Source organism: Arachis stenosperma, chromosome 1, assembly GCF_014773155.1.
Source record: "Arachis stenosperma cultivar V10309 chromosome 1, arast.V10309.gnm1.PFL2, whole genome shotgun sequence".
Classification (NCBI taxonomy): domain Eukaryota; kingdom Viridiplantae; phylum Streptophyta; class Magnoliopsida; order Fabales; family Fabaceae; genus Arachis; species Arachis stenosperma.
The window spans coordinates 61,718,536-61,790,624 of NC_080377.1; positions in this window are offsets into that span (position 1 = coordinate 61,718,536).

The window sequence follows — 72,089 nt, forward strand, 5'->3', positions numbered from 1 at the left end:
GCTCAGGATCATCCTGGAAGAAACAAGATTCATGCGCATAAGGAGTAAAATTAGAAAGGTAATTGGTACACGAAATCGTGATACACAACTCCGTGTAGCTGACCAGCAAGTGCACTGGGTCATCCAAGTAATATCTTAAGTGAGTAAGGGTGGATCCCACGGAGATTGTCGGCTTGAAACAAGCTACGGTCACCTTGTAAATCTCAGTCAGGCAGATTCAAATGGTTGTAGGGTTTTAATGGTTAAAAGCTGAATAAGACATAAAATAAGATAGAGATACTTATGCAATTCATTGGTGGGAATTTTAGACAAGTGTATGAAAATGCTTTGTTCCTCCTGAATCTCTGCTTTCCTACTGCCTTCATCCAATCATTCATACTCCTTTCCATGGCAAGCTGTATGTAGGTGGATCACCGTTGTCAATGGCTACCATCCATCCTCTCAATGAAAATGGTCCTCTACAGTTTCCCGCATGGCTAATCATCTATCGGTTCTCAATCATGTCGGAATAAGATCCATTGATCCTTTTGCACACTATCACTGCACCCAACACTCATGAATTTGAAGTTCGTCACAGTCATCCCATCCTAGATCCTACTTGGAATACCACAGACAAGGTTTAGACTTTTCGGATCTCAAGAATGCTGCCAATTGATTCTAGCTTATACCACAAAGACTTTGATCTCACGGAATGGAAGACTCTGTTGTCAGGAGAGGCAACCATGCGTCATGAACCAGGAGGCTAAGAGATACACACTCAAGCTCTCACAGATAGAACGGAAGTGGTTGTCCGGCACGCGTTCATAAGGGAGGATGATGATGAGTGTCACGAATCATCACATCCATCAGGTTAAAGTACGAGTGAATATCTTAGAATAAGAATAAGCGTGAATTGAATAGAAGAACAATAGTACTTTGCATTAATTCATGAGGAACAGCAGAGCTCCACACCTTAATCTATGATGTGTAGAAACTCCCCCGTTGAAAATACATAAGAACAAGGTCTAGACTTGGCCGAATGGCCATGCCTCCCAAATAACATGAAACAATCGAAAAAAAGGGTTCAAAGACCTGACCCCAATATCAAAGATGATCAAAAGATGAAAATACAATAGTAAAAGGTCCTATTTATAGTGAACTAGTAACCTAGAGTTTACATAAATAAGTAAATGATGTAGAAATCCACTTCCGGAGCCCACTTTGTGTGTGCTTGGGCTGAGCATTGAAGCTTCCACGTGCATAGGCTTTTCTTGGAGTTAAACGCCAGCTCTGGTGCCAGTTTGGGCATTTAACTCCAGCTTTTATGCCAGTTCTGGCGTTTAATGCCAAAAAAAGGTCTCTGGTCGGCGTTTTGACGCCAATTTGGGCCATCAAATCTCGGGTGAAGTATGGACTATTATACATTGCTAAAAAGCCCAAGATGTCTAATTTCCAACGCAATTGAGAGCGTGCCAATTGGGCTTCTGTAGCTGCAAAAAATCCATTTCAAGTGTAGGGAGGTCAGAATCCAACAGCATCTTCAGTCTATTTTCAGCCTTTGAATCAGATTTTTGCTTAGGTCCCTCAATTTCAGCCAGAAAATACCTGAAGTCACAGAAAAACACACAAACTCATAGTAAAGTACAGAAATGTGATTTTTGCATAAAACTAATAATTATATACTAAAAGCTAACTAAATCATACTAAAAACTACCTAAAAACAATGCCAAAAAGCGTATAAATTATCCGCTCATCACAACACCAAACTTAAATTGTTGCTTGTCCCCAAGCAACTGAAAACGAAATAGAATAAAAAGAATAGAATATACAATGAATCTCACAATATCAATGAAACTTAGTCCCAATTAGCTGAGCGGGGCTAGTAGCTTTTTGCTTCTGAATATTTTTGGTATCTCACTTTATCCTTTGAAATTCAAAATGATTGGCATCTATAGGAATGCAGAATTTAGATAGTGCTATTGATTCTCCTAGTTCATTATGTTGATTCTTGAACACAGCTAGTTTATGAGTCTTGGCCGTGACCCTAAGCATCTTATTTTCCAGTATTACCACAGGGTACATAAATGCCACAGACACATAACTGGGTGAACCTTTTCAAATTGTGACTCAGCTTTGCTAAAGTCCCGAGTTAGAGGTGTCCAGAGTTCTTAAGCACACTCTTTCTGCTTTGGATCACGAATTTAACCACTCAGTCTCAAGCTTTTCACTTAGACCTTTATGACACAAGCACATGGTTAGGGATAGCTTGATTCAGCCGCTTAGGCCAAGATTTTATTCCTTTAGGCCCTCCTATCCATTAATTCTTAAAGCCTTGGATCCTCTTTACCCTTGCCTTTTGGTTTAAAGGGCTATTGGCTTTTTCTGCTTGCTTTTTCTTTCTTCTCTCTCTTTCTTTTTTTTTCGCCATATTTTTTCACTGCTTTTTCTTGCTTTAAGAATCAATTTCATGATTTTTTAGATTATCAACAACATTTCTCTTTGCTCATCATTCCTTCAAGAGCCAACAATTTTAACATTCATAAACTTCACTGTAAAAAATATGCACTGTTCAAGCATTCATTCAGAAAATAAAAAGTATTGCCACCACATCAAAATAGTTAAACTAATTTTAAGATAAAATTTGAAATCCAAGTACTTCTTGTTCTTTTGTAATTAGGCACATTTTTCATTTAAGAAAGGTGAATGATTCATGGAATTATTCATAGCTTTAAGACATAGACACTAGACACTAATGATCATGTAATGAAGACACAAACATAGATGACACATAAAGCATAAAAATTGAAAAATAGAAAAGATAAGAACAAGGAAAGCAAAGAATGGGTCCACCTTAGTGATGGCGGCTAGTTCTTCTTGAAGATCCAATGGGACGCTTGAGCTCCTCTATGTCTCTTTCTTGCCTTTGTTGCTCTTCCCTCATGGCTATTTGATCCTCTCTAATTTCATAGAGAATAATGGAGTGCTCTTAGTGCTCCATCCTTAGTTGCTCCATATTGGAACTCAAATCTCCCAAAGAGGTTTTGAGTTGTTCCCAATAGTTGTGTGGAGGAAAATGCATCCCTTGAGTCATCTTAGGGATTTCTTGATGAGGGACTTCCTCATGCTCTTGTTGAGGTCTATGAGTGGGCTCTCTTATTTGTCATCTTTTTAGTGATGGGCTTGTCCTCTTCAATGAGGATGTCTTCCTCTATGACAATTTCAGCTAAATTGCATAGGTGACAGATGAGATGAGGGAAGGCTAACCTTGCTAAAGTGGAGGTTTTGTCAGCCACTTTGTAGAGTTCTAGAGATATGACCTCATGAACTTCTACTTCCTCTCCAATCATGATGCTATGGATGATGATAGCCCAATCTACAGTCACTTTGGATCAGTTGCTAGTTGGAATGATGGAGCGTTAGATGAATTCCAACCATCTTCTAGCCACGGGTTTAAGGTCATGCCTTCTCAATTGAACCGTCTTGCCTTTGGAATCTCTTTTCCACTGAGCTCCTTCCACACATATGTCCATGAGGATTTAATCCAACCTTTGATCAAAGTTGACCCTTCTAGTGTAGGGGCGTGCATCTCCTTGCATCATTGGCAAGTTGAATGCCAACCTTACATTTTCTGGGCTGAAATCTAAGTATTTCCCCCGAACCATTGTAAGCTAATTCTTTAGGTTCAGGTTCACACGTTGATCATGGTTTTTAGTGATCCATGCATTAGCATAGAACTCTTAAACCATTAAGATTCTGACTTGGTAAATGGGGTTGGTGAGAACTTCCCAACTTCTTCTTCGAATCTCATGTCGGATCTCCGGATACTCATTCCTTTTGAGTATAAAAGGGACCTCAGGGATCACCTTCTTCTTGGCCACAACTTCATAGAAGTGGCCTTGATGGTCCTTTGAGATGAATTTCTCTATCTCCCATGACTCGGAGGTGGAAGCTTTTGCCTTCCTTTTCCTCTTTCTAGAGGTTTCTCCGGCCTTAGGTGCCATAAATAGTTATGGAAACACAAAAAGCAATGCTTTTTTCACACCAAACTTAAAAGGTTTGCTTGTCTTTGAGCAAAAGAAGAAAGAAGGATGGAGAAGAAGAAGAAGTGGAGGAGATGGAGAGGTCGGAATGGTTCGGCCAAGTAGGGAAAGAAGTGTTTATGATGTGTGAAAATGAAGGAGGGATGAGGGGTTTATATAGAAGGGGAGAGAGGGGTAGGGTTCGTGTATTAGGATTGGGTTTGGGAGGGAAATGATGTGAATTTAAATGTTTGAGGTAGGTGGAGTTTTTGGGGAAGAGTGGATGGAGGTGATTAGTGAAGGGTATTTGGGGAAGGGTGTTATTAGAATGTGTGAAGAAGAGAGAGTGAGTTGAGGTAGGTGGGGATCCTGTGGGGTCCACAGATCCTGAGATGTCAAGAATTTCTCATTCCTGCACCATTCTGGCATGTCAACGCACCCTGAGTGCTAATCTTGGCATTAAATGCAAGATTGCTGCCCATTTCTGGCGTTTAACGCCAGCTTTTCTTCTCTTTCTGGTGTTTAACGCCAGCTTGGTGCCCTTTTTGGCATTAAACGCTAGTCTGGTGCCCTTTTCTGGCGTTAAACGCCCAGAATGGTGCCAGACTGGGTGTTTAACGCCCATTCTGCTACCCTTACTCGCGTTTAAATGCCAGTAAGCTCCTCCTCCAGGGTGTGCTATTTTTAATGCTATTTTTGAATTTGCTTTGATTTTTGCAGTTGTTTTTGTGACTCCACATGATCATCAACCTAAAGAAAACATAAAATAACAATGGAAAATTTAATTTACCAAAGATAAATAAAAATTGGGTTGCCTCCCAATAAGCGCTTCTTTAATGTCAATGGCTTGACAGTGAGCTCTCATGGAGCTTCATAGATATTCAGAGCATGGTTGGGGCCTCCCGTTACCAAACTTAGAGTTTGAATATGGGGGCTCTGTTTGACTCTGTATTGAGAGAAGCTTTTCATGCTTCTTCTCCATGTATACAGAAGGAGATCTTTGAGCTTTAAACACAAGGTAGTCCTCATTCACTTGAAGGACCAACTCACCTCTGTCAACATCAATCACAACTTTTACTGTGACTAGGAAGGGTCTGCCAAGGATGATGGATTCATCCTCATCCTTCCCAGTATCTAGGATTATGAAGTCAGCAGAGATGTAAAGGCCTTCAACCTTTACCAAGACATCCTCTACAAGTCCATAAACCTGTTTCTTTGATTTGTCTGCCATCTCTAGTGAGATTTTTGTAGCTTGTACCTCAAAGATTCCTAGTTTCTCCATTACAGAGAGTGGCATGAGGTTTATGCCTGACCCCAGGTCACACAGAGCCTTCTCAAAGGTTATGGTGCCTATGGTACATGGTATTAAGAACCTTCCGGGATCTTCTTTCTTTTGAGGTATCTTCACCTGAGCCAATGCACTTAGTTCATTGATGAGCAAGGGGGGGTTTCATCCTCCCAAGTCTCATTACCAAATAACTTGGCATTCAGCTTCATGATTGCTCCAATGTACTTAGCAACTTGCTCTTCAGTAATGTCTTCATCCTCTTCAAAGGAAGAATACTCGTCAGAGCTCATGAATTGAAGAAGTAGGTTCAATGGAATCTCTATGGTCTCTGTATGAGCCTCAGATTCCTTTGGTTCCTCAGAAAGGAACTCCTTTTCGTTCAGAGGACATCCCATGAGGTTTTTCTCACTAGGGATCACGTCCTCCTCACTCTCTCTAGGCTCGGCCATGTTGGTCATGGTTATGGCCTTGCACTCTCTCTTGGAATTTTCTTCTGTATTGCCCGGGAGAGTGCTAAGAGGAGTTTCAGTAACCTTCTTACTCAGTTGACCCACTTGTGCCTCCAAATTTCTAATGGAGGATCTTGTTTCATTCATGAAACTTAATGTGGTCTTAGATAGATCAGAGACTATGTTTGCTAAGCTAGAGAGACTCTGCTTAAAATTTTCTATCTATTTTTGAGAAGATGATGGGAAAAGTTTGTTATTACCAAACCTGTTTCTTCCACCATTATTGTTATTGAAGCCTTGTTGAGGCTTCTTTTGATCCTTCCATGAGAAATTTGAGCGATTCCTCTATGAAGAATTGTAGGTGTTTCCATAGGGTTCTCCCTTGTAATTCACCTCATCCATTGTAAGATTCTCAGGGTCATAAGCTTCTCCTTCAGAGGAGGCTTCTTTAGCACTGTCAGATGCAGCTTGCAATCCAATCAGATTATGAGAAATTATATTGACCTGCTGAGTCAATATTTTGTTCTGAGCCAATATGGTATTCAGAGTATCAATCTCAAGAACTCCTTTCTTCTGTGTTGTCCCATTGTTCACAGGATTTCTTTCAAAAGTGTACATGAACTGGTTATTTGCAACCATTTCAATGAGTTCCTGGGCTTCTGCAGGCGTTTTCTTCAAATGAATAGATCCGCCTGCAGAATGGTCCAATGACATCTTGGATAACTCAAATAGACCATCATAGAAGATACCTATGATGCTCCATTCTGAAAGCATGTCAGAAGGACACTTTCTAACCAATTGCTTGTATCTTTCCCAAGCTTCATAGGGGGATTCACCTTCCTTCTATTTGAAGGTTTGAACTTCCACTCTAAGCTTACTCATCTTTTGAGGTGGAAAGAATTTAGCTAAGAAGGCATTAACTAGCTTCTCCCAGGAGTTTAGTCTATCTCTAGGTTATGAGTTCAACCATATACTAGCTCTGTCTCTTACAGCAAAAGGGAAAATCATAAGTCTATAGACCTCGGGATCAACTCCATTGGTCTTAACAGTGTCACAGATTTGCAAAATTTCAGCCAAGAACTGATGAGGATCTTCCAATGGAAGTCCATGAAACTTACAATTCTGTTACATCAGAGAAACTAATTGAGGCTTAAGCTCAAAGTTGTTTGCTCCAATGGTAGGAATAGAGATGCTTCTCCCATAGAAGTCGGGAGTTGGTGCAGTAAAGTCACCAAGCACCTTCCTTGCATTATTGGCATTGTTGTTATTTTTGGCTGCCATGTCTTCTTCTTTTTCGAAAATTTCTATCAGGTCCTCTCCATAGAGTTGTGCTTTAGCTTCTCTTAGCTTCCTCTTCAGAGTCCTTTCATGTTCAAGATCAGCTTCAACAAGAATGCCTTTATCTTTGTTCCTACTCATATGAAAGAGAAAAAAACAAAGAAAGTATGGAATCCTCTATGTCACATTATAGAGATTCCTTGATGTGTCAAAGGAAAAGAAGAATAGAAGGATGAGGTAGATTAAGAAGAATTTGAACATATAAAGAGGGGAGAAGGTTCGAATTATTAAGAGAGGGTGACTGTTGGTGATTAAATAGAAAGAGATGAGAGAGGGAATTTTTGAAAACCTTTTTTTTTAAATAAAATAATTAGTTAATTAAAAAGATTTTTTTGAAAAAGTGGTTAGTGATTTTCGAAAATTAGAAGTGGAAAATTAGTTAGGTGGTTTTGAAAAAAAAAAGATTTTGAAATTAGAATTTAAAAAGATGTGATTTGAAAAAGATATGATTTAAAAAGATATGATTGAAAAGATATGATTGAAAAACAATTAAAAAAAGATTTGATTTTTAAAATTGATGACTTGACTAACAAGAAATTAAAAGATATGATTCTAAAATTCAAATATTGAACCTTTCTTAACAAGAAAGTAACAAACTTGAAATTTTTGAATCACAACATTAATTGTTAGCAAGGATTTTCGAAAATATTAAAAGAAAAAGGAAAAAGATTTGATTTTGAAAAAGATATGATTGATACGAGAAGATATGAAAAAGATAAGATTTTGAAAAATTAATTTTAAAATTTGAAAGGTTGAAATAGATTTGGATTTAAAACAAAACTACCTCCTTGGTGCTATCCTGGCATTAAACGCCCAAAATGGTATCCATTCTGGCGTTTAACGCCCACTTGGCTACCTCCTTGGGCGTTAAATGCCCAGCCAGGTACCCTGGCTGGCGTTTAAATGCCAGAATTCCTTCTTCATTGGGTGTTTTGAACGCCCAGCTTTTTCTCTGTGATTCCTCTACTGTATGTTCTAAATCTTCAATTCTCTGTATTATTGACATAAAAATTTTTTTTGAATTTTTAATGATGAGAGAGAAAAACAACAAAATGAAACTAATCATGAAAAACTAAGATCAAATAGACAATGCATGCAAGAACACTTTGAATGTCAAGATGAACATCAAGAATATATTTTTGTGAATTTTTAAGAAAAGAAAGACATGCAAGACACCAAACTTAAAAATTGACACTAGATTCAAACACAAAATATTTTTGATTTTATAATTTTATAATTTTTTTTCGAAAATTATTTTGAGAAAGAAAATAAGAAACTCAAAATTTTTAATAAGAATTCTAGGAATCATGCAATGTTAGTCTAAAGCTTCAGTCTAAAAAGATTAGACATGGCTAACCAAGCTTCAGCAGGACATTACAAACAACAACCAAATTGATGGGAATAAACTAGCTCCTGTGATGATAAAAACATCATCTAAAACTCTAGAATTCATTGTTAAAAATTCTGAAGAACAAAATAAAAAGAAAAATACCTAATCTAAGCAACAAGATGAACCGTCAGTTGTCCAAACTCGAACAATCTCCGGCAACGGCGCCAAAAATTGGTACATGAATCGTGATACACAACTCCGTGCAGCTGACTAGCAAGTGCACTGGGTCGTCCAAGTAATACCTTACGTGTGTAAGGGTCGATCCCATGGAGATTGTTGGCTTGAATCAAGCTATGGTCACCTTGTAAATCTCAGTCAGGCAGATTCAAATGGTTATGGGGTTTTAATGATTAAAAGCTGAATAAGACATAAAATAAGATAGAGATACTTATGTAATTCATTGGTGGGAATTTCAGATAAGCATATGGAGGTGCTTTGTTCCTCTTGAATCTCTGCTTTCCTACTGCCTTCATCCAATCATTCATACTCCTTTCCATGGCAAGCTTTATGTAGGTAGATCACTGTTATCAATGGCTAACATCCATCCTCTCAGTGAAAATGGTCCTCTACGGTTTCTCGCATGGCTAATCATCTGTCAAATCTCGATCATGTCGGAATAAGATTCATTGATCCTTTTTCACACTATCACTGCGCTCAACACTCGCAAGTTTGAAGCTCGTCACAGTCATCCCATCCCAGATCCTACACGGAATGCCACAGACAAGGTTTAGACTTTCTGGATCTCAAGAATGCTGCCAATTGATTCTAGCTTATACCACGAAGACTCTGATCTCACGGAATGGAAGACTCTGTTGTCAGGAGAGGCAACCATGCGTCGTGAACCAGGAGGCCAAGAGATACACACTTAAGCTCTCACAGATAGAACGGAAGTGGTTGTCAGGCACGCGTTCATAAGGGAAGATGATTATGAGTGTCACGGATCATTACATCCATCAGGTTGAAGTACAAGTGAATATCTTAGAACAAGAATAAGCGTGAATTGAATAGAAGAACAATAGTACTTTGCATTAATTCATGAGGAACAGCAGAGCTCCACACCTTAATCTATGATGTGTAGAAACTCCACCGTTGAAAATACATAAGAACAATGTCTAGACATGGCCGTAATAACATGAAACAATCGAAAAAGGGTTCAAAGATTTGATCCCAAGATCAAAGATGATCAAAAGATGAAAATACAATAGTAAAAGGTCCTATTTATAGTGAACTAGTAACCTAGGGTTTACAAAAATAAGTTAATGATGCAGAAATCCACTTTCGAGGCCCACTTTGTGTGTTCTTGGGCTGAGCATTGAAGCTTCCACGTGCATAGGCTTTTCTTGGAGTTAAACGGCAGCTCTGGTGCCAGTTTGGGCGTTTAACTCTAGCTTTTATGCTAGTTCTGGCGTTTAATGCCAGAAAAGGGTCTCTGACCAGCGTTTTGACGCCAATTTGGGCCATCAAATCTCGGGCAAAGTATGAACTATTATACATTTCTGGAAAGCCCAAGGTGTCTACTTTCCAACGCAATTGAGAGCGCGCCAATTGAGTTTCTGTAGCTGCAGAAAATCCATTTCGAGTGCAGGGAGGTCAGAATCCAACAGCATCTTCAGTCTTTTTTCAGCCTCAGAATCAGATTTTTGCTCAGATCCCTCAATTTCAGCCAGAAAATACCTGAAATCAGAGAAAAACACACAAACTCATAGTAAAGTCCAGAAATGTGGTTTTTGCATAAAAACTAATAATTATATACTAAAAACTAACTAAATCATACTAAAAACTACCTAAAAACAATGCCAAAAAGCGTATAAATTATCCACTCATCAGTAATCAAGTCATTTAAGAAGAGCTCCAGATAAAGTTTCGATGCAGGTTTTAAAAAAAAAATAGATCGAGTCGCCATGATTCGTTGGCACATTCCCTCTCGCATAAAATCTTCTTCCGTTCTCTTCCTCCTTCACTGGCATAACTGGCGCTTCTCACAAGGAAACACTTAGTTGGATGATTCTCCCTTCCAGTACTCCCTTCAACTCTATCCTAAGTTCTACCGATTATAATGGTGTCTTCGCTTGTGGTGCAATCAAAGTTAATCCGGCTTCCGGTACTAAGTCTATCGCCAACTCACTTTCTCTCTGAGATAGATATTCTAGTACACCTTCAAGGATTACTTCAAAACTCTCTTGCAATAGGGATTGACCTCATCTTCACTGCACCTTAAAAAATTGGTAGATAAAGGTTGAATCCACTCTATTCCTCTTCCTTGCAGTTTACTATCAATGGAATTCAAACGATAGCTCCGCGTAGCTCTCAATAGTTTTGATTTCTTAGATATAATCTAACCTGCTTCCGCTACGTCACTCTGATTTCTATTCCTTCCAGAGCTTAGCCATTCCTCTAGGTTAACTAAATATTATTCTGTCTCAACAAGTAACAGTCTTCAACTAATCATTGACTTGGACTTCACGATTATCAAAACTTATCATGCATCGGGAATGAATATTACATATTAATGATAAGCAAGGAAGTTCAAAATTCAACCGCTAATTTGTAATTACCTTGGGTTTGTGAATCAAATTCGGGTGCATCCCAACCTTTCCTGTGTGGACAATCCCGAGATATATGCTCTAGCTCCCCGCACTAGTAACACACGCCAAGTCTGGCCCTGCATGGTCTGTTTGGATAATACTTCTTGCATCTAAGGAACCTCAAGTCTTCTGGTTGGGTACTAATTTGCTCTTCTGAACCCTGCCCCTGACAGTTGTCGTTCCTTCGGTCCTTGTTCCGGCACTGAGAACGTGAAATGACAAAATGACTCGTCTTGAAATTTGGCTCCTAGGTGTATATTTCCCTTTTTCTTTGTGAAAGGTTCCTGGCGGTTACTACTTGTCACCTCGGTCCTCCTTGAGCTCTCTCCGTTGCCGGTCCCGTGTTAATTGACTCCGGATAACCCGTTATCTCCACTAGTACCCTTACACTTGGTACATTATTTTTCCTTCATATTCATTAACACCACCATTGCCAATTCTAACTTGTGGTTCCATCCTACCTATCACTCGGCTTGTCACAACAACAACAGCTCTAATGGCAGTAGCAGCACTCGTCATTGCAGTCACGAAATCGGTCAAACTACTACCAGTATGGTTATCTCATTACCTCTTCATCCTTGACCTTGATTATGCCCATGACTGCGTCCATGAGACGTCATTTGGTTCCTATTCACACCCAAAAGTGATATCAAGGTGATCAGTCTCAATACTGCAAGTCTAGTACCTCAAAGTCCCAAATGCATGTTATGAGAATTTATGCCATATATCAATTAGATATCTAATTAGTATGTATAGACACCCAAAGTATGCCCATAAGCATAATCAGTCCGTCCCTTAGGCTCTACAAGAACGAACTGCTCTAATACCATAATGTAACACCCTACCACACAGAGCTTACACCTAGGAGTAAAACAGAGGTGGTGTGGTATTACGACCTCTAAATAAAAAATATATAATAATATTTAAAAGGATAAAGTATACGAGGAGCCTTGAAAAACGGATAAAGCAAAGATCGTAAAAATAAAAAAAACGCAACGCTCTGTGAACAAGATTACTTGCATGTGAAGAAACTAAGGTTCAAAGGCATAAATAAACAGAAAGTGTGACCTCTAAAATAAAAAATATATAATATATTTAAAAGGATAAAGTATACGAGGAGCCTTGAAAAACGGATAAAGCAAAGATCGTAAAATAAAAAAACGCAACGCTCTGTGAACAAGATTACTTGCATGTGAAGAAACTAAGGTTCAAAGGCATAAATAAACAGAAAGTGTGAATAAAGCGTAAAGAATACAAAATAACAAGCTCCTAACTCGGCCTGCGAAGCTAAGGCTGGCCCGAGAATATTACATATAGAATATATAGCCCATAGCCCAAAATACATGTTTAAAACCCTAAACGCTAGTTCCACAAACCTCTAGGCGGTCAAATTAAAGCAAGATATATATATATATATATATATATATATATATATATAATATATATATATATATATATATATATATAAGGAGAGTCTATTTACATAGAGCAAAGGACCAAAAGCAAAATCACAAAAAATCTACTTCACTGCAGAAGCTCCAGAAGCCTTCTAAGGTGCCTCTCGACCTGCATCTGAAACAACAAACATAGTATGGAATGAGAACCAGAGGTTTCATCATGCTAAAGGTGCCATGCACATAAGATATAAGGTCCTAGGAATGCCATAGGCAATCTTGGAATGCCGACACTCAAATTATAAATCTTAAAGAAACTAAAATAGAAACCATGAATCAGGGTAGTTTCTAAGGCTTTCTAAACTTAACCAATTCCTTAAATCTAACTAAAACTTAGCTAGAGCCCTAACTCTCTCTGTCTTTCCCCCGTTCCTCCATCTCCGTGAAGTTGCAAAGACACACAAGCAGATAATGGCAAATACAGGTAGGATACAACTAATACAGATAGCAAATATAACAAATAGCATAGTAAAATCACTTAGGCAATCCCAATTAATGGAAAATCAAGGAATTCAAAAATATGCATATGATGCATGCCTGTCTATGGCTGATGAGTCTCATATCTGTTATCAAGCAACCGACAAGTTTGGCAGCTAAACCCTAGATTGTCCCCCGTTGCGCATCCCCAAGAGTCTATGCATAGCATTATCTCACATATATATCAAATTGCTAAACGGGGGTACCATTCTCGAGAATTTATACGTGTCCGGTCACCCGTACGAAGAGGGTCAAGAGTATCGAGTCTCTACCTGGAACACGTTGGTGGCAAGCCACGGTACTTTACCCAGGAAAATCGTATCTTAGATAATCATTTCATATTCATTCATAAACATTCATAATAATTCATCACTTATACATCATATAATTGCACTTTATACATAACTCATCATAACCCAGAGCAAGTGGGGTGAAATCACAACCCTTGCGTCTACTTGGGGAGCCTCTATACTAACTGATGAGCGGATAATTTATACGCTTTTTGGCACTGTTTTTAGTATGTTTTTAGTATATTTTAGTTAGTTTTTATTATATTTTTATTAGTTTTTATTTAAAATTCACTTTTCTGGACTTTATTATGAGTTTGTGTGTTTTCTGTGATTTCAGGTAATTTCTGGCTGAAATTGAGGGACCTGAGCAAAAATCTGATTCAGAGGCTGAAAAAGGACTGCAGATGTTGTTGGATTCTGACCTCCCTGCATTTGAAGTAAATTTTTTGGAGCTACAGAAGCCCAATTGGCGCGCTCTCAATTGCGTTGGAAAGTAGACATCCTGGGCTTTCTAGAAATATATAATAATTCATACTTTACCCAAGATTTAATGGCCCAAACCAGTGTTCCAAATCAGCTTCAGAATTCCCGGCGTTTAACACCGGAACTGGCACCAAAACTGGAGTTAAATGCCCAAACTGGCACAAAAGCTGGCGTTTAACTCCAGGAAAAGTCTCTACATATGAAAGCTTCAATGCTCAGCCCAAGCACACACCAAGTGGACCCAGGAAGTGGATTTTTACGTCATTTACTTATTCTTGTAAACCCTAGGTCACTAGTTCACTATAAATAGGACCTTTTGGTATTGTATCTTCACCTCATGACGGTTTACACGTTTCATATTGTACCTTCTACGGCATGAGTCTCTAAACCTCATGGTTGGGGGTGAGGAGCTCTGCTGTGTCTTGATGGATTACTGCAATTACTACTGTTTTTTATTCAAACACGCTTGTTTCCATTCTAAGATATCACTTGCTCCTCAACTTGATGAATGTGATGATTCGTGACACTCATCATTCTCACCTATGAACGTGTGCTTGACAACCACCTCCGTTCTACTTTAGATTGAGTGGATATCTCTTGGACTCTTTAACCAGAATCTTCGTGGTATAAGCTAGAATTGATGGCGGCATTCAAGAGAATCCGGAAGATCTAAACCTTGTCTGTGGTATTCTGAGTAGGATTCAGGGATTGAATGATTGTGATGAGCTTCAAACTTGCGATTGTGGGCCGTTAGTGACAGACGCAAAAGAATCATGGATTCTATTCCGACATGATCGAGAACCGACAGATGTATAGCCGTGCTGTGACAGAGCGCGTTGAACATTTTCATTGAGAGGATGGGAGGTAGCCATTGACAATGGTGAAACCCTACATACAGCTTGCCATGGAAGGAGCCCTGCGTGTATGAAGAAGAAGAAGTAGGAAAGCAGATTCAGAAGATAGAGCATCTCCAAATCTCAACCTGTTCTCCATTACTGCAAAACAAGTATTTATTTCATGTTCTTCTACTTTCACAATTAAACCTGAGAATTATTGATATCCTGACTAAGAGTTACAAGATAACCATAGCTTGCTTCAAGCCGACAATCTCCGTGGGATCGACCCTACTCACGTAAGGTATACTTGGACGACCCAGTGCACTTGCTGGTTAGTTGTGCAGAATTGCAAAAGTGTGATCGCAATTTCGTGCACCAAGTTTTTGGCGCCGTTGCCGGGGATTGTTCGAGTTTGGACAATGACGGTTATCTTGTTGCTTAGATTAGGAATATTTTATTTTTGTTGGTTTAGAGTCTTTTATTGAGTCTAGTTTCATATTTTAAGTTTGGTGTCAATTGCATGCTTTTACTTTCTCTTAATTTTTCGAATTTGCATAGTTTTAGTTGTTTCTTTACTTCAAAAATTCTAAGTTTGGTGTCTTCTTTGTGTTTCCTTTAAAATTTTCGAAAATTTGTGTTTGATTTTCTAAAAATTTTAAGTTTGGTCATTTTGTTGTTTTTTTTTCCTCTTCTCATCTCAAAAAATCAAATCTTTTTCAAAATAATTTTCAATCATATCTTTTTAATTGCTAATTCCAAAATCTTTTTAATTAATTAATTGATTTAGTTTTCAATTTGCTTTGATTTTATTCTCTTTTGGTTTTCGAATTTTTTATTTTCTATTATTTTATTTTATTATTTTCGGTTACTTTAAAAAATATAATAATCTACTTGCAATCCATATCATCTCCCTTTCTCCATCATGGACCTAAGTGGAATTGAGCAGTCCAGAACTCTGGGGTCATATGCTAACCCCATTACAGCTGCATATGGGAGTAGCATCTGTATACCTCCCATTAAAGCAAGCAGCTTTGAGCTAAATCCTCAACTCATTATCATGGTGCAGCAAATGCCAGTATTTCGGTCTTCCACAAAGACATACTGAGTTTCTGGCACAGTTCTTACAAATTGCTGACACAGTACGTGATAAAGAAGTGGATCAGATGTTTACAGATTGTTACTGTTTCCATTTGCTATAAAAGATCAAGCTAAGAGGTGGTTAAATAACCAACCCACAGCAAGCATAAAAACATGGAGACAGTTATCAGACAAATTCCTGAATCAATTTTACCCTCCAAAAGGATGACACAGCTGAGGCTGGACATCCAAGGCTTTAAACAAGAGGATAATGAATCCCTTTATAATGCCTGGGAGAGGTACAGAGGTATGCTAAGGAAATGCCCCTCTGAAATGTTTTCAGAGTGGGTACAGTTAGACATCTTCTACTATGGGCTTACAGAAAAAGCTCAGATGTCTTTAGACCACTCAGCTGGTGGATCTATACGCATGAGAAAGACGATTGAAGAGGCTCAAGAACTCATAGATACGGTTGCTAGAAATTAACATTTGTACTCTAGCAGTGAGTCCTACATAAAGGAAGAGGCCAGGGCAGTAATTACTGATCCTAATCCTCAAGAATAGATTATTGAGCTTAATCAACAATTACTCCTTATGACAAAAGAATTAGCAGAATTAAAGAGATGCTCCAAAACACTAAAAATGCTAACAAGAATAGGAAGCACAATTGAATCAGACAAGACAGCAACTATCTAAACAGATAACAAAGAATGCCAAGCTGTTAAATTAAGGAGTGGGAAGACATTGATGCATCAACTCAAGCAGCAGAAAGCTAAGAAAGGAACAACTGACAGAGGATGACCAACCAACTACCAAAATCCCTCTGAGGACAGTAAGAGCCCAGAGAGGAATGATTCTGGCGTTCAAACGCCAGAAAATGGTAAGAAAGTGGCGTTAAACGCCCAATGGATAGCCAAATCTGGCGTTCAAACGCCAGAAAAGGGTTGCAATCTGGCGTTAAACGCCCAAAAAGCACCCAATCCTGGCATTCAAACGCTACAAAGGGATCAGACACCTGCAAGTACTGATAGTAACCCCTCTAAGAAGGCTTCTCCAACCACCTCTGTAGGGAATAAACCTGCAGCAACTAAGGTTGAAGAATATAAAGCCAAGATGCCTTATCCTCAGAAACTCCGCCAAATGGAACAGGATAAACAATTTGCCCGCTTTGCAGATTATCTCAGGACTCTTGAGATAAAAATCCCATTTGCAGAGGCACTTGAGCAAATACCCTCTTATGCTAAGTTCATGAAAGAGATCTTAAGTCATAAGAAGGATTGGAGAGAAACTGAAAAAGTTTTTCTCACTGAAGAATGCAGTGCAGTCATTCTGAAAAGCTTACCAGAGAAGCTTAAAGATCCAGGAAGCTTTCTGATACCATGCACATTAGAAGGTGCTTGTACCAAGACAGCTCTATGTGACCTTGGGGCAAGTATCAACCTAATCCCTGCATCCACTATCAGAAAGCTCGGCTTGACTGAAGAGGTCAAACCAACCCGAATATGTCTTCAACTTGCTGATGGCTCCATTAAATACCCATCAGGCATAATTGAGGACATGATTGTCAAGGTTGGGCCATTCGCCTTTCCCACTGACTTTGTAGTGCTGGAAATGGAGGAGCACAAGAGTGCAACCCTCATTCTAGGAAGACCCTTCCTAGCAACTGGACGAACTCTCATTGATGTCCAAAAAGGGGAAGTAACCCTGAGAGTCAATGATGATGAGTTCAAGTTAAATGTTGTCAAAGCTATGCAGCATCCAGACACATCAAATGACTGCATGAGCGTGGATATTATTGACTCCTTGGTGGAAGAGATCAATATGACTGAGAGTCTCAAATCAGAGCTAGAGGACATCTTTGAAGATGTTCAGCCTGACCTGGAGGAACCAGAGGAAATAAAAGAAATTCTGAAAATTCCTCAGGAAGAGGATAAGCCTCCTAAACCCGAGCTCAAGCTACTACCACCATCCCTGAAATATGCATTTCTGGGAGAAGGTGACACTTTTCCAGTGATCATAAGCTCTGCTTTAAATTCACAGGAAGAGGAAGCACTAATTCAAGTGCTAAGGACACATAAGACAGCTCTTGGGTAGTCCATAAGTGATCTTAAGGGCATTAGCCCAGCAAGATGCATGCACAAGATCCTACTGGAGGATGATGCTAAGCTAGTGGTTCAACCACAGAGGTGGCTAAATCCAGCCATAAAGGAGGTGGTGCAGAAAGAGGTCACTAAGTTACTAGAGGCTGGGATTATTTATCCTATTTCTGATAGCCCCTGGGTGAGCCCTGTCCACGTTGTCCCCAAGAAGGGAGGCATGACAGTGGTTCATAATGAAAAGAATGAACTGGTTCCTACAAGAACAGTTACAGGGTGGCGTATGTGTATTGACTACAGAAGGCTCAATACAACCACCAGAAAGGATCATTTTCCTTTACCATTCATAGACCAGATGCTAGAGAGACTAGCAGGTCATGAATACTACTGTTTTTTGGATGGCTATTCAGGTTACAACTAAATTGCAGTAGATCCTCAGGACTAAGAGAAAACAGCATTCACATGTCCTTCTGGAGTGTTTGCCTACAGAAGGATGCCTTTTGGTCTGTGTAATGCACCTGCAACCTTTCAGAGGTGCATGCTCTCTATCTTCTCTGATATGGTAGAGAAGTTCCTGGAAGTCTTCATGGATGACTTCTCAGTATTTGGAGACTCATTCAGCTCCTGTCTTGATCATTTAGCACTTGTCCTTCAAAGGTGCCAAGAGACTAACCTGATCTTAAACTAGGAAAAATGTCACTTTATGGTGACTGAAGGAATTGTCCTTGGGCACAAAATTTCTAACAAAGGAATAGAGGTGGATCAAGCTAAGGTGGAGGTAATTGAAAAATTACCACCTGCCAATGTTAAGGCAATCAGAAGCTTTCTGGGGCATGCAGGATTCTACAGAAGGTTTATAAAGGATTTTTCAAAAATTGCCAAACCTCTGAGTAATCTGCTAGCTGCTGACACGCCATTTATCTTTGATAAGGAGTGTCTGCAGGTGTTTGAGACTCTGAAAGCTAAGCTGGTCACAGCACCAGTCATCTCTGCACCAGACTGGACATTACTATTTGAACTAATGTGTGATGCCAGTGACCATGCTATTGGTGCAGTATTGGGGCAAAGGCATGATAAGGTTCTGCACGTCATTTATTATGGCAGCCGTATTCTAAATGATGCATAGAAGAACTACACAACCACAGAAAAGGAGTTACTTGCAGTGGTTTATGCCATTGACAAGTTCAGATCTTATTTAGTAGGATCAAAAGTGATTGTGTACACTGACCAAGCTGCTCTTAAATATCTACTCACAAAGTAGGATTCAAAACCCAGGCTCATAAGATGGGTGTTACTTCTGCAAGAGTTTGATATAGAAATAAGAGACAGAAAAGGGATAGAGAATCAAGTAGCTGATCACCTATCCCGGATAGAACCAGTAGCAGGAGCATCCCTCCCTCCTACTGAGATCTCTGAAACCTTTCCGGATGAGCAATTGTTTGCTATTCAGGAAGCTCTGTGGCTTGCAGACAGTGCAAACTATAAGACTCAAGGTTCTTCTTCTGTAACCATAGAGAGGAAGCATGAAAAGCTTCTCTCAATACAGAGTCAAACAAAACCCCCACATTCAAACTCTAAGTTTGGTGTTGGGGGGCACAACCAAACTCTAAGTTTGGTGTTGGGAGGCCACAACCAAACTCTAAGTTTGGTGTTGAGAGGCCCCAACACTACTCTGATTATCTGTGAGGCTCATTGAGTGCTCACTGTCAAGCTATTGACATTAAAGAAGTGCTGTTGGGAGGCAACCCAATTTTATTATATCTATTTATTTTTCATTGTTATTTCATGTTTTCTATAGGTTGATCATGTAAAGTCATAAAAACAATTGAAAAAGCAAAATTAGAATGAAAAATAGAATGAAAAATAGCACACCCTGGAGGAGAAACTTGCTGGCGTTTAAACGCCAGTGAGGGTAGCAGAATGGGCGATAAACGCCCAGTCTGGCACCATTCTGGGCGTTTAACGCCAGAAATGGGCACCAGCCTGGCGTTTAACGCCAGAAAAGTGCAAGAAGCTGGCGTTAAACGCCAGAAATGGGCAGCAGCCTGGCGTTTAACACCAGGATTGGCAGCAAGGGGCGTTTTGAACGCCACATGGTGCAAGGATGAGAAATCCTTGACACCTTAGAATCTGTGGACCCTACAGGATCCCCACCTACCTCAACTTTATCTATTTTCTTCACACCTTTAACACCCTTTTTCTTCTTTTGCTGGAGGACGAGCAAACCTTCTAAGTTTGGTGTGGTAAAAGCGTTGCTTTTTATTTTTCCATAACCGCTGATGGCACCTAAGGCCGGAGAAACCTCTAGGAAGAGGAAAGGGAAGGTAGTTACTTCCAACTCCGAGTCATGAGAGATGGAGAGATTCATCTCAAAAGCCCATCACTAGAAAGAGGATGGAGCAAATAAGAGAGCCCACTCATGGACCTCAACAAAAGCAACCATTATCCTCCATGAAATCAGAGAGGAGCAACAAAGGCAAGGAAGAGACATTGAGGAGCTCAAGCACTCCATAGGATCTTCAAGAAGGAGAACTAGCCGTCATCACTAAGGTGGACCCGTTCTTTAATTTCCTTGTTCTTATTAGTCTGTTTTTTGATTTTTTATGCTTGATGTTCTATCTATGTTTGTGTCTTCACTACATGATCATTAGTATCTTAGAGTCTATGCCTTAAAGCTATGAATGTCCTATGAATCCATCACCTTTCTTAAATGAAAAATGTTTTTATTACAAAAGAACAAGAAGTACATGATTTCGAATTCATCCTTGAAACTAGTTTAATTATTTTGATGTGGTGACAATACTTTTTGTTTTCTGAATGAATGCTTGAATAGTGCATATGTCTTTTGAATTTGTTGTTTTAAGAATGTTAAAATTGTTGGCTCTTGAAAGAATGATGGAAAAGGAGAAATGTTATTGAAGATCTGAAAAAATCATCAAATTGATTCTTGAAGCAAGAAAAAGCAGTGAATACAAAAAAGGCCGAAAAAAAGAAAGAAAGAAAAAAAAAGAGAAAAAGCAAGCAGAAAAAGCCAATAGCCATTTAAACCAAAAGGCAAGGGTAAAATAAAAAGGATCCAAGGCTTTGAGCATCAGTGGATAGGAGGGCCTACAGGAATAATATCCTGGCCTAAGCGGCTAAACCAAGCTGTCCCTAATCATGTGCTTGTGGCGTGAAGGTGTCAAGTAAAAACTTGAGACTGAGCGGTTGAAGTCGTGATCCAAAGCAAAAGAGTGTGCTTAAGAACGCTGGACACCTCTAATTGGGGACTCTAGCAAAGCTGAGTCACAATCTGAAAAGGTTCACCCAGTTATGTGTCTGTGGCATGTATGTATCCGGTGGTAATACTGGAAAACAGAGTGCTTTGGGCCACGGCCAAAACTCATAAAATAGCTGTGTTCAAGAATCAACATACTATATTAGGAGAATCAATAACACTATTTGAATTCTGAGTTCCTATAGATGCCAATCATTCTAAATTTCAAAGGATAAAGTGAGGTGCCAAAACTGTTCAGAGGCAAAAAGCTACTAGTCCCGCACATCTGATTGGAGCTAAGTTTCATTGATATTTTGGAGTCCATAGTATGTTCTCTACTTTTTATCCTATTTGATTTTCAGTTGCTTGGGACAAGCAACAATTTAAGTTTGGTGTTGTGATGAGCGGATAATTTATACGCTTTTGGCACTGTTTTTAGTATGTTTTAGTATATTTTAGTTAGTTTTTATTATATTTTTATTAGTTTTTATTTAAAATTCACTTTTCTGGACTTTACTATGAGTTTGTGTGTTTTTCTGTGATTTCAGGTAATTTCTGGCTGAAATTGAGGGACCTGAGCAAAAATCTGCTTCAGAGGCTGAAAAAGGACTGCAGATGCTGTTGGATTCTGACCTCCCTGAACTCGAAGTGAATTTTCTGGAGCTATAGAAGCCCAATTGGCGCGCTCTCAATTGCGTTGGAAAGTAGACATTCTGGGCTTTCTAGCAATATATAATAGTCCATACTTTGCCCAAGATTTGATGGCCCATACCAGCGTTCCAAATCAGCTTCAGAATTCCCGGCGTTTAACGCCGAAACTGGCACAAAAACTGGAGTTAAACGCCCAAACTGGCACAAAAGCTGGCGTTTAACTCCAGGAAAAGTCTCAACAGATGAGAGCTTCAATGCTCAACCCAATCACACACCAAGTGGACCCCGGAAGTGGATTTTTACGTCATTTACTCATTCTTGTAAACCCTAGGTCACTAGTTCACTATAAATAGGACCTTTTGCTATTGTATCTTCCCCTCATGAGACTTTACACGTTTCATATTGTACCTTCTACGGCATGAGTCTCTAAACCCCATGGTTGGGGTGAGGAGCTCTGCTGTGTCTTGATGGATTAATGCAATTACTACTGTTTTTTATTCAAACACGCTTGTTTCCATTCTAAGATATCACTTGCTCCTCAACTTGATGAATGTGATGATCCATGACACTTATCATCATTCTCACCTATGAACGTGTGCCTGACAACCACCTCCGTTCTACTTTAGATTGAGTGGATATCTCTTGGACTCTTTAACCAGAATCTTCGTGGTATAAGCTAGAATTGATGGCGGCATTCAAGAGAATCCGGAAGGTCTAAACCTTGTCTGTGGTATTCTGAGTAGGATTCAGGGATTGAATGACTGTGACGAGCTTCAATCTCACGATTGTGGGGGCGTTAGTGACAGACGCAAAAGAATCACTGGATTCTATTCCGACATGATCGAGAACCGACAGATGAATAGCCGTGTGTGACAGAGCGCGTTGAACATTTTCACTGAGAGGATGGGAGGTAGCCATTGACAACGGTGAAACCCTACATACAGCTTGCCATGGAAGGAGCCCTGCGTGTATGAAGAAGAAGACAGTAGGAAAGCAGAGATTCAGAAGATAGAGCATCTCCAAAACCTCAACCTGTTCTCCATACTGCAAAACAAGTATTTATTTCATGTTCTTCTACTTTTCACAATTAAACCTGAGAATTATTGATATCCTGACTAAGAGTTACAAGATAACCATAGCTTGCTTCAAGCCGACAATCTCCATGGGATCGACCCTTACTCACGTAAGGTATTACTTGGACGACCCAGTGCACTTGCTGGTTAGTTGTGCGGAATTGCAAAAGTGTGATTGCAATTTCGTGCACCACTAACCAACCTAGAGCAAGTTGGGAAAAACCACAACCCTTGCATCTACCCAGGAGGTACGTTCTCATTTGCCCAGGAAGAACAAAGGAGGGTATCCTCACCTTCCACCATCTCTTAGGGTTGCACTTTCGAGAAAGAGTACTCAGATATAACATTTATTCTTTTCTTTAGCCAATTCATAATTCAAGTAGTATATAGATAGTATATATATGCACCCTACCTTGCCATACCTAAATCATCACTTCTCAAACTTTCTTATCTCTAAGTTACCACCCATTCTAGCTCCATCCCACTACTGGGTATACTATTAAGATCTAGAGTTAAAAGACAAAAATTAGAGGTTAAAGGTTTAAAATCATGTTCAAAACACAAAAATCTCATTTGCTAAAAATAGGGGTCACACGTACGCGTGGGCCATGCGTACGCGTGGGAGTGCATTTACTGAAAGGTCACGCGTTCGCGTGGGCATATAATTCTCTATGCTCGCAAACACAAGCAACCTGCTCGCGTACGCGAGATACCCAACCCGAATAGGTTGGTCGCGTCGCGTGCAGTGGTTACGTATGTAAGTTATGCAAAATAGCAAAAATGCTGAATGCTACAGAATTTTCAGTTTTGCACTCCAAACTTCCGATACGCATAACTTTTTTGTTTTAAAACATTTTTCATCTGTTCTTCAAATGGCACAAACTTCACGAACCCAATTTTCATTTGAAATGAGTATGAATTAATTTGGTGGTTCAAAAGCCATGTTATGGCTCACCGAAGTTCGGCCAAATCAGTTTTACATAAAAATCTTCAACCTCAATTTTCATTAAAAACCAAACTCAAAACCAAACTTCTATACCAACACTCAACTCAATAATATTAAAGCACACTAACACCATACTAAATTGTTCATATCACACTACCTTCAATCATACTTTGTTAGTACACAATTTCAACCTAATTTCATTTTTTCATTAACAACATTAACATATATCCACTTACTCAATATATCTTCATATCTTCCTATCATTCACCACCAACTCACCGATTAACATACTATTACCAATATACAAAACAATCATCCAACACATATTCAATTCACATCATAATCATCATTAAGGGTGCTAAGCGTTGAACGTTTTCATGTTTTTCAACCTATCCTATGGTCATTTAGCCTAAGTTTTCACAGATCATTATATATTAAATGCGTGAAACCTAAACCATACCTTGGCCGATTTCCATGTATAATCCGAGACACCACCAAAGAGGCACTAACACAATTCCAAGGATCCAAAATCCCCAAAGTAATGGCACCTAACTCCACCGAGCCACCAATGTATACAATTAAGCTGCAATTTACTTATACACAAACCTAATTCACATATATCATACATATATACCCAAAATTGAATACCTTACATACTCAATTAAGAAATTTGCTAAGGTTCTAAAATTCTCACCTTACACAAGCACCAAAGAAGCAAAATTGAACGTTCTCCTCAAGCTAATTCGAGCATAAACACCAAAATTGAACAATTATCATTACCTTTGTTCATAAATTTCGAAACTGAAGGTGAAAAAATTGAGGAAGAAAAAGTGGCTTTCTTACCTCACAATGTTTTGAACTTTGTAGAGCTCGACGCCGTGGTCGCATGGGCGTAAACGATGCAGCGATTGGAGCTCCGGATAAAAAATTACGTGGATTTGAATGGAAATCAAGGGTTTTGGAACTTAAGGTGTTCTTCCCCCTTTTTGCTTGCTTCCCAGTGCATTTTGCATGCAGAAATGGGAAGGGAAGGAGCAAGGGAAGGAGCTGATGCTCATTTATTTAATGAGTCAGTTGGGCCCATGGGCCCGGCTTAGGCCCGATTCGACTGGTTTGGCCTGTTCGGCCCAATCTTAGGCCGAATTCTTTGAAATTAGTATCAAAATTTTCATTTTAATTAGCTCTATCCAATTAAACTATAAAATTTGCATTTCTAATTTTTTTATTAAAATTAATTTATTGATTAATTATTCGCTAATTTTATGGGGTTTACAGTCACGGTTTTCATGTGACCATAGCTTCTATGGTCACCCCACCTTAAAACCGTGACCGTAGCCTTTATGGTCACCTGATGAGCGGATATTTTATACGCTTTTTGGGGGTAATTTCATGTAGATTTTAGCATGTTTTAATTAGTTTTTATTTGACGCGCTCTCTCAACGGTGTTGGAAAGTAGACATCTAGGTTTCCAGAATATATAATAGTCCATACTTTGCGCGAAGATAGACGACGTAACTTGGCGTTGAACGCCAAGTTCATGCTGCTGTCTGGAGTTAAACGCCAGAAAAACGTCATGATCCGGAGTTGAACGCCCAAAACACGTCAAACCTGGAGTTTAACGCCAAGAAAGGCCTCTACTCGTGGATAGCTTTAGTCTCAGCCCCAGCACACACCAAGTGGGCCCCAGAAGTGGATTTCTGCACCAATTATCTTTGTTTACTCATTTTCTGTAAACCTAGGTTACTAGTTTACTATTTAAACAACTTTTAGAGACTTATCTTGTACCTCATGACACTTTTCAAATCTGAATTACATACTTTTGATGGCATGAGTCTCTAAACTCCATTGTTGGGGGTGAGGAGCTCTGCAGCGTCTCGATGATTTAATACAATTCCTTTGTTTTTCATTCAAACACGCTTGTTCTTATCTAAGATGTTTATTCGCGCTTAATTATGAAGAAGGTGATGATCCGTGACACTCATCACCTTCCTCAATCCATGAACGTGTGCCTGACAACCACCTCCGTTCTACATCAGACTGAATGAATATCTCTTAGATTCCTTAATCAGAATCTTCGTGGTATAAGCCGGATTGATGGCAGCACTCATGAGAATCCGGAAAGTCTAAACCTTGTCTGTGGTATTCCGAGTAGGATTCCGGGATTGAATGACTGTGACGTGCTTCAAACTCCTGAGGGCTGGGCGTTAGTGACAGACGCAAAAAAATCAATGGATTCTATTCCAACCTGATTGAGAACCGACAGATGATTAGCCGTGCTGTGACAGAGCATAGGAACGTTTTCACTGAGAGGATGGGAAGTAGCCATTGACAACGGTGACACCCTACATAGAGCTTGCCATGGAAGGAGCCTTGCGTGTATTGAAGGATTTCAAGGAAAAGTTGAAGTCAAAGGACAAAGCATCTCCAAAACTCCAACATATTCCCCATTACTGCACAACAAGTAACACTGTTATTCTCTTTTATCTTTATAATCAAATCTAGTAATTTCACTTTTTATCCTTTTGGCCTCCTAACTAAGATTAATAAAATAAACATTGATTGCTTCAAGCCAATAGTCTCCGTGGGATCGACCCTTACTCACGTAAGGTATTACTTGGACGACCCAGTGCACTTGCTGGTTAGTTGTGCGAATCACAAATTCGTGCACCAAGTTTTTGGCGCCGTTGCCGGGGATTATTAAGTTTGGACAATTGAAGGCTTATTTTATTTCTTAGATTAGGAATAATTCCTTTTTGTTGTTATAGAGTCATCAAATTCTGATAGGATAGTTTATTTTCAAAAATTTCTTTTCAAAAATATTATTTCTTAATTAATTGTTAATTTTTCGTGAGTTTAGTGTCTTATTCTAAGTTTGGTGTTAATTGCATATTTTATATTTTCTTTGAAAATCTCGTGTTAGTATTCTTGGTTCTTCCTTGATCTTTAAGTTGTTCTTGATAATTGGTTATACCCTTTGGAACCTTTTTTTTTAAAAATAATTTTTCTTGGATTGAATCTTGTGCCAAACTTTAAGTTTGGTGTTTTCTTGTTAATCTTTTTATAATTTTCGAAAATTTTATTAAAGTTTTCTAAAAATTTTAAGTTCAGTGTCCTTCCTTTTGTTCTTGGTGTTCTTGTGAATCCTCAAGGTGTTCTTGAGTTATTCTTGTGTCTTGATCTTAAAATTTTTAAGTTTGGTGTTCCTTGGTGTTTTCCCTCCAAAAATTTTTGAAAATAAGGAGCATTAGATCTAAAAATTTTAAGTCTTGTGTTTTTTGTGTGTCTTTCTCTTTCATCATAAAATTCAAAATTCAAAAAAAAAATTATATTTTCTAACTAATTTTGAACTACTTTTTCGAAATTTTTTTTTATATAAAGTTCAGATTTCAATTTCAAAACTTTTTCGAAAAAAAAATAAAAAAATAAAAAAAATATTTTCACAAAATATTTTCAAATATTTTTATATATATTCCATTTTTTATTTATTCCACTATTATAAATATAATATCAACATACATATCATCCCTCTTGTATTCCATTATGGAAGTAAGTATGAATGAACAAGACAAGAGGACTCTGGGGTCATATGCCAACCCCACTACTGCTTCATATGGGAGTAGTATCTGTATACCCTCCATTGGAGTTAGTAGCTTTGAGCTGAATCCTCAGCTCATTATCATGGTGCAGCAAAACTGCCAGTATTCTGGTCTTCCTCATGAAGAACCTACAGAGTTTCTGGCACAATTTTTACAAATTGCTGACACAGTACATGATAAAGAAGTGGATCAGGATGTCTACAGATTATTACTGTTTCCATTTGCTGTAAAAGATCAAGCTAAGAGGTGGTTAAATAACCAGCCTAAGAACAGCATAAAAACATGGAAACAGCTGTCAGAAAATTCCTGAATCACTATTTCCCTCCCAAACGGATGACACAGCTAAGGCTAAACATCCAAGGCTTCAAACAAGGAGATAATGAATCCCTTTATGATGCCTGGGAGAGATACAGAGATGCTAAGAAAATGCCCCTCTGAAATGTTTTCAGAATGGGTGCAATTAGACATCTTCTACTACGGGCTTACAGAAAAGCTCAGACTTCTCTAGACCACTCAGCTGGTGGATCTATACACATGAGAAAAACAATTGAAGAAGCTCAAGAGCTTATTGATACAGTTGCCAGAAATCAGCATCTGTACCTAAGCAGTGAATCTTCTATGAAAGAAGAAGCTAAAAAAGTAACTGCTGAACTCAGTCCGGTGGATCAGGCTAATGAATTCAATCAGCAATTAGACTTTCTAACCAAGCAGCTAGCCGAATTCAAGGAAATATTACAGGAAACAAGAATGGCTAATAGGAATATGGAAGTGCAATTAAAGCAGACAGAAAAGCAACTGTCAAAACAAATAACAGAAGAATGCCAAGCAGTTCAATTAAGAAGTGGAAAAACATTAAATACCTCACTTCAAAGCAGCAGGAAACCAAGAAATGAACAGGTAGAGACTCAAAATCCCTCTGAGGACAATCAGAGCCCAGAGAGGAATAAAGCTGGCGCTAAACGCCCAGACCATGCTCATTCCTGGCGTTCAACGCCAGAAACAAGCATGAATCCGGCGTTGAACTCCCAAAGGGAGCATGGTTCTGGCGTTCAAACGCCAGTGACAAACAAGGAAGTGGCGTCTAACGCCACTCCAGCTCCTACCACTGGCATTCAAATGCCAGTAGGGAATCAGTCACATACAAGTGCTGATAACAACCCTTCTAGGAAGGCTCCCCAACCCACTTCTGTAGGTAATAAACCTGCAGCAACTAAGGTTGAGGAATACAAAGCCAAAATGCCTTATCCTCAAAAACTCCGCCAAGCGGAACAGGATAAGCAATTTGCTCGCTTTGCAGACTATCTCAGGACTCTTGAAATAAAGATTCCGTTTGCAGAAGCACTTGAGCAAATACCCTCTTATGCTAAGTTCATGAAAGAAATCTTAAGTCATAAGAAGGATTGGAGGAAAACTGAAAAAGTTTACCTCACTGAAGAATGCAGTGCAGTCATTCTAAAAAGCTTACCTGAGAAGCTTAAAGATCCTGGGAGCTTTATGATACCATGCACATTAGAGGGTACTTGTAAGCAAGCTTTATGTGATCTTGGGGCAAGTATCAATCTAATACCTGCATCTACTATCAGAAAGCTTGGTCTGACTGAAGAAATCAAACCAACCAGGATATGTCTTCAACTTGCTGATGGCTCCATTAAATACCCATCAGGCGTGATTGAAGACATGATTGTCAAGGTTGGCCATTTGCCTTTCCTACTGACTTTGTTTGTGGTGCTGGAAATGGAGGAGCACAAGAGTGCAACTCTCATTCTAGGAAGACCTTTCCTAGGAACTGGCCGAACCCTCATTGATGTCCAAAAAGGGAAGTAACCTTGAGAGTCAATGAGGAGTTTAAGTTGAATGTTGTCAAAGCCATGCAACATCCAGACACCCCAAATGACTGCATGAGTGTTGATATTATTGACTCTCTGGTAAGAGAGTCAATATGGCTGAAAGTCTCGAATCAGAGCTAGAGGACATCTTTAAAGATGTTCAGCCTGAATTGGAGGAATCAAAGAAGATAATAGAACCTCTGAAAATCCCTCAAGAAGAGGAGAAACCTCCAAAACCCGAACTCAAACCATTACCACCTTCCCTAAAATATGCATTCTTGGAAGAAGGTGATACCTTTCCTGTAATCATAAGCTCTACCTTAGAGCCACAGGAAGAGGAAGCACTAATTCAAGTGCTAAGGACACACAAGACAGCTCTTGGGTGGTCCATTAGTGATCTTAAGGGCATTAGCCCAGCTAGATACATGCACAAGATCTTATTGGAGGGTGACGCCAAGCCAGTGGTTCAACCACAAAGGCAGCTGAACCCAGCAATGAAGGAAGTAGTGCAGAAAGAGGTCACTAAATTACTAGAGGCTGGGATTATTTATCCTATTTCTGACAGCCCCTGGGTGAGCCCTGTCCAAGTCGTCCCTAAGAAAGGTGGCATGACAGTGGTTCATATGAAAAAAATGAACTGGTTCCTACAAGAACAGTTACTGGGTGGCGCATGTGTATTGATTACAGAAGGCTCAATACAGCTACCAGAAAGGATCATTTTCCTTTACCATTCATAGACCAGATGCTAGAAAGACTAGCAGGTCATGAATACTACTGCTTCCTGGATGGATATTCAGGTTATAATCAAATTGCAGTAGATCCCCAGGATCAAGAGAAAACGGCATTCACATGCCCATCTGGAGTATTTGCATACAGAAGGATGCCATTTGGCCTGTGCAATGCACCTGCAACCTTTCAGAGGTGCATGCTCTCAATTTTCTCTGATATGGTGGAAAAATTTCTGGAAGTCTTCATGGATGACTTTTCAGTGTTTGGAGATCAGCTCCTGCTCCTTAACCATTTAGCACTTGTTCTGAAAAGATGCCAAGAGACCAACCTAGTTTTAAATTGGGAAAAATGTCACTTTATGGCATATAAATTTCAAACAAGGGAATAGAGGTGGATCAAGCTAAAGTTGAAGTAATTGAAAAATTACCACCACCCACCAATGTTAAGGCAATTAGAAGCTTCCTGGGGCATGCAGGATTCTACAGGAGGTTTATAAAGGATTTTTCAAAAATCGCCAAACCTCAAAGCAACCTGCTAGCTGTTGACACACCATTTATCTTTGATAAAGAGTGTCTGCAGGCATTTAAGACCCTGAAAGCTAAATTGGTCTCAGCACCAATCATCTCTGCACCAGACTGGACATTACCATTTGAATTAATGTGTGATGCCAGTGACCATGCCATTGGTGCAGTGTTGGGACAAAGGCATGACAAGCTTCTGCACGTCATTTACTATGCCAGCCGTGTTCTAAATGACGCACAGAAGAATTACACAACCACAGAAAAAAACTACTTGCAGTAGTTTACGCCATTGACAAATTCAGATCCTATTTAGTAGGATCAAAAGTGATTGTGTACACTGATCATGCTGCTCTTAAATATCTACTCACAAAGCAGGATTCAAAACCCAGACTTATAAGATGGGTGCTGCTTCTGCAGGAGTTTGATATAGAAATAAGAGACAGAAAGGAAACAGAGAATCAAGTAGCAGATCACCTGTCCCGAATAGAACCAGTGGAAGGGGCGTCCCTCCCCCTCACTGAAATCTCTGAAACCTTTCCGGATGAGCAACTCTTTGCCATCCAGGAAGTGCCATGGTTTGCAGACATTGCAAACTACAAAGCAGTAAGATTTATACCCAAAGAGTACAGTAGACAGCAAATAAAGAAGCTGATCACAGATGCAAAGTATTATCTTTGGGATGAGCCATATCTCTTTAAGAGATGTGCAGATGGGGTAATCCGTAGATGTGTGCCTAAGGAAGAAGCACAGAAGATCCTATGGCACTGCCATGGATCACAGTATGGAGGACATTTTGGAAGTGAGTGAACAGCTATAAGAGTCTTCCAAAGTGGCTTCTACTGGCCTACTCTCTATAAAGACTCCCGAGTATACGTGCTTAATTGTGACAGTTGCCAAAGATCTGGCAATCTACCTCACAGTTACGCCATGCCTCAGCAAGGGATCTTGGAGATTGAGTTGTTTGATGTATGGGGCATTGACTTCATGGGACCCTTCCCACCATCATACTCAAACACTTATATTCTGGTGGCAGTGGATTATGTATCCAAATGGGTAGAGGCTATTGCAACACCCACCAATGACACTAAAACAGTGTTAAAATTCCTCCAGAAACACATCTTCAGCAGATTTGGTATCCCTAGAGTGCTAATTAGTGATGGGGGCACTCATTTCTGCAATAAACAGCTTTATGCTGCTCTGGTTCGTTATGGAGTTAGCCACAGGGTAGCTACTCCATATCATCCACAAACTAATGGGCAAGCTGAAGTCTCAAATAGAGAACTCAAAAGAATCCTGGAATGGACTGTAATTAACCGTAGAAGGGATTGGGCACGAAGCTTGGATGATGCTCTGTGGGCATACAGAACAGCATTCAAGACCCCTATAGGGACCTCTCCATACCAGCTTGTGTATGGAAAGGCATGTCACTTGCCCGTGGAACTGGAACACAAGGCCTATTGGGCAACCAGATTCCTGAACCTTGATGCCAAGTTAGCCGGAGAAAAACGATTGCTCCAGTTAAATGAGCTAGAGGAATTTAGACTCAATGCTTTCGAAAATGCAAAGATTTACAAAGAGAAAGCGAAAAGATGGCATGATAAGAAATTGTCATCCAGAGTCTTTGAGCCGGGGCAGAAAATTCTGCTATTTAATTCTAGGCTCAAATTATTCCCCGGGAAATTAAAATCCCGGTGGAGAGGTCCATATGTCATTACAAACGTATCACCATATGGATACATAGAGCTTCAGGATAATGACTCTAACAAAAAGTTCATTGTTAATGGACAAGAGTCAAACATTATCTTGAAGGCAATTTTGAGCAAAACTGCTCAAAGCTGAGACTCGAGTAAAAACTCAGTGATAGTCCAGCTAATGACAATAAAGAAGCGCTTGCTGGGAGGCAACCCAGCCATTTACAAAGTTTATTTACTAATTAAATAAATTTTCTTTTTTTACAGGTATGTGTCCAAGTATCTTCAAGGTAAAATAGCAATTGGTTGGATTCACAGAGTTATAAAGGAAATTGGAAGCTCACTGGCGTGAAAAAGCCAGTAAGAAACATTTTGGGCGTTGAATGCCCAAAAGAAGCACCCACTGGGCGTTCAACGCCAGTAAGGGTAGCCTTCTGGGCGTTAAACGCCAGAAAGGAGCATCTTCTGGGCGTTAAACGCCAGAAAGAAGCACCTTCTGGGCGTTTAACGCCAGTTTGACAGCATCCTGGGCGTTTAGAAAAACGCCCAGTAACAAAGGACTTCCTGGCGTTCAACGCCAGAAAGATGCATCAGCTGGGCGTTGAACGCCCAGGAGAAGCAACATGTGGGCGTTAAACGCCCAAACCATGCAGCAGTTGGGCGTTTAACGCCAGGATGGTGGGAAGGAGGTAAATTTCGTTTCTTTTCACAAATTTCTTAATTTTTATGTTCCAATTCATAATTTCTTGCATAAACATATTTTAAATTATCATCCCTCAATTCAAATTAGTGTTCTAAAAATCCTAATTTCTAAAATCCCTTTTCAATAATATCAAATGTATCTTAATCCATAAAGACAAATTATTTTCAATCCAATCAACTCTTTTAAAATTTGTTTTCAAAACTCAATTTTCTTTTTAAAATCTTTTTCAAAATTAAAAATTTCAGATTTATCTTTTAAAATTATTATTCATATCTTTCTCTTTTAAAATTATATCTTTTTCTGATCATATCTTTTAAAATCATATCTTCTATCTTATCTCTTTCTTATTTTTCGAAAATTTCCCACCCCCCTCCCTATATATTGTATTCGGCGCCCTCCTCATCATCACCATTCCACAATTGCTCTCCTCTTATCCCTCTTCTTTCTTCTCTTTTGCTTGAGGACAAGCAAAGCTCTAAGTTTGGTGTGTTTATCCGTGATCACAAAAACATACTCACTAAAGATCATGGCTCCTAAAGGAAAGCAAACCACCTCAAGAGGAAAGAAAGAAAGCAATCCAAAGCCACTTTGGAATCAAGGGAAGTTCTTAACTAAAGAACATTCAGACCATTATTACAAGATAATGAGTCACAGATCAGTGATCCCGGAAGTCAGATTTGATCTGAAAGAAGATGAATATCCGGAGATCCAAGAGCAAATCCGAAACAGGCATTGGGAAATTCTGGCCAATCCTGAAACAAAAGTGGGAAGAAATATGATCCAGGAGTTCTATGCTAATCTATGGCAGACAGACAGGCAAAGAATAATTGGAGCTGCTCTCTTTGACCATCGGACCTTAGTCAGAGGAAAGATCATTCATACCAATTCTGACAAGATTAGGGAGATATTTAAGCTTCCCCAACTGAAAGATGACCCAGACTCCTTTAATAGGAGAATGATGAGGGTCAATAAAGGGCTGGACAAAGTTCTGGAGGACATATGCATCCCTGGAGCCAAGTGGACCACCAGTACGACTGGCGTCCCAGTTCAACTCAAAAGGGAAGATCTAAAACCAGTAGCCAGAGGTTGGCTAGACTTCATAGGGCGTTCCATATTGCCTACCAGCAACCGTTCTGAAGTCACTATTAAAAGAGCAGTAATGATTCACTGCATCATGTTGGGAAAAGAAGTGGAAGTCCATCAGCTGATCTCATGTGAGCTATACAAAATAGCAAACAGGAACTCTAAGGACGCCAGATTGGCCTATCCAAGCCTAATCTCTATGCTCTGCAAAGATGCTGGAGTAAAGATGGGAATAACTGAATATATCCTAATTGAAAAGCCCATTATTGGAATATCAATGGTCAGACAACAGCAACAAGATGATTCAACCAAGAAGAGAGCACAAGAAGCTCTCCCAGAACTGCCTCAATTCGAATATTGGGAACATCTTGAGGCTTCTATTTCCAGATTGCAAGAAGCTATGGACCAAATAAAGGAAGAACAGAACAATCAAAGTAGCATGCTTTGCAAACTGCTTAAGGAACAGGAAGAGCAAGGGTGTGATCTACGGGAGCTGAAGCGCCAAAAATTAATCCTTGAACAACATCCCAAAGATTAGAGGAACATCCCCTCCTCAAAACAAAAGGTTGCTGAGTTCTAATTTTTCTGCTTTAACTTAGTGATAGCGTTTTTTATTTTATTTTTTTTATTTTAGAAATTCACCTTAGGAGATACATAGTAGTAGTAATTAGTATGTCTATTTTGATTTTATTTCCAATTAAGCTATAATTTATTTTTCTCATCATCATCAGGCATGAATAAAGTAGTAGATTTTTTTAGAATAAAGAAGTAATCTATATTTTTCGAGTTCTCAATAATAAAAATTATAATTAATTATGTGTGGTGGCAATACTTTTTGTTTTCTGAATGATCATCAACCTAAAGAAAACATAAAATAACAATGGAAAATTTAATTTAACAAAGATAAATAAAAATTGGGTTGCCTCCCAATAAGCGCTTCTTTAATGTCAATGGCTTGACAGTGAGCTCTCATGGAGCTTCATAGATATTCAGAGCATGGTTGGGGCCTCCCAATACCAAACTTAAAGTTTGAATATGGGGGCTCTGTTTGACTCTGTATTGAGAGAAGCTTTTCATGCTTCTTCTCCATGTATACAGAAGGAGATCTTTGAGCTTTAAACACAAGGTAGTCCTCATTCACTTGAAGGACCAACTCACCTCTGTCAACATCAATCACAACTTTTACTGTGGCTAGGAAGGTTCTGCCAAGGATGATGGATTCATCCTCATCCTTCCCAGTATCTAGGATTATGAAGTTAGCAGGGATGTAAAGGCCTTCAACCTTTACCAAGACATCCTCTACAAGTCCATAAACCTGTTTCTTTGATTTGTCTGCCATCTCTAGTGAGATTTTTGTAGCTTGTACCTCAAAGATTCCTAGTTTCTCCATTACAGAGAGTGGCATGAGGTTTATGCCTGACCCCAGGTCACACAGAGCCTTCTCAAAGGTTATGGTGCCTATGGTACATGGTATTAAGAACCTTCCGGGATCTTCTTTCTTTTGAGGTATCTTCACCTGAGCCAATGCACTTAGTTCATTGATGAGCAAGGGGGGTTTCATCCTCCCAAGTCTCATTACCAAATAACTTGGCATTCAGCTTCATGATTGCTCCAAGGTACTTAGCAACTTGCTCTTCAGTAATGTCTTCATCCTCTTCAAAGGAAGAATACTCGTCAGAGCTCATGAATGGAAGAAGTAGGTTCAATGGAATCTCTATGGTCTCTGTATGAGCCTCAGATTCCTTTGGTTCCTCAGAAGGGAACTCCTTTTCGTTCAGAGGACATCCCATGAGGTTTTTCTCACTAGGGATCACGTCCTCCTCACTCTCTCTAGGCTCGGCCATGTTGGTCATGGTTATGGCCTTGCACTCTCTCTTGGAATTTTCTTCTGTATTGCCCGGGAGAGTGCTAAGAGGAGTTTCAGTAACCTTCTTACTCAGTTGACCCACTTGTGCCTCCAAATTTCTAATGGAGGATCTTGTTTCATTCATGAAACTTAATGTGGTCTTAGATAGATCAGAGACTATGTTTGCTAAGCTAGAGAGACTCTGCTTAAAATTTTCTATCTATTTTTGAGAAGATGATGGGAAAGGTTTGTTATTACCAAACCTGTTTCTTCCACCATTATTGTTATTGAAGCCTTGTTGAGGCTTCTTTTGATCCTTCCATGAGAAATTTGAGCGATTCCTCTATGAAGAATTGTAGGTGTTTCCATAGGGTTCTCCCATGTAATTCACCTCTTCCATTGTAAGATTCTCAGGGTCATAAGCTTCTCCTTCAGAGGAGGCTTCTTTAGCACTGTCAGATGCAGCTTGCAATCCAATCAGATTATGAGAAATTATATTGACCTGCTGAGTCAATATTTTGTTCTGAGCCAATATGGTATTCAGAGTATCAATCTCAAGAACTCCTTTCTTCTGTGTTGTCCCATTGTTCACAGGATTTCTTTTAAAAGTGTACATGAACTGGTTATTTACAACCATTTCAATGAGTTCCTGGGCTTCTGCAGGCGTTTTCTTCAAATGAATAGATCTGCCTGCAGAATGGTCCAATGACATCTTGGATAACTCAAATAGACCATCATAGAAGATACCTATGATGCTCCATTCTGAAAGCATGTCAGAAAGACACTTTCTAACCAATTGCTTGTATCTTTCCCAAGCTTCATAGGGGGATTCACCTTCCTTCTATTTGAAGGTTTGAACTTCCACTCTAAGCTTACTCATCTTTTGAGGTGGAAAGAATTTAGCTAAGAAGGCATTAACTAGCTTCTCCCAGGAGTTTAGTCTATCTCTAGGTTATGAGTTCAACCATATACTAGCTCTGTCTCTTACAGCAAAAGGGAAAATCATAAGTCTATAGACCTCGGGATCAACTCCATTGGTCTTAACAGTGTCACAGATTTGCAAAATTTCAGCCAAGAACTGATGAGGATCTTCCAATAGAAGTCCATGAAACTTACAATTCTGTTACATCAGAGAAACTAATTGAGGCTTAAGCTCAAAGTTGTTTGCTCCAATGGTAGGAATAGAGATGCTTCTCCCATAGAAGTCGGGAGTTGGTGCAGTAAAGTCACCAAGCACCTTCCTTGCATTATTGGCATTGTTGTTATTTTTGGCTACCATGTCTTCTTCTTTTTCGAAAATTTCTATCAGGTCCTCTCCATAGAGTTGTGCTTTAGCTTCTCTTAGCTTCCTCTTCAGAGTCCTTTCATGTTCAAGATCAGCTTCAACAAGAATGCCTTTATCTTTGTTCCTACTCATATGAAAGAGAAAAAAACAAAGAAAGTATGGAATCCTCTATGTCACATTATAGAGATTCCTTGATGTGTCAAAGGAAAAGAAGAATAGAAGGATGAGGTAGATTAAGAAGAATTTGAACATATAAAGAGGGGAGAAGGTTCGAATTATTAAGAGAGGGTGACTGTTGGTGATTAAATAGAAAGAGATGAGAGAGGGAATTTTTGAAAACCTTTTTTTTAAATAAAATAATTAGTTAATTAAAAAGATTTTTTTGAAAAAGTGGTTAGTGATTTTCGAAAATTGGAAGTGGAAAAGAAGTTAGGTGGTTTTGAAAAAAAAAGATTTTGAAATTAGAATTTAAAAAGATGTGATTTGAAAAAGATATGATTTAAAAAGATATGATTGAAAAGATATGATTGAAAAACAATTAAAAAAAGATTTGATTTTTAAAATTGATGACTTGACTAACAAGAAATTAAAAGATATGATTCTAAAATTCAAATATTGAACCTTTCTTAACAAGAAAGTAACAAACTTGAAATTTTTGAATCACAACATTAATTGTTAGCAAGGATTTTCGAAAATATTAAAAGAAAAAGGAAAAAGATTTGATTTTGAAAAAGATATGATTGATACGAGAAGATATGAAAAAGATAAGATTTTGAAAAATTAATTTTAAAATTTGAAAGGTTGAAATAGATTTGGATTTAAAACAAAACTACCTCCTTGGTGCTATCCTGGCATTAAAAGCCCAAAATGGTATCCATTCTGGCGTTTAACGCCCACTTGGCTACCTCCTTGGGCGTTAAATGCCCAGCCAGGTACCCTGGCTGGTGTTTAAATGCCAGAATTCCTTCTTCATTGGGTGTTTTGAACGCCCAGCTTTTTCTCTGTGATTCCTCTGCTGTATGTTCTAAATCTTCAATTCTCTGTATTATTGACATAAAAATTTTTTTTGAATTTTTAATGATGAGAGAGAAAAACAACAAAATGAAACTAATCATGAAAAACTAAGATCAAATAGACAATGCATGCAAGAACACTTTGAATGTCAAGATGAACATCAAGAATATATTTTTGTGAATTTTTAAGAAAAGAAAGACATGCAAGACACCAAACTTAAAAATTGACACTAGATTCAAACACAAAATATTTTTGATTTTATAATTTTATAATTTTTTTTCGAAAATTATTTTGAGAAAGAAAATAAGAAACTCAAAATTTTTAATAAGAATTCTAGGAATCATGCAATGTTAGTCTAAAGCTTCAGTCTAAAAAGATTAGACATGGCTAACCAAGCTTCAGCAGGACATTACATACAACAACCAAATTGATGGGAATAAACTAGCTCCTGTGATGATAAAAACATCATCTAAAACTCTAGAATTCATTATTAAAAATTCTGAAGAACAAAATAAAAAGAAAAATACCTAATCTAAGCAACAAGATGAACCGTCAGTTGTCCAAACTCGAACAATCTCCGGCAACGGCGCCAAAAATTTGGTACATGAAATCGTGATACACAACTCCGTGCAGCTGACTAGCAAGTGCACTGGGTCGTCCAAGTAATACCTTACGTGTGTAAGGGTCGATCCCATGGAGATTGTTGGCTTGAATCAAGCTATGGTCACCTTGTAAATCTCAGTCAGGAAGATTCAAATGGTTATGGGGTTTTAATGATTAAAAGCTGAATAAGACATAAAATAAGATAGAGATACTTATGTAATTCATTGGTGGGAATTTCAGATAAGCATATGGAGGTGCTTTGTTCCTCTTGAATCTCTGCTTTCCTACTGCCTTCATCCAATCATTCATACTCCTTTTCATGGCAAGCTTTATGTAGGTAGATCACTGTTATCAATGGCTAACATCCATCCTCTCAGTGAAAATGGTCCTCTATGGTTTCTCGCATGGCTAATCATCTGTCAAATCTCGATCATGTCGGAATAAGATTCATTGATCCTTTTGCACACTATCACTGCGCTCAACACTCGCAAGTTTGAAGCTCGTCACAGTCATCCCATCCCAGATCCTACACGGAATACCACAGACAAGGTTTAGACTTTCTGGATCTCAAGAATGCTGCCAATTGATTCTAGCTTATACCACGAAGACTCTGATCTCACGGAATGGAAGACTCTGTTGTTAGGAGAGGCAACCATGCGTCGTGAACCAGGAGGCCAAGAGATACACACTTAAGCTCTCACAGATAGAACGGAAGTGGTTGTCAGGCACGCGTTCATAAGGAAAGATGATTATGAGTGTCACGGATCATTACATCCATCAGGTTGAAGTACAAGTGAATATCTTAGAACAAGAATAAGCGTGAATTGAATAGAAGAACAATAGTACTTTGCATTAATTCATGAGGAACAGCAGAGCTCCACACCTTAATCTATGATGTGTAGAAACTCCACCGTTGAAAATACATAAGAACAATGTCTAGACATGGCCGAATGGCCATGCCTCCCAAATAACATCAAACAATCGAAAAAGGGTTCAAAGATTTGATCCCAAGATCAAAGATGATCAAAAGATGAAAATACAATAGTAAAAGGTCCTATTTATAGTGAACTAGTAACCTAGGGTTTACAAAAATAAGTTAATGATGCAGAAATCCACTTCCGAGGCCCACTTTGTGTGTTCTTGGGCTGAGCATTGAAGCTTCCACGTGCATAGGCTTTTCTTGGAGTTAAACTCCAGCTCTGGTGCCAGTTTGGGCGTTTAACTCTAGCTTTTATGCTAGTTCTGGCGTTTAATGCCAGAAAAGGGTCTCTGACCAGCGTTTTGACGCCAATTTGGGCCATCAAATCTCGGGCAAAGTATGAACTATTATACATTTCTGGAAAGCCCAAGGTGTCTACTTTCCAACGCAATTGAGAGCGCGCCAATTGAGTTTCTATAGCTGCAGAAAATCCATTTCGAGTGCAGGGAGGTCAGAATCCAACAGCATCTTCAGTCTTTTTTCAGCCTCAGAATCAGATTTTTGCTCAGATCCCTCAATTTCAGCCAGAAAATACCTGAAATCAGAGAAAAACACACAAACTCATAGTAAAGTCCAGAAATATGGTTTTTGCATAAAAACTAATAATTATATACTAAAAAATAACTAAATCATACTAAAAACTACCTAAAAACAATGCCAAAAAGCGTATAAATTATCCACTCATCAGTAATCAAGTCATTTAAGAAGAGCTCTAGATAAAGTTTCAATGCAGGTTTAAAAAAAAAAATAGATCGAGTCGCCATGATTCGTTGGCACATTCCCTCTCGCATAAAATCTTCTTCCGTTCTCTTCCTCCTTCACTGGCATAACTGGCGCTTCTCACAAGGAAACACTTAGTTGGATGATTCTCCCTTCCAGTACTCCCTTCAACTCTATCCTAAGTTCTACCGATTATAATGGTGTCTTCGCTTGTGGTGCAATCAAAGTTAATCCGGCTTCCGGTACTAAGTCTATCGCCAACTCACTTTCTCTCTGAGATAGATATTCTAGTACACCTTCAAGGATTACTTCAAAACTCTCTTGCAATAGGGATTTGACCTCATCTTCACTCGCACCTTAAAAAATTGGTAGATAAAGGTTGAATCCACTCTATTCCTCTTCCTTGCAGTTTACTATCAATGGAATTCAAACGATAGCTCCGCGTAGCTCTCAATAGTTTTGATTTCTTAGATATAATCCAACCTGCTTCCGCTACGTCACTCTGATTTCTATTCCTTCCAGAGCTTAGCCATTCCTCTAGGTTAACTAAATATTATTCTGTCTCAACAAGTAACAGTCTTCAACTAATCATCGACTTGGACTTCACGATTATCAAAACTTGTCATGCATCGGGAATGAATATTACATATTAATGATAAGCAAGGAAGTTCAAAATTCAACCGCTAATTTGTAATTACCTTGGGTTTGTGAATCAAATTCGGGTGCATCCCAACCTTTCCTGTGTGGACAATCCCGAGATATATGCTCTAGCTCCCCGCACTAGTAACACACGCCAAGTCTGGCCCTGCATGGTCTGTTTGGATAATACTTCTTGCATCTAAGGAACCTCAAGTCTTCTGGTTGGGTACTAATTTGCTCTTCTGAACCCTGCCCCTGACAGTTGTCGTTCCTTCGGTCCTTGTTCCGGCACTGAGAACGTGAAATGACAAAATGACTCGTCTTGAAACTTTGGCTCCTAGGTGTAATATTTCCCTTTTTCTTTGTGAAAGGTTCCTGGCGGTTACTACTTGTCACCTCGGTCCTCCTTGAGCTCTCTCCCGTTGCCGGTCCCGTGTTAATTGACTCCGGATAACTCGTTATCTCCACTAGTACCCTTACACTTGGTACATTATTTTTTCCTTCATATTCATTAACACCACCATTGCCAATTCTAACTTGTGGTTCCATCCTACCTATCACTCGGCTTGTCACAACAACAACAGCTCTAATGGCAGTAGCAGCACTCGTCATTGCAGTCACGAAATCGGTCAAACTACCTACCAGTATGGTTATCTCATTACCTCTTCATCCTTGACCTTGATTATGCCCATGACTGCGTCCACGAGACGTCATTTGGTTCCTATTCACACCAAACAAGTGATATCAAGGTGATCAGTCTCAATACTGCAAGTCTAGTACCTCAAAGTCCCAAATGCATGTTTATGAGAATTTATGCCATATATATCAATTAGATATTCTAATTAGTATGTATAGACACCCAAAGTATGCCCATAAGCATAATCAGTCCGTCCCTTAGGCTCTACAGGAACGAACTGCTCTAATACCATAATGTAACACCCTACCACACAGAGCTTTACACCTAGGATGTAAAACAGAGGTGGTGTGGTATTACGACCTCTAAAATAAAAAAATATATAATAATATTTAAAAGGATAAAGTATACGAGGAGCCTTGAAAAATGGATAAAGCAAAGATCGTAAAATAAAAAAACGCAACGCTCTGTGAACAAGATTACTTGCATGTGAAGAAACTAAGGTTCAAAGGCATAAATAAACAGAAAGTGTGAATAGAGTGTAAAGAATACAAAATAACAAGCTCCTAACTCGGCCTGCGAAGCTAAGGCTGGCCCGAGAATATTTACATATAGAATATATAGCCCATAGCCCAAAATACATGTTTAAAACCCTAAACGCTAGTTCTCCACAAACCTCTAGGCGGTACAAATTAAAGCAAGTATATATATATATATATATATAAGGAGAGTCTATTTACATAGAGCAAAGGACCAAAAGCAAAATCACAAAATAAATCTACTTCACTGCAGAAGCTCCAGAAGCCTTCTAAGGTGCCTCTCGACCTGCATCTGAAAACAACAACATAGTATGGAATGAGAACCAGAGGTTCTCATCATGCTAAAGGTGCCATGCACATAAGATATAAGGTCCTAGGAATGCCATAGGCAATCTTGGAATGCCGACACTCAAATTATAAATCTTAAAGAACTAAAATAGAAACCATGAATCAGGGTAGTTTTCTAAGGCTTTCTAAACTTAACCAATTCCTTAAATCTAACTAAAACTTAGCTAGAGCCCTAACTCTCTCTGTCTTTCCCCCGTTCCTCCATCTCCGGTGAAGTTGCAAAGACACACAAGTAGATAATGGCAAATACAGGTAGGATACAACTAATACAGATAGCAAATATAACAAATAGCATAGTAAAATCACTTAGGCAATCCCAATTAATGGAAAATCAAGGAATTCAAACAATATGCATATGATGCATGCCTGTCCTATGGCTGATGAGTCTCATCTATCTGTTATCAAGCCAACCCGACAAGTTTGGCAGCTAAACCCTAGATTGTCCCCCGTTGCGCATCCCCAAGAGTCTATGCATAGCATTATCTCACATATATATCAAATTGCTAAACGGGGGTACCATTCTCGAGAATTTATACGTGTCCGGTCACCCGTACGACGTAGGGTCAACAGAGTATCGAGTCTCTACCTGGAACACGTGGTGGCAAGCCACGGTACTTTACCCAGGAAAACTCGTATCTTAGATAATCATTTCATATTCATTCATAAACATTTCATAATAATTTATTATGGCCATATCATCACTTATACATCATATAATTGCACTTTTATACATAACTCATCATAACCCAGAGCAAGTGGGGTGAAATCACAACCCTTGCGTCTACTTGGGGAGCCTCTATACTAACTGATGAGCGGATAATTTATACGCTTTTTGGCACTGTTTTTAGTATATTTTAGTTAGTTTTTATTATATTTTTATTAGTTTTTATTTAAAATTCACTTTTCTGGACTTTACTATGAGTTTGTGTGTTTTCTGTGATTTCAGGTAATTTCTGGCTGAAATTGAGGGACCTGAGCAAAAATCTGATTCAGAGGCTGAAAAAGGACTGCAGATGTTGTTGGATTCTGACCTCCCTGCATTTGAAGTAAATTTTTTGGAGCTACAGAAGCCCAATTGGCGCGCTCTCAATTGCGTTGGAAAGTAGACATCCTGCGCTTTCTAGAAATATATAATAATTCATACTTTACCCAAGATTTAATGGCCCAAACCGGTGTTCCAAATCAGCTTCAGAATTCCCGGCGTTTAACGCCGGAACTGGCACAAAAACTGGAGTTAAACGCCCAAACTGGCACAAAAGCTGGCGTTTAACTCCAGGAAAAGTCTCTACATATGAAAGCTTCAATGCTCAGCCCAAGCACACACCAAGTGGACCCAGGAAGTGGATTTTTACGTCATTTACTTATTCTTGTAAACCCTAGGTCACTAGTTCACTATAAATAGGACCTTTTGGTATTGTATCTTCACCTCATGACGGTTTACACGTTTCATATTGTACCTTCTACGGCATGAGTCTCTAAACCCCATGGTTGGGGGTGAGGAGCTCTGCTGTGTCTTGATGGATTACTGCAATTACTACTGTTTTTTATTCAAACACGCTTGTTTCCATTCTAAGATATCACTTGCTCCTCAACTTGATGAATGTGATGATTCGTGACACTCATCATCATTCTCACCTATGAACGTGTGCTTGACAACCACCTCCGTTCTACTTTAGATTGAGTGGATATCTCTTGGACTCTTTAACCAGAATCTTCGTGGTATAAGCTAGAATTGATGGCGGCATTCAAGAGAATCCGGAAGGTCTAAACCTTGTCTGTGGTATTCTGAGTAGGATTCAGGGATTGAATGACTGTGATGAGCTTCAAACTTGCGATTGTGGGCCGTTAGTGACAGACGCAAAAGAATCATGGATTCTATTCCGACATGATCGAGAACCGACAGATGTATAGCCGTGCTGTGACAGAGCGCGTTGAACATTTTCATTGAGAGGATGGGAGGTAGCCATTGACAATGGTGAAACCCTACATACAGCTTGCCATGGAAGGAGCCCTGCGTGTATGAAGAAGAAGACAGTAGGAAAGCAGAGATTCAGAAGATAGAGCATCTCCAAAATCTCAACCTGTTCTCCATTACTGCAAAACAAGTATTTATTTCATGTTCTTCTACTTTTCACAATTAAACCTGAGAATTATTGATATCCTGACTAAGAGTTACAAGATAACCATAGCTTGCTTCAAGCCGACAATCTCCGTGGGATCGACCCTTACTCACGTAAGGTATTACTTGGACGACCCAGTGCACTTGCTGGTTAGTTGTGCGGAATTGCAAAAGTGTGATCGCAATTTCGTGCACCAAGTTTTTGGCGCCGTTGCCGGGGATTGTTCGAGTTTGGACAATTGAGGTTTATCTTGTTGCTTAGATTAGGAATATTTTATTTTTGTTGGTTTAGAGTCTTTTATTTGAGTCTAGTTTCATATTTTAAGTTTGGTGTCAATTGCATGCTTTTACTTTCTCTTAATTTTTCGAATTTGCATAGTTTTAGTTGTTTCTTTACTTTCAAAAATTCTAAGTTTGGTGTCTTCTTTGTGTTTTCCTTTAAAATTTTCGAAAATTTGTGTTTGATTTTCTAAAAATTTTAAGTTTGGTGTCATTTTGTTGTTTTTCTCTTTCCTCATCTCAAAAAAATCAAATCTTTTTCAAAATAATTTTCAATCATATCTTTTTAGTTGCTAATTCCAAAATCTTTTTAATTAATTAATTGATTTAGTTTTCAATTTGCTTTGATTTTATTCTCTTTTGGTTTTCGAATTTTTATTTTATTTTCTATTTATTTTATTTTATTATTTTCGATTACTTTAAAAAAATATAATAATCTACTTGCAATCCATATCATCTCCCTTTCTCCATCATGGACCTAAGTGGAATTGAGCAGTCCAGAAGGACTCTGGGGTCATATGCTAACCCCATTACAGCTGCATATGGGAGTAGCATCTGTATACCTCCCATTAAAGCAAGCAGCTTTGAGCTAAATCCTCAACTCATTATCATGGTGCAGCAAAATTGCCAGTATTCCGGTCTTCCACAAGAAGAACCTACTGAGTTTATGGCACAGTTCTTACAAATTGCTGACACAGTACGTGATAAAGAAGTGGATCAAGATGTTTACAGATTGTTACTGTTTCCATTTGCTATAAAAGATCAAGCTAAGAGGTGGTTAAATAACCAACCCACAGCAAGCATAAAAACATGGAGACAGTTATCAGACAAATTCCTGAATCAATTTTACCCTCCAAAAAGGATGACACAGCTGAGGCTGGACATCCAAGGCTTTAAACAAGAGGATAATGAATCCCTTTATAATGCCTGGGAGAGGTACAGAGGTATGCTAAGGAAATGCCCCTCTGAAATGTTTTCAGAGTGGGTACAGTTAGACATCTTCTACTATGGGCTTACAGAAAAAGCTCAGATGTCTTTAGACCACTCAGCTGGTGGATCTATACGCATGAGAAAGACGATTGAAGAGGCTCAAGAACTCATAGATACGGTTGCTAGAAATTAACATTTGTACTCTAGCAGTGAGTCCTACATAAAGGAAGAGGCCAGGGCAGTAATTACTGATCCTAATCCTCAAGAATAGATTATTGAGCTTAATCAACAATTACTCCTTATGACAAAATAATTAGCAGAATTTAAAGAGATGCTCCAAAACACTAAAAATGCTAACAAGAATATGGAAGCACAATTGAATCAGACAAGACAGCAACTATCTAAACAGATAACAGAAGAATGCCAAGCTGTTAAATTAAGGAGTGGGAAGACATTGAATGCATCAACTCAAAGCAGCAGAAAGCTAAGAAAGGAACAACTGACAGAGGATGACCAACCAACTACCAAAATCCCTCTGAGGACAGTAAGAGCCCAGAGAGGAATGATTCTGGCGTTCAAACGCCAGAAAATGGTAAGAAAGTGGCGTTAAACGCCCAATGGATAGCCAAATCTGGCGTTCAAACGCCAGAAAAGGGTTGCAATCTGGCGTTAAACGCCCAAAAAGCACCCAATCCTGGCGTTCAAACGCTACAAAGGGATCAGACACCTGCAAGTACTGATAGTAACCCCTCTAAGAAGGCTTCTCCAACCACCTCTGTAGGGAATAAACCTGCAGCAACTAAGGTTGAAGAATATAAAGCCAAGATGCCTTATCCTCAGAAACTCTGCCAAATGGAACAGGATAAACAATTTGGCCGCTTTGCAGATTATCTCAGGACTCTTGAGATAAAAATCCCATTTGCAGAGGCACTTGAGCAAATACCCTCTTATGCTAAGTTCATGAAAGAGATCTTAAGTCATAAGAAGGATTGGAGAGAAACTGAAAAAGTTTTTCTCACTGAAGAATGCAGTGCAGTCATTCTGAAAAGCTTACCAGAGAAGCTTAAAGATCCAGGAAGCTTTCTGATACCATGCACATTAGAAGGTGCTTGTACCAAGACAGCTCTATGTGACCCTGGGGCAAGTATCAACCTAATCCTTGCATCCACTATCAGAAAGCTCGGCTTGACTGAAGAGGTCAAACCAACCCGAATATGTCTTCAACTTGCTGATGGCTCCATTAAATACCCATTAGGCATAATTGAGGACATGATTGTCAAGGTTGGGCCATTCGCCTTTCCCACTGACTTTGTAGTGCTGGAAATGGAGGAGCACAAGAGTGCAACCCTCATTCTAGGAAGACCCTTCCTAGCAACTGGACGAACTCTCATTGATGTCCAAAAAGGGGAAGTAACCCTGAGAGTCAATGATGATGAGTTCAAGTTAAATGTTGTCAAAGCTATGCGGCATCCAAACACATCAAATGACTGCATGAGCGTGGATATTATTGACTCCTTGGTGGAAGAGATCAATATGACTGAGAGTCTCGAATCAGAGCTAGAGGACATCTTTGAAGATGTTCAGCCTGACCTGGAGGAACCAGAGGAAATAAAAGAAATTCTGAAAATTCCTCAGGAAGAGGATAAGGCTCCCAAACCCGAGCTCAAGCTACTACCACCATCCCTGAAATATGCATTTCTGGGAGAAGGTGACACTTTTCCAGTGATCATAAGCTCTGCTTTAAATTCACAGGAAGAGGAAGCACTAATTCAAGTGCTAAGGACACACAAGACAACTCTTGGGTAGTCCATAAGTGATCTTAAGGGCATTAGCCCAGCAAGATGCATGCACAAGATCCTACTGGAGGATGATGCTAAGCTAGTGGTTCAACCACAGAGGCGGCTAAATCCAGCCATAAAGGAGGTGGTGCAGAAAGAGGTCACTAAGTTACTAGAGGCTGGGATTATTTATCCTATTTCTGATAGCCCCTGGGTGAGCCCTGTCCACGTTGTCCCCAAGAAGGGAGGCATGACAGTGGTTCATAATGAAAAGAATGAACTGGTTCCTACAAGAACAGTTACAGGGTGGCGTATGTGTATTGACTACAGAAGGCTCAATACAACCACCAGAAAGGGTCATTTTCCTTTACCATTCATAGACCAGATGCTAGAGAGACTAGTAGGTCATGAATACTACTATTTTTTGGATGGCTATTCAGGTTACAACCAAATTGCAGTAGATCCTCAAGACTAAGAGAAAACAGCATTCACATGTCCTTCTGGAGTGTTTGCCTACAGAAGGATGCCTTTTGGTCTGTGTAATGCACCTGCAACCTTTCAGAGGTGCATGCTCTCTATCTTCTCTGATATGGTAGAGAAGTTCCTGGAAGTCTTCATGGATGACTTCTCAGTATTTGGAGACTCATTCAGCTCCTGTCTTGATCATTTAGCACTTGTCCTTCAAAGGTGCCAAGAGACTAACCTGATCTTAAACTAGGAAAAATGTCACTTTATGGTGACTGAAGGAATTGTCCTTGGGCACAAAATTTCTAACAAAGGAATAGAGGTGGATCAAGCTAAGGTGGAGGTAATTGAAAAATTACCACCACCTGCCAATGTTAAGGCAATCAGAAGCTTTCTGGGGCATGCAGGATTCTACAGAAGGTTTATAAAGGATTTTTCAAAAATTGCCAAACCTCTGAGTAATCTGCTAGCTGCTGACACGCCATTTATCTTTGATAAGGAGTGTCTACAGGTGTTTGAGACTCTGAAAGCTAAGCTGGTCACAGCACCAATCATCTCTGCACCAGACTGGACATTACTATTTGAACTAATGTGTGATGCCAGTGACCATGCTATTGGTGCAGTATTGGGGCAAAGGCATGATAAGGTTCTGCACGTCATTTATTATGGCAGCCGTATTCTAAATGATGCATAGAAGAACTACACAACCACAGAAAAGGAGTTACTTGCAGTGGTTTATGCCATTCACAAGTTCAGATCTTATTTAGTAGGATCAAAAGTGATTGTGTACACTGACCAAGCTGCTCTTAAATATCTACTCACAAAGTAGGATTCAAAACCCAGGCTCATAAGACGGGTGTTACTTCTGCAAGAGTTTGATATAGAAATAAGAGACAGAAAAGGGACAGAGAATCAAGTAGCTGATCACCTATCCCGGATAGAACCAGTAGCAGGAGCATCCCTCCCTCCTACTGAGATCTCTGAAACCTTTCCGGATGAGCAATTGTTTGCTATTCAGGAAGCTCTGTGGCTTGCAGACAGTGCAAACTATAAGACTCAAGGTTCTTCTTCTGTAACCATAGAGAGGAAGCATGAAAAGCTTCTCTCAATACAGAGTCAAACAAAACCCCCACATTCAAACTCTAAGTTTGGTGTTGGGGGGCACAACCAAACTCTAAGTTTGGTGTTGGGAGGCCACAACCAAACTCTAAGTTTGGTGTTGAGAGGCCCCAACACTACTCTGATTATCTGTGAGGCTCATTGAGAGCTCACTGTCAAGCTATTGACATTAAAGAAGTGCTTGTTGGGAGGCAACCCAATTTTATTATATCTATTTATTTTTCATTGTTATTTCATGTTTTCTATAGGTTGATGATCATGTAAAGTCACAAAAACAATTGAAAAAGCAAAATTAGAATGAAAAATAGAATGAAAAATAGCACACCCTGGAGGAGAAACTTGCTGGCGTTTAAACGCCAGTGAGGGTAGCAGAATGGGCGATAAACGCCCAGTCTGGCACCATTCTGGGCGTTTAACGCCAGAAATGGGCACCAGCCTGGCGTTTAACGCCAGAAAAGCGCAAGAAGCTGGCGTTAAACGCCAGAAATGGGCAGCAGCCTGGCGTTTAACACCAGGATTGGCAGCAAGGGGCGTTTTGAACGCCACATGGTGCAAGGATGAGAAATCCTTGACACCTTAGAATCTGTGGACCCTACAGGATCCCCACCTACCTCAACTTTATCTATCTTTTCTTCACACCTTCCGATAACACCCTTTTTCTTCTTTTGCTCGAGGACGAGCAAACCTTCTAAGTTTGGTGTGGTAAAAGCGTTGCTTTTTGTTTTTCCATAACCGCTGATGGCACCTAAGGCCGGAGAAACCTCTAGGAAGAGGAAAGGGAAGGTAGTTGCTTCCAACTCCGAGTCATGAGAGATGGAGAGATTCATCTCAAAAGCCCATCACTAGAAAGAGGATGGAGCAAATAAGAGAGCCCACTCATGGACCTCAACAAAAGCAACTATTATCCTCCATGAAATCAGAGAGGAGCAACAAAGGCAAGGAAGAGACATTGATGAGCTCAAGCACTCCATAGGATCTTCAAGAAGGAGAACTAGCCGTCATCACTAAGGTGGACCCGTTCTTTAATTTCCTTGTTCTTATTAGTCTGTTTTTTGATTTTTTATGCTTGATGTTCTATCTATGTTTGTGTCTTCACTACATGATCATTAGTATCTTAGAGTCTATGCCTTAAAGCTATGAATGTCCTATGAATCCATCACCTTTCTTAAATGAAAAATGTTTTTATTACAAAAGAACAAGAAGTACATGATTTCGAATTCATCCTTGAAACTAGTTTAATTATTTTGATGTGGTGACAATACTTTTTGTTTTCTGAATGAATGCTTGAATAGTGCATATGTCTTTTGAATTTGTTGTTTTAAGAATGTTAAAATTGTTGGCTCTTGAAAGAATGATGGAAAAGGAAAAATGTTATTGAAGATCTGAAAAAATCATCAAATTGATTCTTGAAGCAAGAAAAAGCAGTGAATACAAAAAAGGCCGAAAAAAAAGAAAGAAAGAAAAAAAAAAGAGAAAAAGCAAGCAGAAAAAGCCAATAGCCATTTAAACCAAAAGGCAAGGGTAAAAATAAAAAGGATCCAAGGCTTTGAGCATCAGTGGATAGGAGGGCCTACAGGAATAATATCCTGGCCTAAGCGGCTAAACCAAGCTGTCCCTAACCATGTGCTTGTGGCGTGAAGGTGTCAAGTAAAAACTTGAGACTGAGCGGTTGAAGTCGTGATCCAAAGCAAAAAGAGTGTGCTTAAGAACGCTGGACACCTCTAATTGGGGACTCTAGCAAAGCTGAGTCACAATCTGAAAAGGTTCACCCAGTTATGTGTCTGTGGCATGTATGTATCCGGTGGTAATACTGGAAAATAGAGTGCTTTGGGCCACGGCCAAGACTCATAAAATAGCTGTGTTCAAGAATCAACATACTATATTAGGAGAATCAATAACACTATCTGAATTCTGAGTTCCTATAGATGCCAATCATTCTAAATTTCAAAGGATAAAGTGAGGTGCCAAAACTGTTCAGAGGCAAAAAGCTACTAGTCCCGCACATCTGATTGGAGCTAAGTTTCATTGATATTTTGGAGTCCATAGTATGTTCTCTACTTTTTATCCTATTTGATTTTCAGTTGCTTGGGGACAAGCAACAATTTAAGTTTGGTGTTGTGATGAGCGGATAATTTATACGCTTTTTGGCACTGTTTTTAGTATGTTTTTAGTATATTTTAGTTAGTTTTTATTATATTTTTATTAGTTTTTATTTAAAATTCACTTTTCTGGACTTTACTATGAGTTTGTGTGTTTTTCTGTGATTTCAGGTAATTTCTAGCTGAAATTGAGGGACCTGAGCAAAAATCTGCTTCAGAGGCTGAAAAAGGACTGCAGATGCTGTTGGATTCTGACCTCCCTGAACTCGAAGTGGATTTTCTGGAGCTACAGAAGCTCAATTGGCGCGCTCTCAATTGCGTTGGAAAGTAGACATTCTGGGCTTTCTAGCAATATATAATAGTCCATACTTTGCCCAAGATTTGATGGCCCATACCAGCGTTCCAAATCAGCTTCAGAATTCCCGGCGTTTAACGCCGGAACTGGCACAAAAACTGGAGTTAAACGCCCAAACTGGCACAAAAGCTGGCGTTTAACTCCAGGAAAAGTCTCAACAGATGAGAGCTTCAATGCTCAACCCAAGCACACACCAAGTGGATCCCGGAAGTGGATTTTTACGTCATTTACTCATTCTTGTAAACCCTAGGTCACTAGTTCACTATAAATAGGACCTTTTGCTATTGTATTTTCCCCTCATGACACTTTACACGTTTCATATTGTACCTTCTACGGCATGAGTCTCTAAACCCCATAGTTGGGGGTGAGGAGCTCTGCTGTGTCTTGATGGATTAATGCAATTACTACTGTTTTTTATTCAAACACGCTTGTTTCCATTCTAAGATATCACTTGCTCCTCAACTTGATGAATGTGATGATCCGTGACACTTATCATCATTCTCACCTATGAACGTGTGCCTGACAACCACCTCCGTTCTACTTTAGATTGAGTGGATATCTCTTGGACTCTTTAACCAGAATCTTCGTGGTATAAGCTAGAATTGATGGCGGCATTCAAGAGAATCCGGAAGGTCTAAACCTTGTCTGTGGTATTCTGAGTAGGATTCAGGGATTGAATGACTGTGACGAGCTTCAATCTCACGATTGTGGGGCGTTAGTGACAGACGCAAAAGAATCACTAGATTCTATTCCGACATGATCGAGAACCGACAGATGAATAGCCGTGCTGTGACAGAGCGCGTTGAACATTTTCACTGAGAGGATGGGAGGTAGCCATTGACAACGGTGAAACCCTACATACAGCTTGCCATGGAAGGAGCCCTGCGTGTATGAAGAAGAAGACAGTAGGAAAGCAGAGATTCAGAAGATAGAGCATCTCCAAAACCTCAACCTGTTCTCCATTACTGCAAAACAAGTATTTATTTCATGTTCTTCTACTTTTCACAATTAAACCTGAGAATTATTGATATCCTGACTAAGAGTTACAAGATAACCATAGCTTGCTTCAAGCCGACAATCTCCATGGGATCGACCCTTACTCATGTAAGGTATTACTTGGACGACCCAGTGCACTTGCTGGTTAGTTGTGCGGAATTGCAAAAGTGTGATTGCAATTTCGTGCACCACTAACCAACCTAGAGCAAGTTGGGAAAAACCACAACCCTTGCATCTACCCAGGAGGTACGTTCTCATTTGCCCAGGAAGAACAAAGGAGGGTATCCTCACCTTCCACCATCTCTTAGGGTTGCACTTTCGAGAAAGAGTACTCAGATATAACATTTATTCTTTTCTTTAGCCAATTCATAATTCAAGTAGTATATAGATATGTATATATATGCACCCTACCTTGCCATACCTAAATCATCACTTCTCAAACTTTCTTTATCTCTAAGTTACCACCCATTCTAGCTCCATCCCACTACTGGGTATACTATTAAGATCTAGAGTTAAAAGACAAAAATTAGAGGTTAAAGGTTTAAAATCATGTTCAAAACACAAAAATCTCATTTGCTAAAAATAGGGGTCACACGTACGCGTGGGCCATGCGTACGCGTGGGAGTGCATTTACTGAAAGGTCACGCGTTCGCGTGGGCATATAATTCTCTATGCTCGCAAACACAAGCAACCTGCTCGCGTACGCGAGATACCCAACCCGAATAGGTTGGTCGCGTCGCGTGCAGTGGTTACGTATGTAAGTTATGCAAAATAGCAAAAATGCTGAATGCTACAGAATTTTCAGTTTTGCACTCCAAACTTCCGATATGCATAACTTTTTTGTTTTAAAACATTTTTCATCTGTTCTTCAAACGGCACAAACTTCACGAACCCAATTTTCATTTGAAATGAGTATGAATTAATTTGGTGGTTCAAAATCCATGTTATGGCTCACCGAAGTTCGGCCAAATCAGTTTTACATAAAAATCTTCAAATCTCAATTTTCATTAAAACCAAACTCAAAACCAAACTTCTATACCAACACTCAACTCAATAATATATTAAAGCACACTAACACCATACTAAATTGTTCATATCACACTACCTTCAATCATACTTTGTTAGTACACAATTTCAACCTAATTTCATCATTTTTCATTAACAACATTAACATATATCCACTTACTCAATATATATCTTCATATCTTCCTATCATTCACCACCAACTCACCGATTAACATACTATTACCAATATACAAAACAATCATCCAACACATATTCAATTCACATCATAATCATCATTAAGGGTGCTAAGCATTGAACGTTTTCATGCTTTTCAACCTATCCTATGGTCATTTAGCCTAAGTTTTCACAGATCATTATATATTAAATGCGTGAAACCTAAACCATACCTTGGCCGATTTCTATGTATAATCCGAGACACCACCAAAGAGGCACTAACACAATTCCAAGGATCCAAAATCCCCAAAGTAATGGCACCTAACTCCACCGAGCCACCAATGTATACAATTAAGCTGCAATTTACTTATACACAAACCTAATTCACATATATCACACATATATACCCAAAATTGAATACCTTACATACTCAATTAAGAAATTTGCTAAGGTTCTAAAATTCTCACCTTACACAAGCACCAAAGAAGCAAAATTGAACGTTCTTCTCAAGCTAATTCGAGCATAAACACCAAAATTGAACAATTATCATTACCTTTGTTCATAAATTTCGAAACTGAAGGTGAAAAAATTGAGGAAGAAAAAGTGGCTTTCTTACCTCACAATGTTTTGAACTTTGTAGAGCTCGACGTCGTGGTCGCATGGGCGTAAACGGTGCAGCGATTGGAGCTCCGGATAAAAAATTACGTGGATTTGAATGGAAATCAAGGGTTTTGGAACTTAAGGTGTTCTTCCCCCTTTTTGCTTGCTTCCCAGTGCATTTTGCATGCAGAAATGGGAAGGGAAGGAGCTGATGCTCATTTATTTAATGAGTCAGTTGGGCCCATGGGCCCGGCTTAGGCCCGATTCGACTGGTTTGGCCTGTTCGGCCCAATCTTAGGCCGAATTCTTTGAAATTAGTATCAAAATTTTCATTTTAATTAGCTCTATCCAATTAAACTATAAAATTTGCATTTCTAATTTTTTTATTAAAAATTAATTTATTGATTAATTATTCGCTAATTTTATGGGGTTTACAGTCACGGTTTTCATGTGACCATAGCTTCTATGGTCACCCCACCTTAAAACCGTGACCGTAGCCTTTATGGTCACCTGATGAGCGGATATTTTATACGCTTTTTGGGGGTAATTTCATGTAGATTTTAGCATGTTTTAATTGGTTTTTAGTTAAATATTATTAGTTTTTAGGCAAAAATCATATTTCTAGACTTTACTATGAGTGTGTGTATTTTTTTGTGATTTCAGGTATTTTCTGGCTGAAATTGAGGAAGCTGAGCAAAAATCTGACCTAGGCTGAAAAAGGACTGCTAATGCTGTTGGATCCTGACCTCCCTGCACTCGAAATGGATTTTCTGGAGCTACAGGAGTCCAATTGACGCGCGCTCAACGGCGTTGGAAAGTAGACATCTAGGGCTTTCCAGCAATATATAATAGTCCATACTTTGCGCGAAGATAGACGACGTAACTTGGCGTTGAACGCCAAGTTCATGCTGCTGTCTGGAGTTAAACGCCAGAAAAACGTCATGATCCGGAGTTGAACGCCCAAAACACGTCACAACCTGGAGTTTAACGCCAAGAAAGGCCTCTACTCGTGGATAGCTTTAGTCTCAGCCCCAGCACACACCAAGTGGGCCCCAGAAGTGGATTTCTGCACCAATTATCTTTGTTTACTCATTTTCTGTAAACCTAGGTTACTAGTTTACTATTTAAACAACTTTTAGAGACTTATCTTGTACCTCATGACACTTTTCAAATCTGAATTACATACTTTTGATGGCATGAGTCTCTAAACTCCATTGTTGGGGGTGAGGAGCTCTGCAGCGTCTCGATGATTTAATACAATTCCTTTGTTTTTCATTCAAACACGCTTGTTCTTATCTAAGATGTTTATTCGCGCTTAATTATGAAGAAGGTGATGATCCGTGACACTCATCACCTTCCTCAATCCATGAACGTGTGCCTGACAACCACCTCCGTTCTACATCAGACTGAATGAATATCTCTTAGATTCCTTAATCAGAATCTTCGTGGTATAAGCCGGATTGATGGCAGCACTCATGAGAATCCGGAAAGTCTAAACCTTGTCTGTGGTATTCCGAGTAGGATTCCGGGATTGAATGACTGTGACGTGCTTCAAACTCCTGAGGGCTGGGCGTTAGTGACAGACGCAAAAGAATCAATGGATTCTATTCCAACCTGATTGAGAACCGACAGATGATTAGCCGTGCTGTGACAGAGCATAGGAACGTTTTCACTGAGAGGATGGGAAGTAGCCATTGACAACGGTGACACCCTACATAGAGCTTGCCATGGAAGGAGCCTTGCGTGTATTGAAGGATTTCAAGGAAAAGTTGAAGTCAAAGGACAAAGCATCTCCAAAACTCCAACATATTCCCCATTACTGCACAACAAGTAACACTGTTATTCTCTTTTATCTTTATAATCAAATCTAGTAATTTCACTTTTTATCCTTTTGGCCTCCTAACTAAGATTAATAAAATAAACATTGATTGCTTCAAGCCAATAGTCTCCGTGGGATCGACCCTTACTCACGTAAGGTATTACTTGGACGATCCAGTGCATTTGCTGGTTAGTTGTGCGAATCACAAATTCGTGCACCAAGTTTTTGGCGCCGTTGCCGGGGATTATTGAGTTTGGACAATTGAAGGCTTATTTTATTTCTTAGATTAGGAATAATTCCTTTTTGTTGTTATAGAGTCATCAAATTCTGATAGGATAGTTTATTTTCAAAAATTTCTTTTCAAAAATATTATTTTTCTTAATTAATTGTTAATTTTTCGTGAGTTTAGTGTCTTATTCTAAGTTTGGTGTTAATTGCATATTTTATATTTTCTTTGAAAATCTCGTGTTAGTATTCTTGGTTCTTCCTTGATCTTTAAGTTGTTCTTGATAATTGGTTATACCCTTTGGAACCTTTTTTTTAAAAATAATTTTTCTTGGATTGAATCTTGTGCCAAACTTTAAGTTTGGTGTTTTCTTGTTAATCTTTTTATAATTTTCGAAAATTTTATTAAAGTTTTCTAAAAAATTTTAAGTTCGGTGTTCTTCCTTTTGTTCTTGGTGTTCTTGTGAATCCTCAAGGTGTTCTTGAGTTTTTCTTGTGTCTTGATCTTAAAATTTTTAAGTTTGGTGTTCCTTGGTGTTTTCCCTCCAAAAATTTTCGAAAATAAGGAGCATTAGATCTAAAAATTTTAAGTCTTGTGTCTTTTGTGTGTTTTTCTCTTTCATCATAAAATTCAAAATTCAAAAAAAAAATTTATATTTTCTAACTAATTTTGAACTACTTTTTCGAAATTTTTTTTTATAAAGTTCAGATTTCAATTTCAAAACTTTTTCGAAAAAAAAAATAAAAAAATAAAAAAAAATATTTTCACAAAATATTTTCAAAATATTTTTATATATATTCCATTTTTTATTTATTCCACTATTATAAAATAAATAATATCAACATACATATCATCCCTCTTGTATTCCATTATGGAAGTAAGTATGAATGAACAAGACAAGAGGACTCTGGGGTCATATGCCAACCCCACTACTGCTTCATATGGGAGTAGTATCTGTATACCCTCCATTGGAGTTAGTAGCTTTGAGCTGAATCCTCAGCTCATTATCATGGTGCAGCAAAACTGCCAGTATTCTGGTCTTCCTCATGAAGAACCTACAGAGTTTCTGGCACAATTTTTACAAATTGCTGACACAGTACATGATAAAGAAGTGGATCAGGATGTCTACAGATTATTACTGTTTCCATTTGCTGTAAAAGATCAAGCTAAGAGGTGGTTAAATAACCAGCCTAAGAACAGCATAAAAACATGGAAACAGCTGTCAGAAAAATTCCTGAATCACTATTTCCCTCCCAAACGGATGACACAGCTAAGGCTAAACATCCAAGGCTTCAAACAAGGAGATAATGAATCCCTTTATGATGCCTGGGAGAGATACAGAGAGATGCTAAGAAAATGCCCCTCTGAAATGTTTTCAGAATGGGTGCAATTAGACATCTTCTACTACGGGCTTACAGAAAAAGCTCAGACTTCTCTAGACCACTCAGCTGGTGGATCTATACACATGAGAAAAACAATTGAAGAAGCTCAAGAGCTTATTGATACAGTTGCCAGAAATCAGCATCTGTACCTAAGCAGTGAATCTTCTATGAAAGAAGAAGCTAAAAAAGTAACTGCTGAACTCAGTCCGGTGGATCAGGCTAATGAATTCAATCAGCAATTAGACTTTCTAACCAAGCAGCTAGCCGAATTCAAGGAAATATTACAGGAAACAAGAATGGCTAACAGGAATATGGAAGTGCAATTAAAGCAGACAGAAAAGCAACTGTCAAAACAAATAACAGAAGAATGCCAAGTAGTTCAATTAAGAAGTGGGAAAACATTAAATACCTCACTTCAAAGCAGCAGGAAACCAAGAAACAAGCATGAATCCGGCGTTGAACGCCCAAAGGGAGCATGGTTCTAGCGTTCAAACACCAGTGACAAACAAGGAAGTGGCGTCTAACGCAACTCCAGCTCCTACCACTGGCATTCAAATGCCAGTAGGGAATCAGTCACATACAAGTGCTGATAACAACCCTTCTAGGAAGGCTCCCCAACCCACTTCTGTAGGTAATAAACCTGCAGCAACTAAGGTTAAGGAATACAAAGCCAAAATGCCTTATCCTCAAAAACTCCGCCAAGCGGAACAGGATAAGCAATTTGCTCGCTTTGCAGACTATCTCAGGACTCTTGAAATAAAGATTTCGTTTGCAGAAGCACTTGAGCAAATACCCTCTTATGCTAAGTTCATGAAAGAAATCTTAAGTCATAAGAAGGATTGGAGGGAAACTGAAAAAGTTTACCTCACTGAAGAATGCAGTGCAGTCATTCTAAAAAGCTTACCTGAGAAGCTTAAAGATCCTGGGAGCTTTATGATACCATGCACATTAGAGGGTACTTGTACCAAGCAAGCTTTATGTGATCTTGGGGCAAGTATCAATCTAATACCTGCATCTACTATCAGAAAGCTTGGTCTGACTGAAGAAATCAAACCAACCAGGATATGTCTTCAACTTGCTGATGGCTCCATTAAATACCCATCAGGCGTGATTGAAGACATGATTGTCAAGGTTGGGCCATTTGCCTTTCCTACTGACTTTGTGGTGCTGGAAATGGAGGAGCACAAGAGTGCAACTCTCATTCTAGGAAGACCTTTCCTAGCAACTGGCCGAACCCTCATTGATGTCCAAAAAGGGGAAGTAACCTTGAGAGTCAATGAGGAGGAGTTTAAGTTGAATGTTGTCAAAGCCATGCAACATCCAGACACCCCAAATGACTGCATGAGTGTTGATATTATTGACTCTCTGGTAAGAGAGGTCAATATGGCTGAAAGTCTCGAATCAGAGCTAGAGGACATCTTTAAAGATGTTCAGCCTGAATTGGAGGAATCAGAGAAGATAATAGAACCTCTGAAAATCCCTCAAGAAGAGGAGAAACCTCCAAAACCCGAACTCAAACCATTACCACCTTCCCTAAAATATGCATTCTTGGAAGATGGTGATACCTTTCCTGTAATCATAAGCTCTACCTTAGAGCCACAGGAAGAGGAAGCACTAATTCAAGTGCTAAGGACACACAAGACAGCTCTTGGGTGGTCCATTAGTGATCTTAAGGGCATTAGCCCAGCTAGATGCATGCACAAGATCTTACTGGAGGGTGACGCCAAGCCAGTGGTTCAACCACAAAGGCGGCTGAACCCAGCAATGAAGGAAGTAGTGCAGAAAGAGGTCACTAAATTACTAGAGGCTGGGATTATTTATCCTATTTCTGACAGCCCCTGGGTGAGCCCTGTCCAAGTCGTCCCTAAGAAAGGTGGCATGACAGTGGTTCATAATGAAAAAAATGAACTGGTTCCTACAAGAACAGTTACTGGGTGGCGCATGTGTATTGATTACAGAAGGCTCAATACAGCTACCAGAAAGGATCATTTTCCTTTACCATTCATAGACCAGATGCTAGAAAGACTAGCAGGTCATGAATACTACTGCTTCCTGGATGGATATTCAGGTTATAATCAAATTGCAGTAGATCCCCAGGATCAGGAGAAAACGGCATTCACATGCCCATCTGGAGTATTTGCATACAGAAGGATGCCATTTGGCCTGTGCAATGCACCTGCAACCTTTCAGAGGTGCATGCTCTCAATTTTCTCTGATATGGTGGAAAAATTTCTGGAAGTCTTCATGGATGACTTTTCAGTGTTTGGAGACTCATTCAGCTCCTGCCTTAACCATTTAGCACTTGTTCTGAAAAGATGCCAAGAGACCAACCTAGTTTTAAATTGGGAAAAATGTCACTTTATGGTGACTGAAGGGATTGTTCTTGGGCATAAAATTTCAAACAATGGAATAGAGGTGGATCAAGCTAAAGTTGAAGTAATTAAAAAATTACCACCACCCACCAATGTTAAGGCAATTAGAAGCTTCCTGGGGCATGCAGGATTCTACAGGAGGTTTATAAAGGATTTTTCAAAAATCGCCAAACCTCTAAGCAACCTGCTAGCTGTTGACACACCATTTATCTTTGATAAAGAGTGTCTGCAGGCATTTGAGACCCTGAAAGCTAAATTGGTCTCAGCACCAATCATCTCTGCACCAGACTGGACATTACCATTTGAATTAATGTGTGATGCCAGTGACCATGCCATTGGTGCAGTGTTGGGACAAAGGCATGACAAGCTTCTACACGTCATTTACTATGCCAACCGTGTTCTAAATGACGCACAGAAGAATTACACAACCACAGAAAAAGAACTACTTGCAGTAGTTTACGCCATTGACAAATTCAGATCCTATTTAGTAGGATCAAAAGTGATTGTGTACACTGATCATGCTGCTCTTAAATATCTACTCACAAAGCAGGATTCAAAACCCAGACTTATAAGATGGGTGCTGCTTCTGCAGGAGTTTGATATAGAAATAAGAGACAGAAAGGGAACAGAGAATCAAGTAGCAGATCACCTGTCCCGAATAGAACCAGTGGAAGGGGCGTCCCTCCCCCTCACTGAAATCTCTGAAACCTTTCCGGATGAGCAACTCTTTGCCATCCAGGAAGTGCCATGGTTTGCAGACATTGCAAACTACAAAGCAGTAAGATTTATACCCAAAGAGTACAGTAGACAGCAAATAAAGAAGCTGATCACAGATGCAAAGTATTATCTTTGGGATGAGCTATATCTCTTTAAGAGATGTGCAGATGGGGTAATCCGTAGATGTGTGCCTAAGGAAGAAGCACAGAAGATCCTATGGCATTGCCATGGATCACAGTATGGAGGACATTTTGGAAGTGAAAGAACAGCTACAAGAGTCCTCCAAAGTGGCTTCTACTGGCCTACTCTCTATAAAGACTCCCGAATATACGTGCTTAATTATGACAGTTGCCAAAGATCTGGCAATCTACCTCACAGTTACGCCATGCCTCAGCAAGGGATCTTGGAGATTGAGTTGTTTGATGTATGGGGCATTGACTTCATGGGACCCTTCCCACCATCATACTCAAACACTTATATTCTGGTGGCAGTGGATTATGTATCCAAATGGGTAGAGGCTATTGCAACACCCACCAATGACACTAAAACAGTGTTAAAATTCCTCCAGAAACACATCTTCAGCAGATTTGGTATCCCTAGAGTGCTAATTAGTGATGGGGGCACTCATTTCTGCAATAAACAGCTTTATGCTGCTCTGGTTCGTTATGGAGTTAGCCACAGGGTAGCTACTCCATATCATCCACAAACTAATGGGCAAGCTGAAGTCTCAAATAGAGAACTCAAAAGAATCCTGGAATGGACTGTAATTAACCGTAGAAGGGATTGGGCACGAAGCTTGGATGATGCTCTGTGGGCATACAGAACAGCATTCAAGACCCCTATAGGGACCTCTCCATACCAGCTTGTGTATGGAAAGGCATGTCACTTGCCCGTGGAACTGGAACACAAGGCCTATTGGGCAACCAGATTCCTGAACCTTGATGCCAAGTTAGCCGGAGAAAAACGATTGCTCCAGTTAAATGAGCTAGAGGAATTTAGACTCAATGCTTTCGAAAATGCAAAGATTTACAAAGAGAAAGCGAAAAGATGGCATGATAAGAAATTGTCATCCAGAGTCTTTGAGCCGGGGCAGAAAGTTCTGCTATTTAATTCTAGGCTCAAATTATTCCCCGGGAAATTAAAATCCCGGTGGAGAGGTCCATATGTCATTACAAACGTATCACCATATGGATACATAGAGCTTCAGGATAATGACTCTAACAAAAAGTTCATTGTTAATGGACAAAGAGTCAAACATTATCTTGAAGGCAATTTTGAGCAAAACTGCTCAAAGCTGAGACTCGAGTAAAAACTCAGTGATAGTCCAGCTAATGACAATAAAGAAGCGCTTGCTGGGAGGCAACCCAGCCATTTACAAAGTTTATTTACTAATTAAATAAATTTTCTTTTTTTACAGGTATGTGTCCAAGTATCTTCAAGGTAAAATAGCAATTGGTTGGATTCACAGAGTTATAAAGGAAATTGGAAGCTCACTGGCATGAAAAAGCCAGTAAGAAACATTTTGGGCGTTGAACGCCCAAAAGAAGCACCCACTGGGCGTTCAACGCCAGTAAGGGTAGCCTTCTGGGCGTTAAACGCCAGAAAGGAGCATCTTCTGGGCGTTAAACGCCAGAAAGAAGCACCTTCTGGGCGTTTAACGCCAGTTTGACGGCATCTTGGGCGTTTAGAAAAACGCCCAGTAACAAAGGACTTCCTGGCGTTCAACGCCAGAAAGATGCATCAGCTGGGCGTTGAACGCCCAGGAGAAGCAACATGTGGGCGTTAAACGCCCAAACCATGCAGCAGTTGGGCGTTTAACGCCAGGATGGTGGGAAGGAGGTAAATTTCGTTTCTTTTCACAAATTTCTTAATTTTTATGTTCCAATTCATAATTTCTTGCATAAACATATTTTAAATTATCATCCCTCAATTCAAATTAGTGTTCTAAAAATCCTAATTTCTAAAATCCCTTTTTCAATAATATCAAATGTATCTTAATCCATAAAGACAAATTATTTTTCAATCCAATCAAACTCTTTTAAAATTTGTTTTCAAAACTCAATTTTATTTTTAAAATCTTTTTCAAAATTAAAAATTTCAGATTTATCTTTTAAAATTATTATTCATATCTTTCTCTTTTAAAATTATATCTTTTTCTGATCATATCTTTTAAAATCATATCTTCTATCTTATCTCTTTCTTATTTTTTGAAAATTTCCCACCCCCCTCCCTATATATTGTATTCGGCGCCCTCCTCATCATCACCATTCCACAATTGCTCTCCTCTTATCCCTCTTCTTTCTTCTCTTTTGCTTGAGGACAAGCAAAGCTCTAAGTTTGGTGTGTTTATCCGTGATCACAAAAACATACTCACTAAAGATCATGGCTCCTAAAGGAAAGCAAACCACCTCAAGAGGAAAGAAAGAAAGCAATCCAAAGCCACTTTGGAATCAAGGGAAGTTCTTAACTAAAGAACATTCAGACCATTATTACAAGATAATGAGTCACAGATCAGTGATCCCGGAAGTCAGATTTGATCTGAAAGAAGATGAATATCCGGAGATCCAAGAGCAAATCCGAAACAGGCATTGGGAAATTCTGGCCAATCCTGAAACAAAAGTGGGAAGAAATATGATCCAGGAGTTCTATGCTAATCTATGGCAAACAGACAGGCAAAGAATAATTGGAGCTGCTCTCTTTGACCATCGGACCTTAGTCAGAGGAAAGATCATTCATACCAATTCTGACAAGATCAGGGAGATATTTAAGCTTCCCCAACTGAAAGATGACCCAGACTCCTTCAATAGGAGAATGATGAGGGTCAATAAAGGGGTGGACAAAGTTCTGGAGGACATATGCATCCCTGGAGCCAAGTGGACCACCAGTACGACTGGCGTCCCAGTTCAACTCAAAAGGGAAGATCTAAAACCAGTAGCCAGAGGTTGGCTAGACTTCATAGGGCGTTCCATATTGCCTACCAGCAACCGTTCTGAAGTCACTATTAAAAGAGCAGTAATGATTCACTGCATCATGTTGGGAAAAGAAGTGGAAGTCCATCAGCTGATCTCATGTGAGCTATACAAAATAGCAAACAGGAACTCTAAGGACGCCAGATTGGCCTATCCAAGCCTAATCTCTATGCTCTACAAAGATGCTGGAGTAAAGATGGGAATAACTGAATATATCCTAATTGAAAAGCCCATTACTGGAATATCAATGGTCAGACAACAGCAACAAGATGATTCAACCAAGAAGAGAGCACAAGAAGCTCTCCCAGAACTGCCTCAATTCGAATATTGGGAACATCTTGAGGCTTCTATTTCCAGATTGCAAGAAGCTATGGACCAAATAAAGGAAGAACAGAACAATCAAAGTAGCATGCTTTGCAAACTGCTTAAGGAACAGGAAGAGCAAGGGTGTGATCTACGGGAGCTGAAGCGCCAAAAATTAATCCTTGAACAACATCCCAAAGATTAGAGGAACATCCCCTCCTCAAAACAAAAGGTTGCTGAGTTCTAATTTTTCTGCTTTAACTTAGTGATAGCGTTTTTTATTTTATTTTATTTTATTTTAGAAATTCACCTTAGGAGATACATAGTAGTAGTAATTAGTATGTCTATTTTGATTTTATTTCCAATTAAGCTATAATTTATTTTTCTCATCATCATCAGGCATGAATAAAGTAGTAGATTTTTTTAGAATAAAGAAGTAATCTATATTTTTCGAGTTCTCAATAATAAAAATTATAATTAATTATGTGTGGTGGCAATACTTTTTGTTTTCTGAATGAATGCTTGAACAGTGCATAAATTGTACTTTGAATTTGATGAATATTGGCTCCTGAAAGGATGAGGAACACGAAAAATATTATTGATGAGCTGAAAAATCATGAAATTGATTCTTGAAGCAAGAAAAAGCAGTCAAAAAAAAAAAAACAAGCCATGAGCCCTAGGCAAGAGTAAAAAGGATCCAAGGCTTTGAGCATCACTGGATAGGAGGGCCCAAGGAAATAAAATCCAGGCCTAAGCGGCTAAACCAAGCTGTCCCTAACCATGTGCTTGTGGCATGCAGGTCCAAGTTACAAACTTGAGACTGAGTGGTTAAAGTCGTGATCCAAGGCAAACAGAGTGTGCTTAAGAGCTCTGGATACCTCTGACTGGGGACTTTAGCAAAGCTAAGTCACAATCTGAAAAGGTTCACCTAGTCATGTGTCCGTGGCATTTATGTATCTGGTGGTAATATTGGAAAACAAAGTGCTTAGGGCCACGGCCAAGACTCATAAAATAACTGTGTTCAAGAATCAACATACTACATTAGGAGAGTCAATAATACTATCTGAATTCTGAGTTCCTAAGGATGCCAATCATTCTGAAAGTCAAAAGATACAGGGAGATGCCAAAACTGTTCAGAAACAAAAAGCTACAAGCCCCGCTCATCTAAAAAGAATCAGAGCTTCATTTAAAACTCTAAAATATTATTACTTCTTAATTTCTGTTAGAACCTATTTTATTCATCTAGTTGCTTGAGGACAAGCAACAGTTTAAGTTTGGTGTTGTGATGAGCGGATATTTTATACGCTTTTTGGGGGTAATTTCATGTAGATTTTAGCATGTTTTAATTAGTTTTTAGTTAAATATTATTAGTTTTTAGGCAAAAATCATATTTCTGGACTTTACTATGAGTGTGTGTATTTTTCTGTGATTTCAGGTATTTTCTGGCTGAAATTGAGGAAGCTGAGCAAAAATCTGACTTAGGCTGAAAAAGGACTGCTGATGCTGTTGGATTCTAACCTCTCTGCACTGGAAATGGATTTTCTAGAGCTATAGAAGCCCAATTGGCATGCTCTTAATTGTGTTGGAAAGTAGACATCTTGGGCTTTCCAGAAATATATAATAGTTCATACTTTGTTCGAGTTTTGAAAACGCAAACTGGCGTTTTAACGCCAACTTTCTACCCTTTTCTGGCGTTAAACACCAGAACTGGCATAAAATCTGGAGTTAAACGCCCAAACTAGCACCAGAGCTAGCGTTTAACTCCAAGAAAAGCCTATGCACGTGAAAGCTTCAATGCTCAACCTAAGCACACACCAAGTGGGCCCCGAAAGTGGATTTCTGCATCATTTACTTATCTTTGTAAACCCTAGGTTACTAGTCATTATAAATAGGACCTTTTACTATTGTATTTTCATGGGGAGATCTTTAGATCATTTTTGAGACTATCTTTGTATCACTGTTGATCTCTTGATCATGCTTAGGGGCTGGCCATTCGGCCATGCCTGGACCTTCATCACTTATGTATTCTCAACGTTGGAGTTTCTACACTTCATAGATTAAGGTGTGGAGCTCTACTGCTCCTCATGAATTAATGTAATTACTACTATTTTCTATTCAATTCAAGCTTATTCTTGTTTTAAGATATTCATTCGCACTTCAACATGATGAATGTGATGATCAAGTGACACTCATCACCATTCTCACTTATGAACGTGTGCCTGACAACCACTTCCGTTATACCTGAAAACAAGCTTGAATGTATATCTCTTGGACCCCACAGAATCCCCACCTACTTTAACTCAATCTCGCTTTTCTTCACACCTTCCCATAACACCCTTCCCTAAATACCCCTCACTAATCATCTCCATTTCTCTTCCTCATTACCTCTTTACTAATCACCTCCAAACCCAACCCCTAATACACGAACCCTACCCTCTCTTTCTACTCCTATATAAACCCCTCATCCATCCTTCAAATTCACACATCACAAACACTTATTCTCCCCGTTGGTCGAACCACTCACAACTCTCCATCTCCTCCATTTCTTCTTCTTCTTCGTCCTTCTTTCTTCTTTTGCTTGAGGACGAGCAAACCTTTTAAGTTTGGTGTGGAAAAAGCATTACTTTTTGTGTTTCTATAACCATTTATGGCACCTAAGGCCGAAGAAACCTCTAGAAAGAGGAAATAAAAGGCAAAAGCTTCTACCTTCGAGTCATGGGAGATAGAGAGATTCATCTCAAAGGTCCATCAAGACCACTTCTATGAAGTTGTGGCCAAGAAGAAGGTGATCCCTAAGGTCCCTTTCATGCTCAAAAGGAATAAGTATCCGGAGATCCGACATGAGATTCGAAAAAGAGGTTGGGAAGTTCTCACCAACACCATTCAACAAGTTGGAATCTTAATGGTTCAAGAGTTCTATGCTAATGCATAGATCACCAAAAACCATGATCAAAGTGTGAACCCAAACCCAAAGAATTGGCTTACAATGGTTTAGGGGAAATACTTAGATTTCAGTCTGGAAAATGTAAGGTTGGCATTCAACTTGCCAATGATGCAAGGAGATGCATGACCCTATACTAGAAGGGTCAACTTTGATCAAAGGTTGGACCAAGTCCTCATGGACATATGTGTGGAAGGAGCTCAGTGGAAAAGAGATTCCAAAAGCAAGCCGGTTCAATTGAGAAGGCATGACCTTAAACCCATGGCTAGAGGATGGTTGGAATTCATCCAACGCTCCATCATTCCTACTAGCAACCGATCCGAAGTAATTGTAATCGGGCTATCATGATCCATAGCATCATGATTGGAGAGGAAGTAGAAGTTCATGAGGTCATATCTCTAGAACTCTACAAAGTGGCTAACAAAACCTCCACCTTGGCAAGGTTAGCCTTTTCTCATCTCATCTGTCACCTATGCAATTTAGCTGGAGTTGTCATAGGAAAAGACATCCTCATTGAAGAGGACAAGCCCATCACTAAAAAGGGGATGGAGCAAATAAGAGAGCCCACTCATGGACCTCAACAAGAGCATGAGGAAGTCCCTCATCAAGAAATCCCTGAGATGCCTCAAGGGATGCATTTTTCTCCACACAACTATTAGGAGCAACTCAACACCTCTTTGGGAGATTTGAGTTCCAATATGGAACAACTAAGGATGGAGCACCAAGAGCACTCCATTATTCTTCATGAAATTAGAGAGGATCAAATAGCCATGAGGGAAGAGCAACAAAGGCAAGGAAGAGACATTGAGGAGCTCAAGCACTCCATAGGATCTTCAAGAAGGAGAACTAGCCGCCATCACTAAGGTGGACCCGTTCTTTAATTTCCATGTTCTTATTTTTCTGTTTTTCGATTTCTATGCTTGATGTTTTATCTATGTTTTAGCTTCATTACATGAGCATTAGTGTCTAATATCTATGTCTTAAAGCTATGAATAATTCCATGAATCCTTCAACTTTCTTAAATTAAAAATGTGCCTAATTATAAAAGAACAAGAAGTACTTGAATTTCGAAATTTATCTTGAAATTGGTTTGATTATTTTGATGTGGTAGCAATACTTTTTGTTTTCTGAATGAATGCTTGAATAGTGCATAATTTTGATAGTGAAGTTTATGAATGTTAAAATTGTTGGCTCTTGAAGGAATGATAAAAAAAGAGAAATGTTATTGATAATCTGAAAAATCATAAAATTGATTCTTAAAGTAATAAAAAGCAGTGAATAACAAAGCTTGCGAAAAAAATGGCAAAAAAGAAAAAGAAAAAGCAAGCAGAAAAAACCAATAGCCCTTTAAACCAAAAGGCAAGGGTAAAAGGGATCCAAGGCTTTGAGTATTAATGGATAGAAGGGCCCAAAGGAATAAAATCCTGGCCTAAGCGGCTAAATCAAGCTGTCCCTAACCATGTGCTTGTTTCATGAAGGTCCAAGTGAAAAGCTTGAGACTGAGTGGTTAAAGTCGTGATCCAAAGCAGAAAGAGTGTGCTTAAGAACTCTGGACACCTCTAGCTGGGGACTTTAGCAAAGCTGAGTCACAATCTGAAAAGGTTCACCCAGTTATGTGTCTGTGGCGTTTATGTATCCGGTGGTAATACTGGAAAACAAAGTGCTTAGGGTCACGGCCAAGACTCATAAAGTAGCTGTGTTTAAGAATCAACATACTGAACTAGGAGAATCAATAACACTATCTTAATTCTGAATTCCTAGAGATGCCAATCATTATGAACTTCAAAGGATAAAGTGAGATGCCAAAAATGTTCAGATATTTTGGAATTCATTGTATATTCTCTTCTTTTTATTCTATTTTGTTTTCAGTTGCTTGGGGACAAGCAACAATTTAAGTTTGGTGTTGTGATGAGCGGATAATTTATACACTTTTTGGCATTGTTTTTAGGTAGTTTTTAGTATATAATTATTAGTTTTTATGAAAAAATCACATTTCTGGACTTTACTATGATTTTGTGTATTTTTCTGTGATTTCAGGTATTTGCTGGCTAAAATTGAGGGACCTGAGCAAAAATCTGATTTGGAGGCTGAAAAAGGACTGCAGATGCTGTTGGATTCTGACCCAATTGGCGCGCTCTTAATTGCGTTGGAAAGTAGATATCTTTGGCTTTCCAGCAATATATATTAGTTCATACTTTGCCCGAGTTTTGATAACGCAAACTAGCATTTTAACGCCAATTTTCTATTATTTTCTAGCGTTAAACACCAGAACTGGCATAAAAGCTGGAGTTAAACGCCCAAACTGGCACCAGAGCTGGCGTTTAACTCCAAGAAAAGCCTATGCACGTGAAAGCTTCAATGCTCAGCCCAAGCACACACCAAGTGCGCCCTAAAAGTAGATTTCTACATCATTTACTTATCTCTGTAAACCCTAGGTTACTAGTCATTATAAATAGGACATTTTACTATTGTATTTTCATGGGGAGATCTTTAGATCATTTTTGAGACTATCTTTGTATCACTGTTGATCTTTTGATCACGCTTAGGGGGCTGGCCATTGGCCATGCCTGGACCTTCATCACTTATGTATTCTCAACGGTGGAGTTTTTACACCTTATAGATTAAGGTGTGGAGCTCTACTGTTCCTCATGAATTAATGCAATTACTACTATTTTCTATTCAATTCAAGCTTATTCTTGTTCTAAGATATTCATTCGCACTTCAACATGATGAATGTGATGATCAAGTGACACTCATCACCATTCTCACTTATGAACGCGTGCCTGACAACCACTTCCGTTTTACCTGAAAATAAGCTTGAATGTATATCTCTTGGCCTCCTGGTCCACAACGCATGGTTGCCTCTCCTGACAACAGAGTCTTCTATTCTGCGAGATCAGAGTCTTCGTAGTATAAGCTAGAATAAATTAGCAGCATTCTTGAGATCTGGAAAGTCTAAACCTTATCTGTGGTATTCTGAGTAGGATCTGGGATGGGATGACTGTGACGAGCTTCAAACTCGCGAGTGCTGGGCGCAGTGACCGTGCGCAAAAGGATCATTGGATCTTATTCTAACACAAGTGAGAACCGACAGATGATTAGCCCTACGTAACCCGTAGCCAGACCATTTTCACTGAGGGGACAGACAGTAGCCATTGACAATGGTGATCCCCCAACATACAGCTTGCCATGGAAAGGAGTACGCATGACTGGATGAAAGCAGTAGGAAAGCAGGGATTCAAAAAGAACAAAGCATCTCCATACGCTTATCTGAAATTCCTACCAATGAATTACATAAGTATCTCTATCCTATTTTATGTTTATCTATCTTTTAATTATCAACACACTATAACCATTTGAATCTGCCTGACTGAGATTTACAAGATGACCATAGCTTGCTTCAAGCCAACAATCTCCGGGGGATCGACCCTTACTCACGTAAGGTATTACTTGGACGACCCAGTGCACTTGTTGGTTAGTTGTGCAGAGTTGTGAAAAGTTTGATCACAATTTCGTGTACCAATGATTTAGTACAGTTGAGTAATGAATATACAGCACAAGTTTAATAAGTTAATCAATGTTAAAGTTTCAACCACTAAACAGTAAGGAGCATTTGAAAAGTTTTATTTTTAAAAGAATCGTATGTATTTATCCTTGATACCTATAGCTCCTTAAGCTCTTCGACCAGTGGATTTGTTTGAAAAGTTTCCACATTTTGCACACGGACATTGGATTTCTTTTCCAACCAGTTGTCCAATTAAGAAGGCAAACTCTAAAAAATTATTAACAATGTCTATATAGTTGTTCTCAAATTTTGGTGAATCCATCCAATCTTTTGACAGAACATGATTAAACCTAAGAATACAAATATCTGAACTTACTAAACATGATCTAATAGGTCAATTATAGTGACAATCTAACTACCATATGTCCGCTTACTACCTAAGTAAATGTGCTATCAAATTATTTTATATGACAAGTATGATATAAACTTACTGCTTAGTTCTTTCATTTTGAGATGTCATATGAAGTTGTTATAAATAGTGCTACAGCAATTAGTCAACTCCTTTTGACTTTACCAACACGAAAAAATTATCCTGTACACAAAACAAAGCCAAAACAAAATTCAAGAGAAGGTAAAGAACATTCAAGAGTAGGAAAACAAAATAATCAATTAACAAATATTAATCCTAAAAGAAACGAAAAAAAAAAGATAAAATAAAAAAGCATTCCCTAGATAGCTATCTCCATCAAGATACAAGAACTTAGAATCCAATGTCCAGTTTACTAGCTAGAAAAATGATGCTCACAGTACGTATGTAACGTACACTAAAGAATTAAAAAATCAATTGTTGAAAAAAAAAATAAAATTGCATGAAAGTAATTAAATTATCCCAAGAGGAAAATGAAAAAAAAAAAGTTGCACATGAAGGCTTTAATTTTTTTCTCTTCTTTGTTGTATTTCAAAAAATTAACACTAAAACAAAACCAAATTCCATATAACACTCCTTGTTGTTTAATATGATTTCACCGTTGAAAGTAAAAAAGTTTAATTAATTAAACTCCAGGGTATGCATATGTAATAAGACCTTGCTATGTGGTGGATTACGATAGATAGTCATAACATAAAATAAATACTTTGTTATTTGACTATATTCTAATAGTATTAGTATTCAATAAAATCTAATAATCTAATAATGATAACTTTGTGTTGAACTATATATTAATTATTCAATTTAATGCTAAAATAAGGCAACATTAACTTTTACATATTTTAACCCTCATAAATTACTAACAATAACTTAGAGCAATTTCAGTTATACAAAAAACTGAGCTAAAACCAGAATCTAAACCTTGCTTATTTTCATTTTTTCCTTACATCAGTCATGCTCTGATCTTCTTTATTGGAATGAATTCTCTTTTTTCTCTTACTCCATTGAAAAAGACTATCGCTATCTTCACAAGAGAGAGAACTGAGAAGGGTGAATGTGAAGGAAA